The 72,089-nt window shown below is 39.8% G+C and overlaps 1 protein-coding gene across 1 annotated transcript; it reads left to right on the top strand.

The window, feature by feature from the left end:
* The first annotated feature begins 21,253 nt into the window (after positions 1-21,253).
* On the top strand, positions 21,254-65,037 carry cntn3b (contactin 3b). The gene is made up of 23 exons (XM_068314823.1): positions 21,254-21,312; positions 27,128-27,251; positions 29,056-29,191; positions 37,861-38,036; positions 42,400-42,498; positions 44,742-44,945; positions 46,770-46,872; positions 47,226-47,410; positions 47,776-47,912; positions 48,855-48,984; positions 49,657-49,807; positions 52,572-52,699; positions 53,875-54,050; positions 56,696-56,813; positions 57,711-57,869; positions 57,971-58,120; positions 58,775-58,845; positions 59,247-59,481; positions 59,809-59,918; positions 61,195-61,381; positions 62,582-62,694; positions 62,805-62,970; positions 63,480-65,037. Exons 2-23 carry the CDS (start codon positions 27,197-27,199, stop codon positions 63,569-63,571), a joined length of 3,081 nt encoding a protein of 1,026 aa, XP_068170924.1. The 5' UTR covers positions 21,254-21,312; positions 27,128-27,196; the 3' UTR covers positions 63,572-65,037.
* Positions 65,038-72,089: the final 7,052 nt, after the last annotated feature.

The raw sequence follows: 72,089 nt of genomic DNA, 5'->3' as shown, positions 1-72,089 counted from the left end.
ACCTGATTTGTATCTCTGCAGCACCCTGTGATTTGCATCAGAAGCATCTTGCCATGAAAGAGGCGGCGCAGACACCACTGTGATGTGAGATACCAACATTGATCACAAGTGTGGAGGCTCTGAAATGTTTATTTGGAGTTTTGTGTGGGTGTGATATTTGAAAATACCACCACAAAAATGAGTTTTTGTGTCGTGCTCGTGAATCATTGCAGGCAGGCATTTTTATTCAAATGTTCCTATTGAGGTAGTCATATTCAAATGCTAGAATACATTTTCCTTGATAACATAAAACAGCATGTAACCATCGTGATGTGGCTGAAATAAAGCGATTCAGCTCCGGGAAAAAGGAGTTTAATTTTTCAAACATTTTGTTGAGCCTGCTATATGTGTTTATTTCTGAAGTGAAGTGTTCAATGGTCAATACAGCACAGTCCCACATTCACTTCACATTCTTGATTTGTGCACTTTGTGAAAAGAATCGAAGAAAAGTACCAGTCAAATCGTTCACAAGGAACACGAATAATGTCAAAACAACATGGAGTAAGTGGGCATGGCATGTGGTTTCATTTAGTGCTTATGTAGACCTATTGTTATTTCCTCCTCCCTCTATCTTCTCATTTTTTTCTGAGAAAAGAAAAATCAGCTCTGCAGCAATGGCAGCAAAGCAGTGTATTTTAACCAGTACTAATTTTCCTTTCATTCAGTTCAAATTGTAGAGCTGGTTCTCCGTCTTATCTTTCGCTGTGAATTCATGAGCACAGATCAGAGGGGCCATGATGGGCCCGGATCTTTGGGCAAAGATTGTTGTCCTGGCCTGCAGATCTAATCCAGGCCACACTGCTCCTTGTATGGGAAGAATAATGAGCAGATTCTTGACCCATGCTGTGGGCATGCTAGAGGCAAATCTGCTCTCAATGTGCTTCTTGAGAAATGAGGACTCTAAACAGGGAGTTTTCCAAGTGCACAAAGGGATTGTGGACATAAGGGAATATGATTAAACACAGTCGGAGTAGAATTTGGATAGAACAAGAGGCTGGAACTGGTTTATTGCAGATTCTTTTGGGGTGAAGTATAAAACGTACTGTTTAACTGAGGAGCAACTAAAGCATCGAAATGTGCCTTTGAAAGCTGAAGTTGAGGTATATTTAACAAGATATGGTGACATTCAAAATATAAAAATAGCCCAAACAAAAAAACAACAACATTTTTTTAAAGAGTTGCAAGTTTTATTTAAAAAAAGATTTCCTCCGAATACAGAATTTTTAATTCTACACCAGTCAATTCCATTTGTTTCATCCCTTTGTTTTCCAAAAGTTTCATCAAATGTCATCAGTCCGTTTTAGCTTTAATAACTCATGCATACTTTACAGCTGAATGTCTTTATCATGCAACCTTGACATGAGTACTGCATTCTGCCCCCATACAGAATTGTCTGCTCTGTTATCTGTACGCTGCGTATCAAGGCTATGCAGAAGAACACACTATGTATAAAACACTTTTACATCTCTTTCTCTTTTGTCTTTGTCACTTGTGGCAAGATGCTCTCGGTGCATTTGACCTTTCTGCACATTTTTTTAAAATTCATTTAAAACTCGCAGACAACTTTGCTCGTTCTTATTTGTATTCATCATAAGCGCTAGACGATGGTGTTTTTGCCACCGCAAACAAAGGCAGGAAGCGTAAAGTGGAACACACGAGGGGAAATCAACTTTCGGAAAATAACAGAAAACAACAGACCAAAGACAAGCGAGTCTATAAAGCGAGTTATTGTCATGCACAGAGGTCAGTAAGTTGCTTCCAGATGGCGTGATGCATACTACTGACGACTGTTTGAAGCAGTTCTAGCGATGGAAAGTTAGTGGCAATAATGGAGGAAATTTGTTCATTTAAAAATTGTTAAACACACTGACTGCAGGGCGCAACAGTGGCACAGTATGCACCAACATTGCCTCACAGCATTGGTTCAATTCCACCTTGGACTTCTCTTTGCGGAGTTTCTATGTTCTCCCTGCACGGGTTCTATTTAGGTTCTCCAGGTGCATCCCGCCATGGAAAATGTGCAGTTCAGGTAAACTTGCCACTCAAAACTAAGCGTGTGTGTGTGTGTGTCTGTGTGTGTGTGTGTGTGTGTGTCTGTGTGTGACTGGCCTTGTGACAAACTGAATTCTTCAAGATGTACCCCAATTGTGTTATCTTTAAGAAAATGAATGAATAATTAAATTAACCAAAACCATGAAAAAAAAAAGAAATGAGTAAAAAATCTTTTAGGTAAAAAATAAAATAAAATTCTGACACTTAGTGCTGATAAAAAATCTCAAACACATAACTGACATTTTATCGCTCTTTGTAAAGTGGTAGTAGAAAGAGGTGTTTATCGTGCTGGTGTTTTTTTCTGGTGTGAACACTCGATACAGTTGACATGTTTGCTGGACCCTCAGGGATGCACACGAGGCATTTTGGTGTGAAGTGCAAAATGTTAACAGAACTATCCAACTAAAAGGACCCTGAAAACAAGGTTCTTTAAGTCATTTGTTTCTTAGAGAGATGTGTTTGCACGTAAACAGGCTTGTCATTCCACATGAGAGACCTCCGTTTCTTTTCTTTTACTTTAACCATCCATCCTACCAGTGATGATGTTTTCCTTTACTGCAAAGAAATTCTGTTATGCTGATTCCACTTTCGAACACCGATCAAACAGCTCCTACACAGTCCTGATGATTAGCTATATTTTCTATGTATTAATTTTTAATGAAACATACTCAATCTGAGTTCTCCAGGATTTAAGACAGCCACCACCTTTTAAGCATAATACTGTAAATTTGAATAATAAAATGAACTGACTGCCTGTTGAACCAAATATGACTGCATGAGGGTAACAGCTTGTTTTTGAATGAACCTCATGCAGACAGATACTGTAAATGTGCAGATATTAACATAAAGATTACAGGCCTGCATTTATCCTTGTACATACAACAGAAACCGGCAGCTTCCACAGTAAGAGGTGATGACAGCGCTGCGATCATGTGAATTTGGGAATATGTTTTGAATGCACTGCTGGGAAGCCTGGGGTTGGATGAGACGTGCCCTGGATGTGATTGATTGTGTTGTTATTGCTAAGGACTCTCTTCCGGCTGCCTCCGGGACCCTTTTCGATCCATCCACTGTCTGTTTGTACTGCCGCTCATAAATTTTACAGGCTGTGCTGGAGCCAACTGGGAGCTTAAACAATTGCTTTATTGATGAATTTTTGCTTATACAAGGAAGAGCACCACATCAGGCTGGAATGGTACTTTTCACCTCAGCCAAATGAATACGGCTGGCCTTTTTCTTTTCTTTTTTTCTTTTTTTCATTTAAAACTGATAGATTCAAGGTGATAATAGGGTGAAGACTGCCCTTGAAGATATTTTACTGGGGTTCTTTATTTGCTTATTTATTTACTTTTAGCTTTAGGTGGAGAGTTGCAATAACAGTTAACAATGTTTGCAAGGTCTAAGTTGTTTCATTGCCTTCCCTGTGGAGACATGAATGTAAAACTTTAAGATGTTCATTACAAATGAAAAAAATATGACTTTTATCTTACTTTGGTAAGAAACATTCATTATAAGAAGATATTCAAATGCGATTCTATTTATTTTCAAACGTTTGGTTCTATTTATAGGTGCAGGAGGCCAATGGGGGGAATGTTAGTGGGAGGATTATTGCGTTATTAGCCTTGTGCTACTAACCTATATTAACCAGAGAGCTGGAGAGGTGTGTCATTAGAGGAACATATTTAAATTGACACCAGTTCAAAAGCGGCCACGGTCCTGTCTTGAAATTGGCGAATAAGCAAGATACTGGCTGTTTCAAAGAATAAATATTGCAAGGAAAACATGTTTAATTCTTGCCCAGATCGGCTCCAGGTTCCTGGTGAGTCAACTGGGGGTTGGGGAAATGGAGTATTGAAATATTTATCAGAGTGTTGCATATTCAGCTAAGGGTCCTTTGTGCGTGCTTGTGTGATCTTTCACAACGCATTCACAAATTAAATATTTATCGCATTTAAATAAAAAGGCAAGTGCCATGTCTCGCCGAATGGGAATCCATGTGTGTGTGTGTATATATGTGTGTGTGTGTGTGTGTGGATCTGTCTGAGTGCATGAGGGGAGAAGTGAATCCTGTGTTATCGGGGATGGTTGGTGTGGACTCCCGAGAGGCGGGGGCGTGTTGAGCCTGTCAGGATAGAGATATGAGTCTCACCTCCCTATCTACTCATTCACAGAGGATGGAATCAGCCTCAGCTTAACCAGAGCACTGCAGCGACTGAGGGGGCTGCAACAGACGAAACGAGCAGCGTGCCTGACCTGATGCTGCAATACACCGTTACGTACACAGCCATGTATCGAATCAATGACATACCAAAAGAAAAAGTACATGCATATCACATTTTATGTTCACCTGTAATTCCTGATTCATCTGGATATTAAAAAAAAAAAGAAATCCTTTCTGGCTGCTTCCCAATTCCCTCCACACAATTAATGAATGTGAGAGACATTCGCATTGGTTGGGTGATGTCTTGATTTAGAAGAAGAAGATAAGTGTATTATTTCGTATCAAGCCGCTAACAAATACATGCTTCATGCAAGTTTTAGACAAAATTTTATTTAAAAGCAATTCTATAATGAGAATATCGATTCTTGTTAAATTCATTCATCCTCCAAACCGCTTATTCTGCTTTTACGAGTCACGGGGGTTGCTGGAGCCTATTCCAGCTGACTTACGGTCAAGAAGCTGGGGACACTCTGAGCATGACGCCAGTGCACCGAGAATCCACATAAAAGATTAACAACCATTGATGCACACATGGAATGATCAGTTCACCTAAGCTGCATGTTTTTCGGATGTGGGAGGAAGCTGGAGAACCCATGCAGACACGAGGAGAACATGCAATCTCCGCACAGAAAGGATTCGAACCCGCAACCTTCTAGCTGTGATGTGAAAGCACCATCTGCGCCACCGTGCCGCCCCCTTCATGTTAAATCTTAAGCTTAATGAGTTAATATGCTTGAAATCTTTTCAAGAGTAATTCATTATGCATCTTACTTGTGCCACCCAAGCAGGAAGCAGCTCGCAGTCGTGAGCTGCAAAGTCAAAAAGAAAACCACCAAAAAAAAAGTAAAAAAGCACAATTTGAAGAGGCAGCACAACTTTCCGCCGATGAAGGGAAGTGTTTTTGTTGCATCTCTTTAAAAAAGGCTAAAAATACTGGTTAAAGCATGAAACAACTAGCGATTATAATAATAGGGAAAATCAATTTTCCATTAAGCCACAGAAGTTGCAAAACTAAAAAAAAAAAAAAAAAAAGGCTTTAATGGTTGATACCCGTTGCGTTTGGAAAAAAACCCAAAACAAAATCCATGAAAAATATCCACAAGTGTTATCACACACAGAGTTGGTTGCATGCTCTCCCAGCTTGGTGTTACACTGATCCCTACAATCTAAATGTCATTTTACTACCTCCTTGCTAACGACAAAACCGATAATCAACCTAAGTGCTTTACGGCACGCTCAAACATCCAACAGCAGCAGGTCCGTTTTAATTACAGCATGTTCATATCACATAATTCTACTGTGTAAAATATTTACTTTTACAACACATCTGTATGTTCCCTTCAAAGCCCAGCAAAGAATAAACGCAGCTTTTGGTTGGTGTTTTTTTTTTGTTTTTTTTAGCTGTATTTGAAGTATTGTTCAGCACATGCTGTGAGAAGACAATAACACCGAAAGCGGAGTCAACCAACTGTGGTAAAGACCTTAAAAAATGTCCCAAACATAATTAGTATTGAAACAGTCAGCATGTGGGGATATTTTATGTGCAAAATAATACCTCATCAACATCAACAGCAACCATTACAACATGAATGAATGCCTCTATTGATGAGCGCAGCCTCGCACAGAGCACGCCGTAAATCACCATATGATACCCCCCCCCCCAACTAAATCAGTCTTTCTTTTTCTTTTCTTTTTTCTCACAGAATCCTGCATGACTCTCAATACAACTGAACAGACGAGCATAAACTCAGGTGAACTTTTCTTTCCGTATCCAAAAGCAGCTTTTCGACTCCTTGATGGATGTTGAGTCAGAAAAAAAAAAAAAATTCTCGTTGACAAGGACGGCCTTGCCGGAGAGGAATTGACCTCCTGGGGGAAGAGGAGGTTTGGAACAGCTCTGTCTTGAAAATGCAGCACCAGTTCATTAAAGGTTAATAGTGCAGTGATGATAAGTTATACCCCGGCTCCTCTCTCTTGGACTAATAGCTCTCTGCGCACATGCTGACATCTTTCTGATAGGATGGATGTTTTTTGACTGTGGAGAAAATGCAAAAGGGTCCGTCAGGGGGCCAATGCAGCAAAAACAACCTTTTACAGGAAAATGCCTGATGTTGTCAGAGACATGATTTGCAACTCAAGGGACATGCGCTCTCATCTTTATTTGTTTTAAAGTTCGATACTTCCTTTACTGGCATATTTGTGTGTCATAGATTTATTTTTGGCGGTTTACACAGTGTAATTTGTTTTAATTCTTGTGTCATAAATTTATTTCCAGGTGCTATGAGAACAAAATAAATCACAATATGTTTGATGTGATTCTTCCTTTTTGAGGAAGAAGTAAACGTTACATCAACAGACATGTCAGTAAAAATCCTTAGATTGAAAGGATAAATATCAGACACAGACGTGTTTATACTCTCGCTCTAGGCAAACGCACCGAGCCTCAGAACGTTGAGACTTGGACGTTCCTGAGCCGAGAAAAACGTCTTCAACGGCAAAAAAAAAAAAAAAAAAGTACGATAAAGGACTTTAAAGTAACTTTCCCTCTGGCAGCGATTACAAAGACAAATTGTTGGACCCCTGATGGATTTGTAATGTCAGACTTATGGAACCGTTATCTGAAAGTAGTGCACCATTTATTTTCAAGTGTTTTTAAAATGGAAATTGGTGAGAGATGGGACTCTATAGTGCTTAGATATTGGCTCTGGGGCAACCTAACTGCTGGCCACCAGCCAGTGTGATCAAAGTTTTTCTCTTTTTTTTTTTTTTTAAAGCGAGAGGATAAAGTTTTTGATAAACGGTAGAAATATTCATGCTTCGATATTAACTCCAGCTGTGGACATGCAAAACAAGAAGTTGTCTCAAAACATGGCATGAAATGAAAGAATACTCAAAGTGCAACAGTTTCCCCTTCGCATTAACAACTTCCTCCGACTCTGTGTGGTTGAATGCAAATTAATTCATTAATATCAATGCTTAAGTATCAATAATATGTCTAATAGTGGCTTTTAACTACACGTTTGTCTCAATAATTCTAATATAATCACTTGGAGGATTAGATTCTGATTATGTCTCAGGGCGTCATTACACTGTTAATCAGGCTCAATGACCATTTTATCTCACTTCCTGTCTTATGTTCATGCTAAGAGGCTCCTTCTTGAGAGGGTGACTTCCACTCCAGCTTACTGAATGAGTGATAGGAGTCAACAATCTAACAAAATGTGAATTTTGTGTGCAATTGCTAGCCATATCCTGTAATTATAAGATGAACAGAGGATATTTTATTCCACTATCCGGTCTGAGTGGCGCTTTTAAAAACTGATAGCTGAGTAATTATTAAATTTTGCGATACAGATGTTGTTCACAGGTGCCGAACATCATAAAGAAACACCTAGACCTATTAAAAACAGTCTCATCCCTGTGGGAGCATCACCTGCTCTCTAAAGTATAACAGAAATAAGTTCCTGCATGTCTTTTTAACAGAAGTGTGGAAATTTTTAAAAAAAGACCTGTTCTCCAAGTGTTTCGTATTTCTCAATGCAACAGTTACTGATATCGCTGTTCATTCAATTCAAAGGAATTCAAATCCTTCTTGCGTTGTCAGTTCATTTTACCCTAAAAGCAGTGGGCTGCGGATTGCTGGTCATTTGCGAACATGAAGCAGCTGAGTTTGGGTCAATGAAACCAGTCACCAACTGGATAGATTGCTGTCTACATGTTAACGTATCCTTGACCAAGATATTAAACCCCAACTTGCTCTCCAGGTGCCACAAGAGCTTCTCTACATTTTACCCTGCATAATTTTATGTGGCAAATTAACTGAGCCATTCGATCTTTACAATTTTTTCACGTTACTTTATGCCATGCATTATTTTTTATCATATAAATATTATATAAGATTATTCTGTCAGTAAAGTAGCTGTAATATGCTGAACTCAAATGCTACTCAAACTTGAATTTATTTTATACTTTCTCAACACAACACTACCGCCAGATTTCTTTTCGTGTCCATGTGTTTATTTATGGCAAGCAGTGCACTGCTTGCTCTGCCAAAAGTTCAAGAGTTCTGAACTTTAAACCTTCCATGGACTGATGTCTTTAAGAGTACAGCCAATCACTCGAGGCAACCGTTGCTATCATGCACTGCTGTCAGTAAAGGAAGAGGAAGAAGTAGTCAGAATTTTCAGAACCCAAAAAATTTAGAAACAGTTACCTGCCATGACTGCTTGCAAAGTGAGATGTGGCACTGTAAATAAATAAATAAATAAAAAAGGGAAAAAAAGCTGCTATCAGATGTTTGGGTGTGAATTGAAAATGTAGTGATATAGAAGTGATAAAAAAATAAATAAAAGGCAATTATCGAAAGAAAAACATAGCAATGAAACAAAAGGATGAAAAGTGGAATTCTGCATCAAAACTAGAAAAGTTGAGATTCAAAAAATTCTTCAAAATGGTCAGGCCAAGACTGAAGAGCTCTAATTGCAAAGTCTGATTCCCCTCAGTCTTGAGGGTGAGGTGGAAACAGTCAGCAGGTTCCTGCCTGAGGAACTCTGGCTGCGCACTGTTTGCTAAGAAGACAGCGGTTCTGATAGATCCTCAGAGGGGCGCTCGATGAAAGGGCTTTATAAGTAATAACTAAAACATTAAAGTGAATCTTAAAACAAATGGGCAGTCAGCGGAGGGTCATTAAAATTGGAGAAATGTGTTCTCTTTTATTGGTTTTTGTTTGAAGCCTATCTGCTGCATTTTGTACCATTTTGAAGGCTGCAGATTGAACTCAGATTTATACCTGTTAAAAGACTATTACAATAGTCCATCGACGAGGAAACAAACAGACAAATTACTGTTTGAGTGACATAGAAACCAAGCATTGATCTTATTCTGGCAATATTCCTATAGATACATCTTCTCCCCCTGCTACTTTAATATAGCACCGTCAAGTGTGACAGAGCGGTCAGATATGGAGCAGTTTGTGCTTAATCTTGCCTCCTAGAACTGAATATTTATGTAGTACTTGTTACTGTCGCCTGAATTGTGGTAGCAAACATGTTTTTCTCGCTATAAACGAGGCTATACATCTTCTGATTGCAGAAAACTAATGAGAGGTTGTCGGGGTGGATAGTGAAAATATAATTCGGGCAGCATCATGTTTCCCTCCAAATGTATTTGCTGCTGCATGTTATTCTGATATAAATGTGATTTATTGGACAGCAGGGGACAATTCATTATAATGTATTGGATGAACTGTCTAATAACTGTCATAATATTTATGACTGATGAATATGAGTCCTATATGGGCCATATAGATTTAAACGCCATAGATCACCAGATCTAGATTGAATCCCTTTTTAATGTGTGTATGGAAAAATCCTTTGAAAACTCTCTGGATCCAGATCATAACGTGGGTCAACACCAAAATGGAACGTTAAACATAAAAATATAAATTGGTTCAGGACTTTTTAAGTAATCCTGAAAAAAAAAAAGGAGGGGTTATACAGAACAAAAACATGTAGTTGATTTGAGTATTTTCACTGAATATGTACTTTTACTTCCAGTGACCACTTATCAAGCTGTCAAGGGGAGCAACGATTAGCAATCAGATTCCGCTTTATCACCAATGAAGACCCCGCCCGGCTCGGTCACAGCTCGAGAGGCACAGCAAGCAAGGACAAAGAAGTTTAAAAAAAAAAAAAAACTACAATGCCTGACAGGAACAATGAGCAATGAGAACATTCTAACATTGTAAAAAAAAAAAAAAAAGTTCTTTTGGAGTCACAAAAGGTCTTCAGAGTCAATTTATTTTCCTGACATGGTATTAATTCAGGAAGTAATGAGAGGATGGGTCTGTTTGGCAGCTAGCTGATGGGCTCCAATGCTCTGCCAGAGCTGTGGCGATAACTTTATCCTAGTTTTTAATTAATACCAGTGGACCTTCAAAAAGCATCTGAGTGGAAAGTAATGGCAGACAAGTACTCATTCAACCACAGAGCACTGCACACATCAGCTAATTGTATCGGTGATAAAACATACCCACGATTGTGGAGATATATTCTATTTCCGATATCGGTATAAGTTTATTTTTCCTTACTGCCCTCTGTCAAACATTTGTTGTTTACCTTTGAGCACTGAATGCCTTCCTTTCAGTAAATACTGCTGAGACTAAAAACCATCTAAAAGTTTGAGGTCTACCTTTTGGTCCTCTGTTATTCCATGCGGTTTCTTAACTGACAAATGTGCTGCACCAGCACAATCTATTAGCGGGGCTGTTATTAAGATTAATGTTGTTGTGCTTGTTATTACCTGTACCACTGGCTGAGAGTGGACCGGGGGTTGGAGGGGTGGTCAAGGAGTGCAATGAGACAATTTACTGCTGATGTCTTGTGAAGTTGGAACAATTCAGCTCTTAACCCCCGAATGCTGACTCTTCTACCCACACTGCATCTTCAACAGCGAAAGCCAGGTTATATCTACATTTGTCATCGCTGTAAAAAGCCGGCGCCGGTGGGAAATGATTAGCTTGATCTTTCTTTTGTTTCCAGCTGTGCAGGATTGTCTTGATGTACTTTGGTGCAAATCGTTCAGCTACGCACAGGAGAATGTTTGGTGTTGATGACTGACTGACTGATGGGTTTTTACGCGATTCTTCCTCTCTACAGTCGGGCACCCTAATTGTGCTTCTAATTAGAAATTTTCAGGGACTGATTGGGAAGATGATAATTGAATTGCAATTATGTTTAGAAGACGGCCTGATCCTACTTTACATGAGAAAACCCTACATGCATAAGCTGCACGGTAACCCATACGTAAATAGCTGTTCTGTCTACGAAACAAACTGTGTTTGGGTGAAGTTTTATCAAGTGACATCGAAAAAAAAAAAAGAAAAGAAAATATTTCTGCAGGAAGATCAAATGCGCAGATGGCATCTTGCCACAAGCGACAAAACAGAAAAGAGATCAGTGTGAGTTTATTAACGCCTTGTTCTCCAACATAGAATGATTGTCTGTGAACATGTGGCATTATAGATGGATGAGATACACAACATTTCTGTTTTGACAACAAGTATCCTCTTAAGTTTCCGTGACAGCCCACTCAAATTCCTTCCAGAGAGCTTTTCAAATGGAACAGATTCTCACCCGTGTTCCTTTTCTTACAAACCAAACTGAATGGGGCATGACACAGATCATCTGGCAGTGGTTTTGCGGGATGGCACGCTGCCAAGGAACAAAGGTCCTCGGCATGACGGGGGGGGGGGGGGGGGGCAGGCATGTGATCCTACAACAGGAACACTTTCGGATCCTCGGCTGCCATATCAGAACCTTGCAGGTAAAGGAAAACGTTTTTGAGCTCAGTTGAAGCCGCGAGAGGATGGCGGTCTCGTTTGGATGTGAAAAAACGCAGCTGTTCATTGTGTTCATCGCTGAAGTGATCAATGTCCTGGTGATCCTTCCTTCCTGTTGGAGCTGAATAGATGCCGCAATCGGTTCTCCCACTGCGTCTGAATATCAGTGTATCAACATCTGCAGAAAGAGCATGTGCACCAAGAGGCTCTCAGATCCATGCACTATTTATGTTCCTCACTAAGAGGTCTGCGTTCTTCCTCAGCATTAATAAACAACCGATTCTAAATGTTGCGTCTCTGTGCTGCAAAAGCAAGTTGTGACATGTCCTATCACTGCACAGGAAAAATTCCATTAACATATGACAAGGCTGAAGATTAGGCAATCTCAGTTTACTTAATTACAAAAAAAAAAGAAGTAATTGATAAGAACAAAACAACAAAAATAAATGAATAGTCACTCATTCGTTCAAGCTCGAGAAAATTAAAGTCAGCTTGTATTTCTTATTTGTCGTATTTATTATCCCATAACTGTAATTTTCCTTTCATTATCATATTCAGTGTTGCACACCTGCAAGGGGAACTGGAATAGTATTAGTCACAAATATGAGGGAAAATCTCAATATTAAAATGTGCAAGCATATGGAAGGAGTAAACGAAAAAGGAGAGGCGGGAGATGGAGAACACCGCTGACACAGATGTAGGGAAATCTGTCGCTGCAAAGCCCCAATAACCTGCACATAATGATTACACCTAATGATCAGAATTGACATCTGATTCTGTGCATCCCACGGATGATTTATTTATCCCTTAGCTGTCCATTAAAGCTGCTCTTACATCTGTTCAAGTTTGAAAGCTCTTTGCCAAACTTCAGTGAGATCTCCTCTCTCGCATTCCGTCTTCACGCTCTCCCTCTTCTAATTCTAATATCTGCCTGCACTGCATTAGTTTGTTGAAGGAGGTGTATAATGGCTGCTGTATCTCAGACAGTCTAATTTGTCCACTTTTTATCTCCATCTTTATGCCTCCCCAGCCTCCCTCTACAACCTTCCACCCCCCCCCCCCTTTCCTCCTACTTTTAGCTCTTAATTGGGATGCAGCATTTCTTCGGCATGACTGCAACACTTCATCACTGCATCGATCACATGTCACTGAAGTTCATGTATAGGTCAGTGAAGGCGTAATATTACTGAATCATAGCTCATCATTAGTAGATATATTTTAGTTACATGGGGGAGATTGAGAAACACACTCAATCAACATTAAGTACCTGTAGACAAACATTCTAATTAAAATGCCAATAAATAAAAGCATGTATTTTACTTAAAAAAGAATGACATTTCAAGCCACTTTTAAGTTAATGTTCGGTGGATTATTTATGCTATTGTAAACCAGATCTTCATCTGATTGTGAGAAACAAAAGGTTTCCTTGCTCTTCTTTTAGATATTCATTTCATTTCAGAGACTTTTATGGACAATAATGGTAATGATAATAATAATAATAATAATAATAGTAATAATAATAATAGTAATAATGATAATAGTAATAATAATAGTAATAATAGTAATAATAATAGTAATAATAATAATAAGAGTAATAATAATAGTAATAACAATAACAATAGTAATAACAATAGTAATAATAATAATATAAAAATAATAGTGACACAGTTTTACATTTATTTAAAATATTTTAGTTTAAAATTATTCTGATTCCAGTGCCACCGGGTCAGCTGCTATACGCTTTGTTGAGAATACAGTAGTCTTTTATTTTACAGCAGCAAAATTTTCATTCACGATCCACAGCGTTCCATCTATGTATACGTCCTTAAATCCTAAACCCAACGACATTATCGTATGCATGTTGCTGAAATTAATTTTTAATGACTAGGACATGTCCCAGGATCTATTGTGAGCAATTGTTGGCTTAGTGGTGATGAATAAATAATGACAATTAAGCTGTTTGTGCAGCACGGTGTTATTCTATAGTTCGGAATGGCGATTGTTGAAGGTTACATGGTTTATTATGTTGATTTGACTTGGTCACATTTCATACAGAGGTTATAATGATAACGCTGTTGTTTCTGCTTCTGTCTGCAAATCCGTGTACAGTAACTCTTTTATTGGGAGGTTATTTATTTGGCAAGCTTTTGTCTTAATATTTAGACAATTAAGATAAAATATAGTCTGTTAATGAATGAAGATTAGAGGAGGTGCTGTGTGTGCTGCTTTCCATTGTAATCCTATACGAATCCTATACTACCTATTCACTGGTTGTTGTTTCTTATATATATTAACACATTCAGTGTGAATTTGTGCTGTATTAATTTTCTCTTCCTATTCTTGAAAAGAGAGTATTTCTCACAATGCTGATGACTTGGGTCTAAAATTGTGACCTGAAGCATCAGAGAGTATTGATTCTGTATACGGGGTGCAACCAGGGGATTCTAGGCTCCATTTAAAGATATCATATTACCCTGAGTCCCATCAGTCTACTTAACTACCACCTCAGGCAAAGCCAACGCTGAGCAATCGTACCAACCACATATCCGTAACCCGAGCGACCAGTCCAAGGCTTGAAAAACTTTGCATGGTTGCACTGCTTGTGTAGTATCATACTCCCCGGTACAATAATCCCTGATGGTGAGCTAGTGAAAATATGACAATGTGCAGACATGCATGCGACATTGTGTGCATAGTGGAATTGACTTTTTTTATGTAAGACTGGTAAGCTTTGAAGCAGCATGCTAAGGGCAGTTTAGGCACTCAAATATATATGAATCCGTGAAATAAAAACACTTGAGAAAACATCCCTTGAGGAACGATTTTAATAAAGACATGAAATGAAACAGTTATGTCTGTTGCTCCTCACCTTCTTCAGGGTGGAAGCAGGACTGGTTCAGCAGTATGGAGTATGGGGACAGACAAATGGGGCAGCTGAGCCTTAGGATGAAAACCAATAAACTACTTTGCAGAATGTTTTGTGAAGATATTAAATAGTTAATGTAAGGGGAAGGAAAGTAGCTTACTCCAGTACGAGATAAGCGCAAAGGTCAATTTCCACGACTCACACAGTGATTTTCCTCCCAAATGTGTTCAAGTCAAAATATAAGACGTACAATAAGTGAAAGCACTTATCTAGCGCGAACCTCTGCTAAGGCCGTAGCATTTGTCAGTTTGTGGGGGAGGTTCATCTTAATTTTTGATGAACTTTCCTGACTTCACTTCCAGTTAGTTAGAAGCTAAATGGATAGAAGCTGCCCTATCTCACAATGTTAAAGGTTCATATTTAAAAAAAAAAAAAAAAAAAAAAAGGATTCAGACCCTGACCCAGATCACCACCAAACTTTAATCACCTTTTTCCTTCTGCAGTAAATGTGTTCATTAGTTTTTACATAATCCCACTAGAACACAAACAAACAGACTATTGCATAACGTCCTTGGCAGAGGTAATAAATAAAATTTTTTTAAAAAGAGCTGTCCATAGTTGCAAGCTTCAGAATTGTTCTCCACTGAAATATTCTGTTAATTATGGAGGTTAATAATAAATCATATTAGAACAAGACGAACAGGGCGATAAGAATATTGTAATACCATGTTTTCTTCACTAGAATTCTCTCACAAATTTACGTTTTTTTTAACACTGATACACGAAACAAAAACGGAAGTGAAGCAAACAGCACAGAAAAGGTGGAAGGTGTCTCACGGTGACACCTGATGAAATTATTCAGCTGTACTCGAAGAACAAATTAACATGGAACAGTTCAGCACAGGCTAACAATGCTCAATGAGGATTAACCAAAAAGTGGAACAATACCTGGAGCGCCAACTGCCACTGTTTATACATATTCACACATTTCCTGATCTGCATATTCGCCGGACAGAGAAAGCAATGCAAACCATGGAAACTCTTTGTGAGTATTCAAGCTATTTCAACACTAATTGGGGTGTGGATTTTCATAGTAAAAGCACAAACCTAGCGAGAGGTGCTGCAAAATGTGAGGGAACAGCTGTCAGGCAGATTGTTTCACACCCCGAAAAGAGACACATTCCAATTATTTTAGCATTTTTAAGAACACAATCTGACAGTTTTTAACACTTTATAGCAAACTGCATGACTAAGAAAGCACACGTAAAGCTAACAGATTCACACCTGATAGACAACGCTTACTCAGCTTCATTATTAAAAAAAGTTTTTAGTGCCTACACCTTCAAACTCATGTTAAAGCCGCTCTATATCTTCTATACTTAAATGGGTGAGGTGGGACAGTGCTTTTTTATTTTGGATGTGTGACTTAATTAAAAAAAAGTTACCCCAGAATAATTTAACACGACTCAAACTTTCTTAACCCCGCACCTTACTCTGAAAGAACAAAGTCTCATCTAATTATATAGTGTTCAATTCACACTCCTTCAGTCGGTACCAGACTCACGAGCATACTGCAATATCATAATAGCAGAAAATCACACTGTATTTCTGAACTTTTTCACAATCTGACTACACTGAGGAATGTTCTGGAAATGGAATTCAATGGAACAAATTTGGAACAAGTTCAAATTATTTCGACAAACAAACAAAAAACCCCCCTCCGCCTGGTTTAACTCAGTGTTACTAGCGATATCACCAAATGATGGTCCAGCGTAGTAAAGCAATGGATTCTAATGTGCAACTGTTGGCTTTGAACCCGCTCATATGCTTTAAAGAGAATTGTAAGTTTATGCTAACATCTGAAAAAGTCAACGCGGACATTAGGTACTCAAGGCATTTCATTTTTCTTTTCCTTTTTTTTCATGAACCGAACTCGCTAAACAGCCGAACTCACTAAATCGTGTCTTCATCGCATTTTCTTTGTTTTCGTCTCCGTTCACCTCCTGCATTATCATTAGATTTTACACCGATTATAATTGACCTCACACATTTCTCATTCTATTGTAGAAATGATAGATTTTTTTTCAGCATCTTTTGCATCACAAACGGTATTGTAACACAGTCTGTTTGTTTTTCTTGGTCTTTTTCACCCCCTCCCCACCCCCCATTTTGCTTTTTTCACTTGTTCCACCTTTGACACATTCATGGTGTTAGCCACGTCTCCTGGGCTTTTCTTTTGCTGCACAAACCCAAAGTGCACCAATAAAAACACAAAGTCTTATTCTCGCCAGTGGATGTTGTTATACCTCCAACTTTAGAGAACTGGCAGTAACAACAATGAGAGCGGTACAGTATGCTGCCAAGCCTAGAGCTGAAAAAACTCGCCATTCTTTCAGTCAAAGCTATATATCTCACTGGGAAGCACTGTACACCTTCAGGTGAATTTCATCTTTCTGACCACTTTCCACTTGTTTTCTTTTTCCTCTAACCTCGCTCCCCATGCAGCATTCTTTTTTCGGAGGAGCGAGTAGAAAGTCTGAAAAGAGAGAGAGAGAGAGAGAGAATGTCCAGAGTAGCGCCAGCCTTTGATAATTAGATGTGAAACTGATTTCTCTCTATATGTGCAACCCCCTGCTCGGGGGGGTCAGGAGAGCCATTCGGCTGCAGAGAGGCTCTTGGGAGTCACTGTTATGTTTAAAGCGAACTTAAAAGGTTTAAAACCTCCTGTTAAATGTTTTGTAACTGATTTTCTAATGTTTCTGCCAACAGGATTATTTTATCCTGGTAGACATTTGTGTGGAAATCGATGTTAGCTGGCACATGAGTTATTGACTTACGGCTAAGAAACGGGGTCGATGATGAGATTGAAGTGACTTTGATGCTCGAGCAACAAAATCTAATCAATTCATGCTTTGATATTTGGACTAAATTTGATTCCCTCAAGGCATGAGATATAATGTTCACCGGAGTAGGACGGCTTTGACTATCGCTGGCGTGGAGGCGTATAAATGGCGTCCGGGCATTGCCCACTACGCTCACACAGTGTGTGCTAGAGGTCAAGTACCTGTGTGATGTATTTGTGATCGCCGCGTGCTACGCTGACGAGGTTCGCCAGAGGACAGCGGAGGACGTCGCCTCGTTGATGCAAATGCAAAAACGCGGTTCGCTTGACTTGTGATGACTATGTGTGATCACACACAGAAAAAAAAAAAAGATCAATCCATCATACGGTGTTACATCTGAGGAGAGGGAAACATAATCTCCATCAGGAGCTGGGAGGAGTAATATGGGTATTAAGGTATTTAAGTTAGCCAATCAGGGAACAGCTGATGACTTGTGGGGTTTTGTTTTTTTCCAGTACAGGTTCAAACACCTTGTTCATCTTTAAAATTTACATAATATAAAGATCCAAGTGTGACCTTTTGGGAAAAAAAACCTTCCTTCTAACATTATTGCAGTTCATAAAGACTAAAGACAAATGGATTTAATTTAGCATTCTCAAATATAAAAGTAATTATTGTTGGAATGCCAGGAAACATTTTTTAAAGAAGTGGAACAATAATAATTCCTGATCACACGATGATGACGAATCTAGATTCAGAAAGTGTGGCACTACAAGATTCTTAAATGTGACCCGGTGAACTCTGTGCAAACATATGCTTCCTGTTTATGATCCAAAGCATCATGGGAAACCCCAGTGGCAACATATTTTGAATCACAGATCCTTCTTACATATATTTAGTGATACTGGAAAAACTGGACAGTACGTACTCTTGATACTGACTTGTAAATGATAAAGGCAAGAAAAACAGAGACGTTACGAGTATAAACTCATGACTACAGGCTCCTGTGTCCTCATCCAACTTCAACAATTAACTGAATGTTGCTTTTAGACGTACACAGCTCAACATTTCACTGTCAGCGGGAATTCATCTTCTTCTCTCTTCCTCCGTAGAACGGTCAGGGTTCACACGAGGATAAAAGCATCTGTAGTCACGGCTGATGCGTCTTGCTCCGGGACACTTCAGCAGGACTTCTGAATGGTCTCATTACTCATTTCACATTTTAGTTACCCGTGGGTGGATTATCTGCAGCACGTGCGGTAGCCTCGAATCTCTGCTGACCTTGACTTGTCATTTTTCCAAGCAACGCACACACACTCACACAGACACACACACACACACACACACACACACACACACACACACACACACACACACACACACACACACACACACACACACACTAAAAACCTCTATGTAGCCAATAAGATACCAAATAACCTTAATTAATGGCATTTCACCTCCTCTGTATTTTCCATCAGTCTCTCTAAAACCCCCCTGGAGCTCTCCTCTGCCCAGAAACATTAAATATTCATACCTTCATCATTTTAATATTTAAATCAATCAAATGGATTGCTCTGGATAAAGCTAACAGCAATTATCTATGCAGTGATGGGGAGATTTATTTGGTGTCATGAGTGACAGTTGGTGAAACATGAGGCTGAATGTCTGCGGTTCTCCTTCTTCTTTGCCCATTTTTCATTTTTTTTTTTTTTTGACAACAGTGCATCTCTAAAGGATTCCTTAACTTAAAAGAGAATCGCTGGCACAGCTTATAAAAGAGTTTTGAAAGTGAGATATCCACTTTAAACAATGTGCCACAGACACTTTCACGGTGTCAAACCGTGCTAACTGTAGTGCTATTCAGTTGATTTTGTGGATAAAATGACCAAAAAGAGCTAAAGTGGCAGCTCCATTTTTGAGATTTAATGGTAGCTACTGTACCCACACACACGCCTGATTCCACTATTGTTTGGGATCCTTGGATACAGAATGTATTATATCAGACCGTCGAGAGGCTGTAATCCTACATTGCCACTGAATATCATAAATAAAAGCCAGGAATTTCAGTTCCCATTCTTACCGTGTGAGAGAAACTAAGAGCTCTCCATTAGGAGGAACACTTGAAACCTGACAAAAAAAAAAGGACATCCTCGGATCAATTATTCAACACAATGACAAATCAATAAAGATCTATTTCAGCAATGTTTAAACATCTGGTTAACTTCCCTATAAGTCAAGTGTATACATATAACATTATGTGTGCAATGATTCCTTATCCTTTTACAAACCGTGGAGATTATGGATCATTTTCACTAAACTTTATGCGTTTCTGTGTGTTTTCAGTCAAAGCAGAAAAAATATAAATTTTTATAGAATAACACTGTTATGTCCAGGGTGCACCCAATGCCAGCTGGCAGGCTGCAGGCCTCAGTGACCCTGCAAAGGACAAAAGATTATGAAAAATAGCTGCATGGATGTTTTCTTCAACCTGGCTGCAAGAGGGGAATGTATCTTTTGAAGGACCGGCATCAACACTGGTCTTTTGTTAACTGTATATTCGTTTAAGATTCATGAAAAGGACTTATCCTTCCAACAGTTATAAATTACTTATGATTACATGAAGTAAAAATGTTTTATTTCATGCCTGCCAGAGGCCCTCCTCCTGGACCCCCTGGGCCCTCATTACGCCCCACTCCAGCTGCCCTGGAGTCAGTGAATCAGAACTTTGAAAAATGATTTGCAGAAAGATGCTAAAACATTTCATTAAAGCAAAATATTATATATTTGTCACATCGTAACATTAGTTCCATCCATTATTGGTGTAAAAAAAAAAGTTTATTCTCATAACGTGTGTTTAAGGATGAGCATGCGTCTGAACACCTTTGCAGACTTTGGACTTTTGCAGTGAGCTGTGAAAACCCTTCCCAAGATGCTGTGATTTCTGTTGGTTGCATCATGAAAACAATTAAATTTCAAATAGGTGACGCCATATTTACAACTGAAGTTCTGCCTGTGTGGTCTTCTATCATATTTATACGACTTTACCTGAAGGGCTTCAACACCCACACCTCCACTGAAGGGTGAGGGTTAGTGGGAAATAAATTATATTCAAACAGACTACATGAAAAACCTCTTGCGTGGTACTTTTTTAAAAAAATGCCTGCTCCTTTTTTTTTTTGTAGCTCATGAGATGTGCAAGAAGTTTGGGTGTAAATGTTTTATTACTTTTATTAAGTGAATACTTCCAAATGAAATATTGCAGTCCCACTTTTTATCATCTTCAAGAAAATTTTGCACAAATCCATCATTTATTCCATCATATAAAAGCAGTATAAAAGCTCTATTGAATAGTGAATAAATTGTCACTTTTAGGTCTCGTTATAAGGCTATTTTAGAGATTTCTCTTCAACTATCCTGGGTTCAAACGTGCGCACACTCCAGCAGAGGAATGGCAGGTGGTCTGGTGGCGCATTACTGCGCTGCGATTGGTGTTTTAACGCGTCACCAGTGGGCGCCTCTTCCTGCGCACAAAGAGCAAAAGCTCGGGGATGCGCACAATGTGAGTCTCGGCTCAGAGGCACCGCTGTCCTCTCTGCGTCTTGGCAGCATCTTGAGGAGTGTAATACGAGGAGGTCGAGGATCATTCTTCATCGCGTTTTCAACGCCCATCATCCTCAGCCACCTGCAAACTCACTGATTGTGGATTTTATTCTTAGTTCCCGTCGTTTTTTAAGATCGAGAGACGCACTTAGTCGGAGCAGAATTTAAACTGCAAGAACGGAGAGCAGTCTCTTCTTCTTCTTCTTCTTTTTTTCTTCCTTTCTGGCTGCTTGGTCAGTGAGAAATGTCATCCGCTCACTAGAGCCTGAAATAACACATCCATCGGATACTGGAATTACAATCAAAGCAGTTTAATGAAGAGGAAAAAAACTGCATCCTTGAAAAAGTAGTAAGTATTTGGTCAGAAATCACCCCTGGCAAAGCCTGTGAGTTATTTCCCCTCTTTTTAAAAACTGTTATTTTAACGCGTAAAGAGCAGCGTGTATTTAAGTTCACAGGTTTTCCTTTGTAGGAGGAGAGAAATGCGAATAGAAGTGAAATTGACTCAGCGCGAAATCACCTTATAATAAAAATTAAAAAAAAAAACTCACATCCCGAGATGTCTTCATCTAATTCATCAGGATGGGCTAAAAGGCGCTCAGACAGGGTACACACTGTTTGCTGTCACACATGCGTGATGCGAATCATCGCGTTTCGAGACGAGCCTCAAATGGTTTGGATGGTCCTGCTGGGATTTTCTACTGCTGGGGCTCATTTCCCTCATCTAGGACAAAGTCCATATGGTGCTGCTCTGCTCGGTCACACACACAGAAACAGCATCAGGAGTACAGCTTTGTCTCTCTCCAACTTGTTTAGGGCAATTTTTGTGGAGGAAACAAATTTGGATTTAAATGTTGTTTGAATCTTGCTGAATTGTTCTGTTTTTTTTTGTCGAAATAGTCTCACACTTTAACCAAAAATGTACATATTTATCCCAAATTAAATCTCTAGAATTTCAAAAGAGGACTTTTATTAAGTAATAACAGCTCAGCTCTTTTGCTCTTTTTCCTTTTCTGGAAAAATAATTTTTGGTCTTAAGTCTTTTTTTTTTTTTCCCACCCAGTGTGCAAAAGGACAAACCCAACAGTGAAAGAAAAATGCCCAGCCTCCTCCATCCTCAAAGTATTTCCACTGTTCAGCCAGGATTGCAAATGCTCTTCCCTTTATTGTTGAGCAGTAGCCAAATGAGAGGTGAAGCACGCCTTTGAAACCACGCAGCGATTATTCTATATCACACCGATACCCCAGCTTTGCGGTGCAGAGATCAAAATCTCCTTTTGATTGAGCCGGAGTGGCAATTACATCGTGCAGTCGGTTTCGTTTCAGGGGAAAAGGCTGTGAAATGGATTGAATACCATCAAAAATGTAATGAGCCTATCTTGAGTGTCTCCTGTTCCTCCTCCCTGACCTCCAGTCATGTATATTTGGTCGCATCTATAGGATGGAGGATCTTGGGGATGTGGCTGGGCTGATGATGGGGTTGAGGAATGGATCGCTGCTCCCCTCTCTCTTTGAGTGCACTTACTCTCCTGCCCCCTGTGTTAGGCAGCAGCTGAGGGATGCAGACGTGTTTAACATTGAAGGCAGTCACTTGTGGGGGGTGGGGGTGGGGGGCATCCTGCTGTCTTCCCAAAGATTTTTTTTTGCACGAATCTTTGTGATGCCTGATCAGCATCCTGTCCAGATGTTTAGTTCTGAGCAGCTATTTAACGTTTGTCAAATCCTCTTGTCAAATTAGTGAATGTAAAGATTTTTTTTCCTCCAAACAAGGAATTTAAAATGCAAAAACTGTCCCAAATTTCCACTTAAATGACATTTTACAAGCAGCCGTATGTATTGTCTGTTTGATTGCCATACGCTGTCATCCAACATTCAAATGTGACCTCAGCCACTCAAACAATGTTGTTTTATTCATACGTGGACAGCGTGACACGCCGTCCTAACGTGTGATGTGGCTCCTTTTTATTTCACCCCCTTAAGGCTTCTGCCTGAAACAAAATGGAAGAAACATCTCAGGAGAGAATAGGCAATCCAACCAATACGTTCATGAATGTTAATGGAACAGCTGTTTGGATCGGGGTTGGGGGCAATTACATGAAATGCCTTTTTATTTGAAACCCCATTGCATAATTCGCCACGAGACGCATTGCTCCGCTCTCCTGTGGTAATGCAAAAAGAGGTATGGTGCAATCAGTGGTGAACAATTACTCACACTTAACTTCATCTTCTTCTCGCTCTCATTCAAGTGGTTTACTGTAACCCATGAAAGGCAGATATTAAACTCTGACTTTATTGCCTTGCTGTGGCTTTTTTTTTTTTTTTGGATCCTCATAGACTGATGCAGGTTTAACCAGAACAAATGAAGAGGCATCAGTCCAATGTTGATTGAGAAATTTCCATTCATTAATAAAAGCTCGGAGCAGCTGCATGTTCAGATGGAGTCCATCCCCTGGTGGCACGTCCTCACCTCCCAGGTTGTCTCCTCAAGCAATTTAACATTGATGGCATCAGGTAGTCATAAAGACGATGACTTTGTGTGAATGAATGCGTTATATACCATTATGGCCTTGTACCTAGTGTGCCATTGGTGTTCCATATTTCCAGCGTGAAGTTCTTATTTTATTTTTTGTCATGATACATCACGATCCCCGCGAATCGTTTTTTGATTTGAATGCAAACCTCGAGCGTGAGCTCCCCTATTTGTAGGAGCTCTCTCTTTTTTCCTCCCTTCCCCTTATTAGATTCTTTTTGCAATTACGGTGCCCTCAGGGGGAAATGGATGCCTTTAACCACCTTTCCTATCAATTATGTGCCAAACAACAGCCCCACTAACCAAGAAGTCATCTAATTTACTCTGGAATGCATTTAGCCAATGACTTCCATTAGGTTTAGCTTCTATGGAGGTGAAAGTGTGATGCCTCATTACATTTGGCGAGAGCGATCTTTTGCTCATCATTTCGGTTGAGCTGAGGAAAGAAAACGGCATCTCACGTTCATCACCAAATCCCAGGAGTGTTTTTTTTTTTTTTTCATTCTTCTTCTCTCATTAGGTTTTCTTAGTGTCCGGAGTTTATGTTGTTCCTTTTGCTTTTTGAATTTTGTGGAAGCTTCAGCAGATGTGCAGCCCCTGAGAGATTTGACTGTGTTGCTTTTATTTTTGAAGGTCAAAAGCGACGCGGTTCTTCCTTCAGTTTCAGCAGCTCTGAAATGGATTTGGAAGTGTCATGAAACACGTTCTTTCTCCACTGAGAGGTCCTGAAAACTGCTGTCAGTCAGTCAGAAAATGAAATTTCTTAAGACAAGGTGATGCATTGTTCGCACACAATGGCTGGGGACAAAAATAGGCATAAATCCGGACTTTTAAAGAACCTTGAATTAAAAACCAGATCGAGTGAAAAAAAAAGTCTTGGAATAGGAAAACCGTTACTCCTTGTTTTACAAGCTGCAAAATGAAGCTGCGCTCTCAGGAAAAGCTTCCATCATATGAGCGGAGACAGTGTGACATGAACTACGTAACACCCAAGTTGCTAAGAAAGTCCTCTTGAGGAGATTTTCCTGCCTGGATCTTGGAGAATTCTTTTTTTTTTTTTGACTGATTGGTCCGGATGACGAGGTCTGATCCTCCTGAATGTGGCTGACAGTTAATACGACACTCACACTGAAAAATGCAGCACACATTTTTCTTGCTCCAGTAGAATCTGAAACTGTGTAATCCAATGTGATGGGTTTTTAGAGTGGCAAAACGCCCCCTAAATTTTGAAAGACATCAGGAAATCCACTTTGAATCTCACACCGCCTGCAACTTCACCTGATAAGGAGCAATTTCTGGCAGCGGGGTGGATGGGCGGAGCCAACAATGCAACTTCAATTACAGTCAGAAAAACTGGATAACCCCCAATTTGTGTTGGTTTTTATTTGGGTGGAAGCATCTTGGTTATCAAAATGCGTCCATGATTTGATTGGATTTGATTTAATTTGATTTGTTTTGATTCGATTTGATTCGATTTGATCTTTTTTTTTTACACCACACTACAATCACAACAACATAAAAGTTGCTGAAATAAATGAGAAGTTAGTGTTTAGGTCTGTTTCCAGAATTCCAAAGATAGCCCTTGGGTTAATCCGCACAACAGGGTTGTGCTGTAAGGATGAGGGGTTGGGTTGCATTCTTAATCCAGAGAGGCGTATCACTTTCCACTTACTGTGATGTAGGTCAGGGCTTGAGCAAAGCCCCTCCTGTGCAACTAATACTGCAATTACAGTCTTAGGACTTTTCGTTCCACCTCTACATGAGAAAAGTTGAGCTGCCATTTGGGTCATTGTTGACTTATTTTCGATTTCCGATTCAGCAATTTGTGGATGATGAGAGATTTCTTTTGACACTTATAAGGATATATTAATGTAGCTATTATAAAATGGTAGATTTAATATGTGGAACGCTAGAAACAAAGTACCATGTTCCCAAAACCTGGGGGAAACTCATAAGAGACGTATCAGTGGATAACATACATATTCCCAGCGTATTTCCACTGCAGCTTTTAGCAGAGGTTGTTCACATTTGTTGCCACTTACAACCCACTAAAACGTAATTCCATTACTTCACCCATTAATCAACAGTAGGACATATTTATGCCACTTGCTATATTGTTTCCCTTCACTCACACCAAGTTCTATGCCGTAGAATAGCTCCTACGGTATTTAGAATGTATAAATAGCAAACAAGACATTGTTAGTTTAACAAGCAGCAGGGCAGCGGAAATAATCCTGGAGAAACTTAGAGTTGTTTGAATAAATTTGTATGAACTAGAGTAGACAAAATTTATGCATCCCTATTGCCAAGTTTATGTTGTTCCGTTATTTGAATTGTCTGAGTTTGTCAATCAGAGGAGTCGGCACAAAACTCTGCCCGTCAGGAAGTTGCATTTTCCAGAATCAGCCCACCTTAATTTCAGTCTCATTTTATTCCATTTATAACTTATTATCTATTCGAGATCATTTAATGACAGTAAAGCATTTTATGCCACCACAAAGTCTAAAACATCATAACAGATGTTTGGGTTTTTTTTTCCACATTTAATCATAATTTGAAAAGTGAGAGCCTTAATATTTACTGATGGCTGCATCCAGCATGTAGCACTTTAAGGCATCGCTTAACCTAAGCGATACCTTTCTGCCTCAGGCCCCCACCACCAGCTAATGTATCCCAGACCAGTCTCTAAAATTTTATCAACCGTCTAGTCCAGCTTGTGGTAAAACAGTGAACGAGCCCACGCCTTAAAAACGTCAAGGTAACGGTGTGAGAAATAGCATCTGCAGGACAATTACTGGCTTTAAAAAAACGCAGCCTCTTACACTATATGTTACCTGCAGATATATTACTGCTGGAACACACAACTGCCCAACACCATCTTCCTATTTAGGACATATTTGGATACATTGTCTGCACCTCCATAGATTCCCTTAAACTCATCCTGACGTGTCTGATTGTTCCAAGAGGATAAACCCCATAATAGAAAAGCTGTAGTTCCACACATTTCTGTCGTCTCCCGTTGTTATTTCAGCTCATGTTAACAGACGACGATTTAATGCGCTCTTGTTTGTTGCTGATCTGAGGGGAGTGACGTGCGAACGAAAATGAAAACAGTCAGTTTGCTTACATTCCATCGGCCACCAAACCCCTTTTGTCGGAGTATGAAGTGGCATTTTGTGTGTGTGTGTGTGGGGGGGGGGGAGCTGGTACGCAGTCTGCCAGCTCCTATTAATAGTCAAATTGGGAGAGAGAAGTATCTTTTGAGGTCAATCATTTCCTTCCTCACTTCCCTTTTAAAGCTGCAGAATCGAGCTTGTTAAGAAGGATGAGAAACATGCACGGCGGAAGAAAACATACTCATTTAGCAGCTGTTTCTTCTTCTGTGCCACCTGAAAATTGCACCGACGGGTTATATCCTCGTTTTTTTTGCTTTTTTTTGTCTGCTGCTGTTTTTCCCCCGTTGCTTTCCAGTTCCTCAACATTCACTTTCCCTTCGCTTACAGTATCCCCTTAAAATTACCAACCAATTACGTAACTTCGTTGTACCATAATCGTGTTTTTTGCTCATGAATGCTTGTCGTATTTGGATCAAAATGTCATATTTTAATCACGTCTATAATTACTTTCCCTTCAGATTAAAATTCTTGTATTCAAGGGAGAGTAATCCATTTACAAGCAATTGGATGAAAGTCGGCAACTAAAGATGATGTCACCATGGAAACAAATTGTTCTGCTATCAATCACCGGATGCCTTGCAGGTAAGATATTTTAACACATCTCGTGTGAGTGTCTCTGCACTTAATGTCACTGTTTATGTCACAGCAGCATCTCAAATAATAAAGACATGCGTGTCAGTTACGGCACGCATATTTAATCATCTATCATCTCACAGTCTGAAAGCATTGGAAATTATTACAAATAACATTTCCTCGTAAGTAAGCACTGTTTATAAAGAATATTGTATTTTACCTCTACAGTCACTGCCTTTAAAGAGTTCTAGCAGGATGCCCTTCACCGTTCTCTGGAGTGGTGTCCTCCTGTACATATACAGTACCATCAGGGACAAATGGGAGTCCGATCCCATTCCTGTTTATAGCCTGTCCAGATCATTATCAGGATCCATGCAATGAATCCAACCCTGCAATTTAGCACAATCTACTTGCCACCGTGCTTCATTTTGCCCTTGTCTTGCCACCTGGGATTTGAGCAGCAGCAGCAGAAGAAGAGATACTCCACCAGAATGTCAACCCTTGTTCAAATGACATTGTAAATCCCTATGAATGTTATTCAAATTGGCTCATGGGTAATTCACACCCACTACTCAAGGGAGCCAAATCCAAGCGGTCTCACCTTCCTAGCGGACTTTCTAGCGTTGCTGCATGAAGGTGCAAGTTTTGTATCCAGATTTGTGAGCGCAAACTTTGCAATCCTTGAAAGTCTGATAATAATCAGCTGATAGTATCGTCTGGGACATCCGACAACTTGGATGTTAGGTTGCATGGGAGCAAAGTTTAAATGCACTTACCAAACCAAGAACCTGTCACAAGGTGAAGCAAATGATGATTCCCTGACATATTTCGTACCGGTTAAAACCACGTGTAGAACTGCTAGACACATGCTGCAATCTGTTAGCACAGCGATATTAATTAGGCCTACTCGGTCCGTCTGTTGACTCCTCTTTCATTCGGTACCAGATTGTGTTCCACATCCTTTCCCTTTTAAAGCTTCTGGCAGATGAGTGCATCCTTATGGCCTCAATTAACCAGTGCACGTGTAGTATGGCATAGATATTCTGATAATATCCCTCTGCTTTGTTTATCAGCCCTGTCAGTTACAAGGAATCATTAATTATTGAGGAAATGTGTTGAAATTGGTTTTCTCTACCTCAGCGATCATCCATCGCCGACTTAAGCACCCAACTGAAAATCCTCAACCTCTTATCTATCGTAATGATATTGTTCCTCCGATGTAATTAAACACTGAACATCTCAGTTTCAGGTGTTTGGAATTTTACCCAAATTTTTACATTGCAAGTTTTTGAATTGGACAGCAAATTACTATCTTGGAATGTGGCGAAAAGTACGACAATCCGTAAAGATGATGAAAATGACTAAGAGGACTGTGGGAAAAAACAGACCCCGGTTGCAAAATTGGAATTGAAAATATAATCAGTGTTTTGTTTTGTTTTTTAATTTTTGTGCCTTGGGTTCTGAAAAATGCAGCTGCGTACAGCGGGAGAAATAGCAAATGTGTTAGCACTTGCATTAACACCTAACAAGAGTGTACTGCTTGCAATGCAAAGGAAGCAAAGGGTGTAAGCAACACATTTTTGCAAATGTCTCCTTGGTTTTCCATGAGGAATAGGAGAATAGGAGAAAATATATGTGTATATTTACAAATCAGTATAGACCAAGGGTTGCAAAAGTACCGATTTTCATTTTTAACCGTTCTCCCTCGTGCTCTGCGCTTTTTTGCTGTATTATTCCAGTATTTTCTCTTGAGGTCAAAGAGACAATTGTCCTAGCTTGTACTGCCATCCTCTCTCTCCCCCTTCTCCCCTAGCCTGTACAGAGGATGTCATATTTCAAGGGCCAAGATGGAGGACGGAGCCAAGTGACCTCATTTTACCGGTCAACTCCCCGGACCAGCATGCTACCGTCACATGCGAGGCGGAAGGCAGCCCTCCTCCGCAGTACAGGTAAAAATTACCACATCAAAGTTACATTCCCCCACAAGCCTCAGCACAATTGCAATACCTTCTTTCGTCGCTGCGAAACGTCATCGCTGCTTAATTGCTCGTAAATCTTTACCGTGGCTTTCATAGCAATCCCAAAAAAAAAAAAAAGGGCGCTGATAACATTGATTGCTGCTGATTTTTTTTTTTTTTTTTTTTTAAAAGAACATTTTCTTGAACATGCATTTCCAAAAGAGATTAGCCACCACCACCGGCCTCGAGATTGGGCTTCAAAGAGTAATTGCTTAATTGAGCGTCGGTTTCTCATCTAACAAAGCTTATCCTTACGATGATGTAGTCAGGTTGATGCGGGCTGATGAATTTGCTAACGCCTCAGATGTGATTGCGGTTAACTTAATTAATGATAAGATTTGAGCCTCTGCACGGCTAAAAGCTGATGATTTATAATTTGCGCTTCTTGAGGAATCATTAGGGGGGAGAAAAAGGAGATCTCAGTGATTCTTTGCACAACAGATCCTTTAATATCTTTCTGGCTATTCCCTAGTAGTACAGAGAGCCTGCCTGAAAATGGCAGCTGGCGAATTTTTTTTTTTTTTTTTTTGTTGGAGATTGTGTTTCGGAGCTTTGTCAGCACCATGTAGATGCACAGCAAGCAGGGGGGAGAGGCAATAACCTTGTGAGTGACATTCGGTTAAATGCTTACATTTCCTATAATGTGTCTGGGATGAAAACATGGTCCGGGCACAGCAGCGGGGGGTATCATTATACTTGTTGTGCAACCTGAGCAATCCCAGGATGAAGCCGAAACTATCAGTTGCCTTATTTCACCTGCTTTTTTTTTTTTTTTTTTTTTAAAAACATTCTGGTATTCACTGGTGCTGCTGAAGAGGTTTTCTCCTGCTGGTCCATCGCGGCGCTAAAGCAATAGTGTGAAATTATGTTGGTGTCAGTTTGATCTGCGGCTTCTTCCCCCGACCGAGCCAGGGTCTAATATTATGAGAGCGGTTAGGTTTGCATTATCTGCCACACATTAAATGTATTCCAATCAATACTTGATATCAACAGTAAATGACTGTATTTTATCTGTATCTGTATCTGTGTTCCTCTCCACCTCATGCTTTTGGTTTTACACCCACTAACTTTCACTGGTTGTCTCGAGTCCCATAGCTTTTTCTAAACTGGCAGGAGAAAAAAAAAGAAGCTCGGATCGATGAACTTTGGGTTACTTTTGCAGCACAATATGCAAAGATCGTTGACTTGGTAGTCAAAATGGAGATTTCATACCATCCAAGAGGAAAGATGCTCCTTCTGTTCCTTCTACAGAGATTTGTTTGATGAGCTTCTTGTCAGGTTTGGTGAATTTACCGGACATATATCTCTAAGAAGGAGGGGCAGACCAAAATAGAAGCTACAGCTAAGGTAATAATGAGGTAATTGGACCATAATTCCAAAAGAAGTTTTCTGATTGTTCCCTATCTACAGGATTTGTTAATACATATATATTAATAACATTATTCATGTCAATTTTGACCAGATAACAAATGATGAAATATGAACTGAATCACCTTTAGCTTCTATGATTTTAAATTTCAAGCAGTGCGATATATTGACCACTAACACACACACACACACACACACACACACACACTCCATTAACTCAATATAAATCCTTGAATTTATCATACTTCTGTGGTGCACCTTGCGTAGCTCATCTCTTGTTTGGCCTCGTTCTAGTACCTCATAGTTAAGTCTCTTACTTATCTTTTCTTGCATTCAGCTTGTGTTTATAGCACAAAAACAACAACAACACACACACACACACACAAGCACACACACGTCAATCTTACAATATCCATCTAGGTCAGTAGTTCCACTGTTTGGAGTCAGCATTCTAAATTATGAATGGAAAATTCTGAAACCTGGTTTCAAATGAAGAACTGACGTCTGAGTGAGCAAATGCTCAACACTGTGGATTGACACATTTGGTAATGCTTTTAAAGACACAGGATTTCTATCATTAATTTCACTCTGAAGAAGAAGTCTTTTTTTTTTCTTTTCTTTTTTTTTAGCTTTATTTGGCTTCGCATCACTTTTTCTGAAACTGATTGTCCTTGACTTGTTTCCCTTCAGGCAAGGAGAGGGTTTTGTCCTGATGATAAAACAGAAAGCATACATTCTTGACAATTTATTTTCACTAAAACTGAAATCAGAAGCTCAAAATGTTCTGAGCTGACAGTTAAAATGCCTTTAGGAAGTGGTCATGCTTTGACTTTCACCGGACTCTGCAAAATGCAAATGGACACAGACCTGCAAATCGCTGTTGCAAAAAAAAAAAAAAAGGTATTTTTATAATTAGATATGCCAAGCTGGAGTGTATTACACTCTGAGCTCCATGCTTAATTTACTCAGTTACTGCAACTATTAAAAAAAAAAAAAAAATCATCCATTTGGTTTAATATCCATCGAAAAAATTGGGTCACACAATATTGAATTTGTCACAGAAGGTGATGTTATTCCTCATCGGGGAGGCGCCGAAGCGACGCCTCTGTCTCTCCTCTTGCCCATCATTTTATAACAAAATTAACGTCCGACGAAGTTGACATTGAGATATCACCCAAATTCAGCAGTTTTACATTCTGTTTATTTAAATAGTTTAACACAAAAAAAAACCCCATCCTGTCGTAGCGCCTCTGCTCATAACCTCGTCATTTAGCTTCACGTCGTCTAATTTTCCTCTCTCTTCTTCGTCTCCTCACCCACTCAGTGACACTGTGTGTGTATACCAGCACAATCCTGACAGTTCTCCACTTGACAAATAGTCCAGTGTAGCGCCGGAGCACACGCCGGAGCCCAGAGCTGTGCTTTATGAATACACCTGTCACTGTGTTTACTATGAATCTGCTGTAACACACGATCAAGGGCACAGTCGAGATTGGAAAAGGGGAATAAAAAAAAAATACTGCTCTGGCTGGTGTCTGTTATCATGTCATATGACCTCAGGCTGACTTATGTCTTTACCTTTGTTTACTGGCTGGCACAGTGTAGCGAGAGCATTTTAAAAAAAAAATCTTTTCTTCTTCTTTTTTTTTTCAAATCTTGAAATTATTATGAAATGAAATTATAAATCAGTTTTCATCCCTCAGAACACCGATGTACGGTAATTCGTCTGCGTGTGCTTCTTCGACACGCTCGTGTGGAGGTGTTTGCATGTGTGTGTTTTGCGTAAATATGTCATGAATTCCACTAATTGTCTCAGATGGCTACACAAACCCACACACAGGTATACACAAACACACACAAAATGCTCACACGGATTCAGGGTGATTCTATAATACTTGACAATGTGGCCAAATGAGCATCAGTTTATGAAAAAAATAACAACGGTACCCTGGTCAGCAGCAGAAATGTCATTATCGACTCTCATACGCGTCTCTGCATGTGTGCGTGTGTGTATGTGTGTGGACAGTGGACAGTATGTGGTCACTGCTGTCTCTCTGTGGGTGTCTAGCCTCAAGGAGAACCAGGTGAGGCGGTACGATACACATTCTATCTGATGAGGAGGCCTCATGCAAAATTGATGTGAACCTCAAGGTCGTGGGCAGTTCACCCGGAGCGTGCTCAGATCAGTGAGCGCCTGCAGTGTGGCGCCGACCGCTCTCCCGGACCCTGGTGGACTTACTCTAAGCTCCTCTCTGCTAATTTGCAGGTGGAATCAGTGTGATTCAGGTGGGGCCGCAGTAATAATAAAGCTTCTGCCCCGCCTTCCTGTGATTTGTCTTGCAGTGTGTGTGTGTGCGTGAAAGGACAATAATAATGAAAGTGGAAGTGAACAAACAGATATTGCTGTGATGTATTGGATTCATCCACAGTTAGAAAACATGTCAGCATTGAGAGCTTTTTTTTTTTCCTCTTCTCAATTGACGTAAGAATTTTTTTTTCTAAGTATTTATCGACATTTTGAGGTTGTGGCCTCTTCACCTAATGTCAGCTTGTGCAGAGATCAGAACTGGTTATATCATGAGTGAGAAGATTCAAGCAAAGAACGTACAACAAAAGCAGAATGTTGAGGATTCAGACAAGTTTTAGACATGCATCCACTGTTTTTAGGTTTGAAATGTGTCGATCAGTACGAAATTTGTCATACTGATGCGAAACAATTTGATTTCCGGATTTATTGTCATGATTAGGAGTAGATTAGGCACCTGTTTTATATTGAACCTGTTTTCGTACATTTATCTGTAGCTGTAAACTTGGCAGGACAGAATCTGGAGGTCAGAATCCAATTTCGCCACACAAATATCGTTTTATAAGAATTACAAAATAATTTTTTTTAAAAGGAATATACTTATATAAGTGCTAAACCTCTACATGTGTGAATGTATTGCAGTCAGCATCACCATAACTCTGACATCAGACGTTATCTGCCTAGATAAATGTGTGCGCCTTGCATTTTCTTGCTATCATTGTTTTGTGTGTTGCTTATGTGTTGCTCTGCTCATCGATCTTTAGCCAATAACGGTTGTAGAGTTTGAGGCCAGGATAGGCTAAATGCCACCGCTAGATTACATAACCGTCTCACTCCTCTTCTCGGTTTGCGTCATAGAAGTAACGATTGCAGGTGTTTGTGTGCTTAGCCTGAGTTCACGCACAATCCAGCCATGTGCTAATCTCCTGCTGGGTTGTGTGATGGTATTGGCGTGTCGGTCCATGTTTTTATGTAACTTCGGTGAAACCATGAGATCAGCGGCTTTGTTAAACTCACTGAAGGTGAGAAAATAAAACAAGCGGTTTATTAAGCGCTGAAAATGATCGTCTCAATTTATTTGAAAGTACAGATTTATCTCCCTTCAAGCATTGGGTTTTATTCTAGTATTTGACACAATTCAATTCCTCTATGTAGGACAGCCTTTTTTTGAAAATGTGAATTGAAACTGTATGAATGAGGAGGTCCAGGCACAACAATTTAAAAACTGAGTAAAAGTGTTCCGCTGATGCTGATGATGTTTTCTGGGCATTAAAGCTCACTATTAGAATTATCGTGAACTATTATGCCAGCCATGACATAGTGACAGAACTCCTTTTGGGCATGTTGATCTCATTAAGTCACATCCACCTTTTTCTGGGTTCACAAAGAAAGAAAGAAAGAAAGAAAGACAAACAAGAAAACTCTTTGATGCTTTCTAAATTCAGAGTCTTGCTTGTTTCTGCAGAAAGAGTTGGTAGGTGGCTCACTAATTGCATCTGCGGTGAAATAAACACCATCACACCCGGCCAGCTGTCTCCTCTAGGGTGTGTGTGATCCGTCCAGCCTGGCCACCTTCCTCTCCCATTAAGTTCAATCATGCTGGGTGGCTGCAAGTCTAACTAGCTTCCCATCCTTTTCCATTTAACCTCCTCCCCTCTTCCACATACAATAATCCTCCCTTTTGGCACAAGCGCAGGGGGAGGAGGAGGAGGACGACGACAGAGGTGAATTGAAATGCAGAAAGACCTTAAATATGTAGCAGCAATTGTGTTGTTTTCCAAATATTCATATTATGTATCGCAGCGGGGCTTCAAATGTATGTATTCTCGGGGAAATGCAAACGTCGTCAGCATGCAGCATTAAGTAAGAGCGAACAACGTAGGGATGGTGACAAAATCAGTCAGATTAAGTGACTGCACAGACTGTTAGATGAATAATGCAAGCTACGAGATGAAAGACAGCTTTGTCTTTTGTAGTCTGTCAGGCAGGAGACTGGGGAGAGCCATGACTGGCTTTAAGACTGCATGAAGCATCATTCTGCCTGTTAGTTTGCCTGGGAGGAAAAAAAATTATATTGATTTTTTTTTTTTTTTTTTTGCTCTCCTTATCTTTGGGGAATTGTCATTTCACAATCCTGTCACTAAGGCGGACTAACACGTGGCATTCCAATAATTCTTTGTTTCTCAAATTCCATAAGAAGCAGGTGGAGTGATTTTTCATCTATGAGAATGTGGAAGATAAAGTCCTGTTACCCTCCGCCTACCCCGTATAGGTATCACTCAGTGCATCTCCATCAAATATATGTAACTGTCAGACCGGCCGACTGTCGATTTCGTCGAATAACGTATGAACTGTTTTCTTTGTTTGGTGCTAACATTATTCAGCGTTTTGTCTCTTCCTGGTCGCTGTGATTAATAGCTGTTACTTCCAGAGCTGAGCTGGCATGACATACTATCTCGTGACCTTTCCTTGAGGGACGTGGTCTGTAGACAATGCAATATGGAGGTGCCAGAAAGCAGTAATTCAGATACAAAAGCACAAACACAAACTAATTACAAAGCATATACCTCTGCCCCTCCGTCTCTGAAACTTTAAAACATTAGTAACACAAAATGTTAAGGAATATTTAATAGTTGTGCAGTCTGATTTTTTTAAAAGTATTTTTTAATAATTATATATATACAGTATATATATGTATATATATATATATATATATATATATATATATATATATATATATATATATATAATTTATGTTCAATAATTCATTATTTATATCAAGTATTAACAATGCATGATCACCCACTGAGCCCACACCGTGGAAAATTGCAATAGGTTTGAGTTAAAGACTAATATCAACATGCTACCATTATAGCAATTCCAGGCTAACATTTAGTATACTATATTTAGTATATTTCAGTTATTAATGCATTTTATGACAATAAACTAATAGTTCCCGAGTATTTTAATGTATAATATCAAAGTGACATCATGGATGATTTTGTTAAAAGCATCTAAAATGAACTTTTGTCTTAATTCTAGTTGTCCTGTTAACCAAGTGCTTCAAAGTGTGCATCTATGCCTCCTGTGGTGAATATCTTGATCTGCTTAGTAGTAATTAGCTATTTATTATAAATATGAGTGAAGAAAATACACTTTTTTTTTTCATGACAGTGCGCTCTCACTTATTCGCACATCAACGCTCGCGACTTCACCTCATCGCGGTGAAGTTACGTGATACTGCACGCGCATTCTATTGTCTGACGGCATCCAGAAGTGCGTTCGGTTTTGTGAGTCTCGGACTTCCGTGAGACACAAAAGTGCTTCAAACAGTTGATGAGTAAATAATAACATAGTTTGTCGCTCTATCGCGGAATTCATTAATGGCGTATAGTTCCTGGAACGCATTAACCGTGAGTAACGAGGGCGCAATATATTTTTTTCATGTTTTAACATACAGTAGCTCTTCACAGGAAACATAAAAGGTTAATGCATCTATTTGTGGATGCACAAAATTAGTACTTCTAATGCAGATGGTTAAGTGCACTTTGATTTAATGCTCTTCACACGTCTAGGATGCATACAGTCCCACAGCTAATGCCTCAGTTGCCCTGCAATGGGGATTTCGTTGAGCTAAAAATGGAGATGATCAATAATATGCCTTCATAATTAAAAGCTAAGAGCAATGTCGCTTTTAAGAAAAGCAAAAGGAAAAATGGGATATTGTAATGGGCTGATGTGTTTTGTTGTCTGCCAGTAAGAAATATCCTCTGCTATAACACCGACGGAGCAGATCCGTTGCTCTAGCTAGTTTTCATTTTAGATTCTGACCCAGTGGCAAGCATCAGGATTTAGAGAGTAAATAAAATCCCAATACTGGTACAAGTTCATTGGAGTCGTTGATGTTGTGTTGGCGTCACCACTTTGACTTCTAATCAACACTGCATACAACAGCAAATGTTTGCTTGGAAGAATCAGGGATCACCTTTTGTTTTAATTCGCACTGAGGGGCCCATGAGCAAACCTAATTTCACTGCGGTTGATCTAAAAGTCGTCCAGACTTTTCGCTAAAAACCATCAATCGCAGCACCGGGATTACCAGGGTTATTAGGGTTTATTGAATGAACCGTTAACACATGCATGTTAATCTAACATGTAAATGATTGGATTTCACTGGAAAAGAAAAAAAAAAAAGAAAAAAAAGAAAACGCTCCCTTGCTGTCGATGCTAGATGGAGATCCATCTAACAGCTGTTGAGATATTTTTCTCTCTACCGCGATTGTCAATTTCACAGAAGCACAAAGGGAAAAGTCACCGGAATGACAAAAGACAGTCGCATTCATAAGGACAATAAATGCTTGGATAGAAATTTATGGCGAGAGCTCGGCTGAAGACAGCAAACAGCGAGCGCTCTATCTCATAATGCTACGACAAGACACTTAGTCTGTCCTGACTTGCACAAAAACAGTTTGAACACAGCACAAATTTCCACCAACTGTCAATAAAATCTGTCAGAAACAATTTGCATATTCTGCTCACAGTTATGAGCTGCAACAAAAACATAACCTCCAATGAGGAAGTCATTAAAAATTAGGTGAAATAAAAACTCACTTCACCATGCAAGTTGGAAAAAATCAATGTTCTCTTTAGACTCTTGCCCAATTTAAGATAAAAAAAAACTAAACACGTAAGTGAAACTGTTAATAGTTGGAGCTGTGTAAAGAAATATTTTGTTCGCTACTAACTGGCTGTAAGGGATATTCACACTATTGAGATTTTTCTGGTTATACAGATCCCCTGCTCTTATTACTCACCTTTTATCTCCTCAGCGTGATGTGGGTGGATTGATCGAATCGATATCTGTGATAAACACTGTGAGCGTAAATCTCCAGGGGACTCAACTACTGATTGTGTTTGCGTTTTCCAGATGGTCACTAAACGGAACACTCATTGATCTGGGGAATGACTACCGGCGTCACATGTCTGGGGGCAGCCTGATCATTAGCAACCTGGATATGGACCAAGACACTGGGGTATACCAGTGCACGGCCTTCAACACGTGGGGGTCCATCCTCAGCCGCAGAGCCAGGCTGCAATTTGCATGTAAGTGATCCTCCAATTCCTAGCGTGTGTTTGGCACTACACACACAGACACAGCTTTGACTTTCTGGCATGTTATTGTGTTATACCAATCGGACATGTGTGTGATATTGTTGTTGCCGAGACCTTTTTTTTTTTTTTTCTTCCCCTAGTTGGTATTCAATTTTCTCCCTCACATTGCCTGCAAATAGATTTTTGAGAGAGGAAGCGGTAATGGAATGAAATGTCAGATGCAACGCACACAATGAGGCGGCGTCTGACTGCCTCTGAACTCCATTGATTCTCATTAGTGGTTCCAGCTCTGACAGCATCCATGCTCAGTCTGAATTGACTCAGATTTTGCCAAGTGAAGCGCCTGCCCCTGTGATTCCAACTTTAAAAGCAGGCAAATTCAAATAGCGCTACAACTTATTATAATCTCCGGCCACTTCTTTTTTGTTAAATATATATAACAGATTGTGAGCAAATCAGATATAGAGACAGGCTTTTCCGCTGATCGGTCTGCTTTTGCGCTTAAAAGACAAAAGGCGGGTTAGAAAGTCTTCCCTTCCGAGCATTTTTTAGAAGCTCCTCTCCTCTTTTGATCAAGCCTGGTGAAGTCTTGATTATGTCCCAGAGTTAGAGAATATTTCACTTTCTCTCTAGTGGCGGCCTGTGCCCTTAGCCAAGTAATGAATCTCACTTGTGCGGAGTGGGTGAGGTGCAGAGCTGTTTGACATTTATTGTCCTGCCTAATGCACAGTGAGGAAGGTCTGAGAGATCAGCATGGCCAATATTCTGTTTTTCTATGAAATGGAGCCAAAGCCCTATGATAGAAATGCCATCCCATCATCTTAACCGCCCCAAATTAAATCCCAACCAGTTGGAGTTGGCATATCCTGCCCGCAATGCAGAGTCATGCATGGTCTGAAGATGGTTTGAAGTCCATGTTGAAAGTTCAAATGCAACCCGTTAGATCGTAAATGATGCATAAACCAGGCTCACAGCAAAGCACAGGGTTGCATTTAGTCTTTGACTTTTTTATTATTCATGCGTTTTGGGTATAAAATGAACTAAATCAATCTCTGTCATCTCCCATTACCTGTAAAAGGCCAGGTCGGCACTCGCAATAGACACAGCAGGATTTATCAGTGTGGTCCTGAGCTGGTGGACTCTCTTCCTCCACCGTGTCCCAGCCTTCCATCCAATCAACTGAATGTTTGACTGCTTTTTGAGCAAACCCACTAATATTAAGCTGAAGAAAAAGGAGAGCTGCTGCACATTTCCATGTGACCTACAGGTCAAGCGATTGTTCAAAGATTGCATGGCTTCAGTTCAGCTGGAGCCAGATCACATGATTTATCATTCTGTTTAATAGCATATTGGATGCGCATTGATAAAATAATGGGTCAGTAATGAGGAAAATATTAATTACATTACCTGCGGTGATCCGCCAGGGGCAGAAACAATAACTGCGTAGCGGCTTAACTTAGTTAATTATTTAAATCTCTTTTAAATAATTTAAATGCTCTGTGTACCTCTACACGTCCAAAAGGTTACACGGTTCTTTCCGGTGAAATATTTTAGAGTCAAACGGCCGTGATCCTGATAAATCACAAAGGCAACGAAAGAGGTGGAGTGAAATGTTAATGCGATTGGGAGTCTTTTAATTGGGAGAAAATCCTCCGTTCAGGTGGGTGTCTTTGTTTTGAGAATGAACAAGCAGCTTTGGATCATCATTGATGCATCGCTACTTTAGAAAACAACAACAAGAGCGTATCGGTGGTTGTGATCCAGCCTCTGTGGATGCCTTTCTATTTGATGCAACCGGGTTGTTTTTTGGTCAATGTCGCAGTCGCGGCTTCAAAAATAGCAAAACCTGCGTTTTGCACGACTTTGTAAGATTGAGTCCAAATCCTCCGCTACAGACAAATTGATCTTTTTCATGCTGCGTCTGATAGAAATTGTGCTTTCATAAGATCTCTGTGCTATATTCATAGCTTCGGCCATCATTGATTAAAAGAGTTTTTTTACTGTCAATTCAGTTGCTGATACCCGAGTTACGGGGAAACATTGAATTCTAATCTCAGCCCAGCCTTGAAGCGTCATTATTGACCCCTGGGGTAAATTAATACCGTGATGAAATTGCTTTACCTAATGCAGAGTTCTCAATGCATACAATTTGCATGCCAGCATGGTGCTTCACAGTTACTATGGGGTTGAATGTGACGTGCAAAAAAGATTTTTGTTCTTGAGGAATCACAAAAGGCATGTGCTTGCATGGCATTCAAACTTTACATAAATTGGTTTAAAGCTACGCTAAAACGCTTTTACTCTCAAGAGCCTTTTAGCATCAATTAGTTCACTGCTGATTTTCTTTGCCCTTAGTTCTACTTTGAATTCAGTCTTCATCCTTTCATCAATGTCATTTTCAGCCTCAGCCAGTAGCTTTGTATGCTGGGGAAAAAAAAAAACCTTTGTTAATGTCTTACATGGGGCTTCAAACATTACAAATAGTGAAAGATTGGCTGGTGAATACAATGGAGCAAATTTTTGCCAAGCAGCAACTTGCCATATCAACTTTTTAAGATGTTAACACATTGGTGTCGAGTTGGCATAAAACAAATATTTTAAACCATCTGGCTCATCTCATTGTCTGATTTTCTGACTCCTCTTTTGGGATATTTTCCTGTTCACAGTTCTGACTAATAGAGAAGAAAGCAGATGTTTTTGTTCCAAGTGTTTCCTCTGGAGCAGGTAAAAGTATATTTGTTCATAAATGCTGTGGTACACAGTTTATAAAAGCGAACATCTCTATACGGTTGCTCCAATGGCCTGACCAATCCAATCTTTATTTGTTGAGCGCTTTACAACCACAGTCGGCCAATTTGCTGTACAGACGAATAAATAAAAAGAACAAACATTATAGATAAAGACAAAGAAATTAAATATTGTAAGTAAAAATAAATTAATGAAAAACATAAAACATGGATAAAAGCAAAAGCCATACAGTCAGAGCAATAAAAAATAAGATTAAATAAGACCAATCATCTTTAAACCATAATAGGCGGGCTCCTTGTAATCTCATGGTTCGGCCATCCTTATATTTCTGAGGCTGCTTCTGCTTACAAAGGAAATCACTGAAGCTACAGTGAGTTTGGCCTCTAGCTGTCAGAGATACAGTGTGTGGTCAGTTCACTGTACTCCATTATTCTCCTGCTCAGAGGCAAGAGGGGGAGGGGGGTTGAAGTATATAACCTCAGCACTCAGCCCAGCATCTCTGCCCTCCTTTGTGTCATTTTGTGTGATCTCGGCAAAGGAGTTGTTCTTTTTCCTTGTCCACTAAGTCATTATCGGTAGCTCTTAGCTTCACCTCCCACCATTTGCAAACGAGTTCCCATTATAATTATCAGCTGCTGTTTTTTTGTTTTTTGCCGTGCTATTTCAATCAAATGGAGCATTTGAATGTCACTGGGGGGAGCGCGCTCCGCGGAATGTGGTTTTGGAGATGGACTCTGTATTTTACGAAGGCATTCTGGCGAGATTAGAAGTACATCGCTTCTCTGTCTTGTATTTCAAGTCGGCCGTCTCCTCCTGTGGCCCTCCTCGGTGTCCTGCCATGACTTGGCTGTGTTTGATTCTACTGCGGTCATCAGAGAGCTAGCTCGTTAATCTTACCAACACTCTGTCCTACTTCTCTCCATAATCTTCTTCCTCCTAATTTCCCTTATCGGTCACACTGACTTTCTTTTGTTTGTGTTTGGAAGGCTTACTCTAGGCCGTTAGCCAGAGGGTGCAGACAGAGTGCAGAGCGGACTGCGGCAGCGTCCCTCCATCAGTCATGAAGCCAAGGGTGGTTTATCATCCCAGCTTAAGTTTTGTCTTCCAGCAACCACTCGTTCATTTGTAGAGAGGGGGGGTATATTGTGCTGAGAATATTGATGGGAAAGCTAATGCTTTTAAGTGCGAGATTACACCACATCTAATAATGATGTTACTTATTGCTGCTGGCACAGCAAGCCGTCATTTGTCATGCACGCCTCCCCTCATGTTTGAACAGTCCTGCTCATTTTATCCTATTTTAGCCCTAATCTTTTCCTTACGAAAAAAAAGGGTCAACATAACCTAGTCAGGTCCATCTATTTCATCAGTACCCCGAGATGCTTTAAAAGAATCAGAGGCTGTCAGGGCAATCAGTGAAGCTCTGTCAAAAAGCCCAATAGCCAAAACATCAAAAGTGAGTTACAAAAGAGATGTTCAAGAAAAGGTATGTCATATTCAAAGAAACCTTTGAGCGTCTATACCATATAAAACACACTTCTTAGGTGTCTAACATCCAATTTGATGCTGCTGTTTTACTCTATTTCGATCTTGTTCGATTCATCAGATCTGGATAACTTCAAATCCCAAGCAGTGAGGAGTGCCGTCAATGTCCGCGAGGGCCAGGGGGTGGTTCTGTTGTGTGGACCGCCTGCACATTCTGGAGGTAAGTTTGCAATTTTTGTTTCCGCCATTCTTGTAACAAACCTGCCGAACAAGATCAACCTCCACTCATTGCATGCAAACTTTTTGACAAAGGAGTTTAACTTGAACGGCCCTGCGATGAGCCTGCGTACCCTGCCTGTTGCCCGTAGCAAACTGGGATATGCGCCAGTCGACCTTTGAACCAAAAGGTGGATAACCAGCTGTAGACGAGACAATTATGAGACAAGACAATTGAGTTTAACTTAGCATTTAGTAACATTTCTCAGCTCCCAACAGAACCATAGCTACTTGAATATAAACTTTATATCAGTCAATGAAGTCCTTATGTTCCTCCATTTCTTGTGAGAATAAAAACATAAAGGCCCGATCCCTTGAAAATGAGGACTTTTTGACTAGTTACTGAAACTGTTTATCTCGTATATAAATCCCCGGATATATTATGGTTGACATGGTTATCACAGTCATTTATATATTGGAAAATTACTTCCAACAATGAGGTGTCTCACTCCCACGGCAGATTTAGTTTTTCCTGGAAATTTGATGCCAGTTGCTCGAAAAGTATAAAAAAGAAAATAGTAAATAGATTGGACCTGACATAATAAATAAGGAATTTATTCAAATGGAAAGTTGGTTTTTACTGAACGGATTAGTACATTTTTATAAGATATCCCATTCTAGTGAGCTTTAGAGGTATTAATGATGCACATTGTTACCTTAGGACAGATCCTTGTTAGCCACTTCCAGCATTTATACTAACCACCTACTGGCTGTTGCTCTGCATTGATTTTGTTTCTCCATATGTTCGGAACAAGTTCTTTAAATGTTCAGCCGTGAAGCTAAAAATGTATTCTCTCAAATGAAAAGCCACAAATTGGATGGAAAGATGTAGACTGCTCTTCCCTCAGCTCTCTGAGTATCTGCAGAGAACTGAGGACATGGACAATGGCTTCTGCTAAGCTTTTCGCTGTCTTGATATAGTTCCTTGAACATTGGAACAATCAATTTCCTTCACAAGGGAACAGTTTGTATCACAGTGTATTGTACAGCTGGTCTGTGGGATAATGGGTCAGAGTAGTCTGTGTGAAACACAGCCTGACAGCTTTCCTCTGGCTTATACGTGGTTGGCTGCTGTAACCGTAGCACTATGTTTTCTCACATATTCCAAAGTGAATGAAAATACGCCTGCTGTTCTTTTCTTCATTTCTTGCCCTGTTGCTCCTTTTCTGGCTCTCCCTTTTCCTTGCCCTCTTCTTTATCTCCCCTCCACCCCCCCCCCATATTTTTTTTTCCCTTTTCCTCTCCTGAATTTGGAAAGCATCAATTTGCTACATAACCTTGAACTAGAGTTTATCTTACTCGTGTAAGGCCCGCCTTCTGTTTTTTTTCCACTCCGCTTCATCGACTTCGAATCCTGCAGATGCTTTTTTTTTTTTCCCTTTTGCTCTACCACATCTATCGTCACGTCACGCAGATGTGATAAATGAAATAGTACACAAACAACTGGGATCCACTTTTGAGCTCTACCACAGATATTTCTCAACTGAATTTTTATTTTTTTTTAGCAGGGATGTCACTTTTAATTTCAAGGGCCCTAGTGTTGTTTTAAGGGCCTAGTGTTTGATTATAGTTACAGACGTTGCTCATACCCTTAATGTCGATTTCCATCCAAAACTAGGAGTCTTGTTCACTCGTAGTTGCCGTCCATCGCTTATACTTTTGTGACCAGGTTTGCACACCTTTGCAGAAGTAGATTACACACTGCTTCACCTCAATCTTGCAAATCTCTGCAGCGTGCACTTTTTAAACGTACATGGTAATCCAATGTGGCAGGTCTATCCTTTCTTTTTGGTAGACCTGCTTCTTGTAAAGGTGAAACGCAACATATTTCCTGCTTCCATTAAGTCAATCCATCCGTCCCTTAACCTATCCATTTGTTTTGTACCTCCCGTGAACTGACCAAGTCACTCAGGGGCTCGGGGAATGGAGGCCATGTGCCAAGGGAGGGCCACTGACACGCTGTAATCCATTTTGTTTCGCTCCCTTTCCTTGGGTCTGCCATTTCTTCTGCACTGATGGCTGTTACATTTGCCGTGTGTATTTTTTTTTTTGCAGGAAATGTGAGACAAGAGAAGGGAAATTATCTGATAAAGTAACAGTTTTAGGCTACAGGAGCCATTGGAGGGGGTCAGTGCATCTCCTGTCTGTGTGGAATCTAATTTGAATTTCTTTTCTGTTCCGCGTCAGATCTGACATTCGCCTGGATCTTCAATGAGTACCCGTATTTTGTGCAACAAGACAGTCGTCGATTTATATCTCAAGAAACTGGGAGCTTGTACATTGCAAAAGTGGAATCGTCAGATGTTGGTAACTACACCTGTGTAGTTAACAACACCGTCATGAGGGAGAAGGTTCTCAGCTCTCCGACACCACTGGTCCTCAGAAGCGATGGTAAATACCTTAAAATATAAAGAAGCTTTAAGTTAAAAGTTAAAGGTTTGTCAATTAATCTTAAAATTTATGTCTATAATCCTTTACAGAGATATTTTATGATATCTGAAACAATCTATCTCTATTTCTGCATCTTCTCAATTGAGGTGGTGAAGATTCAATATCCATCTTTTTTTTGTGTTGTCTTTTTTAAATCTTTGTTGAAAAGATAAAATGTTGTTTGTTTGGGGTTTTTTTTAGTCAAGAATTTAATTGACAAGATTGGATTTAAAAGTGGCATTACTTTCACTGAAATCTGCAGCAACGTTTTCAGGAAGCCGTTATAACAACGAAAACCTGCCGACATGATAAATGAATGAATATTTGACATTTGTTATCCAGAGCTTTTATGGTGTTGAGCTAAAAACAATGATACTGTCTGGCTGGAAATTTAACTGGGACAATCTGCCAGCTATGTTCCACAGCTGTCTGATAGCTACAACACTTGACAGCTGCTAAGGTAACTGCTACTTCCCTCAGACTGACATGTGGAAACCACCTAGTTTCTTTGTGTTGGATCACGAGAGGCCTCTTGGTCTTTACGAAAGATGACAGGCATTTCAGATTTCAGCATGAAAGCAATTTTTCAGGTGTATGTATTTTTCTACGTTAAGATAACTGAAAATTACACAGTAAAATGCACTAAGGTTGTATTTTGCGCAAAATAGTTTCTTTTTAATGCTGAAAACAGTGTTTATTTACATCGTACATCCTGATTTTGAGCAGTGTCAATCATATTTCTTATTTATTTGTTGTTGTTTTTTGAGGAAAAAACCTGAGTGTTCTGAACTGAAAATCATCAAATAATTTCCGCTGGTTTTTTTTATTCACAGAGGGTGGTGGACGCTCTGATGTTTTTGTTGTTGTTGTTTTTTGTCTTGTTTTCCAGGCACCCTTTGGTATTTGTTATTGACTTAACAGCATTTAGAAGAGATGGCCTCATAGAAAATGAGACATATGACAGTTTAATAATGGAGAGCCAGCAATTATAATAGTATGATTATAAACCAGACAGGGTAAACAACAGCCAAACATTTTATTTTCATAACCTGATGACCCAAAGTTGTTGTTTTAGCAATAATAAAATTAAACTAATAATATTAACAGTTAAAAATTATATATATATATTTAAAAAATTATATATATGTAATTATATAAAATATATACCATTACATGAAAACATTAATTACGAAGAGACTCATCCAAATATGAAGTTTTCCTTTATTCCTAAATAAGGTTATTATTCATCCAATCAACTGCAAATCATTTCCAATCAAGCCCGTATTTGAGTGCATAAAATGTGAAAATGTCAAAGTTTTTATGAGCTGATTTATAGCTGTAATTACAGTTTGGTTGTGTCAATCAGAAGGGTATTGTGCATCGAATGCAATGCAAATCCGTTTGTCATGCTGTGATGATGAGTGCTAGCATCTTACACAAAGTCGCTTCTAATCTGAAATGACAAAATCGACCACAAAGTAGCTTTTGTAGCCAAAGCAGGATTGTAATAGGTCGAAATAAAGGCAAACTATGATTTCTATTAGTGATCTGAATATAAATACTGTCTGAAATGTGTTTAATGTGTTCCATGAATCTTTTATAAACCTATTTTGACTTTTGGTTTCCTTAAGGGTCACTTTGGCTCCATGTGCATATATTTTCTAGTAGCTCTCCAACTGTGCCAATCCTCTTTCTCTGATCAAATGTTTTGTGTGGTGTCTGCAGGTAATCGGAGATATAAAAAGCTTGTCATCCGTTGTTTTGATTTTCTTTTTCTTTTTGTAGGAGTAATGGGTGAATATGAACCCAAAATAGAAGTTCATTTTCCTGATTCGGTTCCAGCTGCAAAGGAATCGGTGGTGAAACTGGAATGCTTCGCTCTGGGAAAGTAAGAAAGCCTCATTGCGTGTGTGTGTGTGTGTGTGTGATGCTGTAGGCTCATTAATGCACAGTGCTACTCAAGATGATTTAAGGATGCACAAGCATAACGTTACTCGATCTCAGATTCATCAATCCATGAGAGCGCAAAGGCTGCGGCACGAAAAGACAAGGGAGAAGAAATCAAAATTCTTTTAAGAGCTTCGGAAATCTGAACAATCACAGTGTGATTTGTCGGGAACAATAATTCACCAGGATCTTGCTCCAGCTACTTTTTCTTCTGTGCTTAATCAGACTTTGATCACTGCGACTGACAGTTTTCCTCCATGGGATCTTTTTTTTGTTTGTTTCGCTCTTTTACAGCCCCGTCCCAGAAATAAGCTGGAGGAGAACGAGTGGCATCCCGTTCCCCAGCAAAGTCAAAATGAAGCATTCAAATGCCGTCCTTGAGATCCCTAATTTCCAACAGGAAGACGCGGGGACCTACGAATGTATGGCAGAGAACCGACGAGGCAAGAACGCTGCGCGGGGTCGTGTTTCATTCCACGGTCAGTGAACCGTTTCAAATTGAATGACAGTGAATTACAGAGAGATGCGGCAGAGATTGTATGCATTTATACATGCTGGATGTATGTGACCAGCAGCTTTAATGCGGTGCATATGTTTTTTCATGAACTTAGACATGGATCCAGTGAATATTGTTTTAGAGAAATTCATTTCCAGTCATTACCTGAAATCTGTTAAATAACCTGTATCCCTCATTTCTCTGATAATCCACATGTTGAGTTCAAACTTGGATGATTTAATTGCCGCTTTAACGGCTTTCTAATTTCTGATGCCACTCGGTACTAATCCACTGCCTTTTTTAATTAAAACACATTTTTAAAAAGGTAATCCTCTCATTTGTTCTTAGCCAAACCTCACTGGCTGCAGACAATGACTGACGCCACTCTGTCCATCGAGGAACACCTTCTCTGGGAGTGTAAGGCCAACGGAAAGCCCAAACCGTCCTACAGCTGGTTGAAGAATGGGGATCCGATATCGAACGAGGTATGAAGATTGACGGTCGAGTGACAAATTTAACGACAAAAGAAGGTGCGGAGGATTGCACGGAATGCTGACCACGAACAACTAAAAATTGAACGCTGTGCACTTAGAAGGGAGGCAAAGGTGTCCGAATCAATGCAAACCAGCATGCATTTCCACATATCATGCTAATGATGCATTTCATGTGCTTTTTACGCCAACTTAGCTTACCCTAATACAGTACATGTAAACGGGATGTGTTCAGACAGAACATGAGGAGAATGTCTGCGTGATTGCATACAAAGTCGTCCGGAAGACATACTGGTGTGAAATGACGCAAAAAAGGAGCAAATGGAAAAGCTTGTGAAGATGCTGAGTTGAGTCGGAGGCTGAGGTGTATGGAAACACTGCAGGTGTGAACGTTGTTATCAGGTCAGGGTAAATAAACTCCTGCAGACAGAATTTTTGTTTTTGCAAGTGGAAAGGTGAAATTTCACATTTGGGTTTAAGCACATCATTAATATGGTTTTATGTTCACGCAAAACATAATGACAAACACAGCGTAATACCGTATGAACGTTTGAATGCGTTCATCTTGTAATGTCTTTTCACTCATCTGTTCTTTTTTTACTCAGCTGGTTAAACTAACACACTCTCCAAGGATCTCTGTAGATAATTGGCTTAAAAATCAGCTGCTAGTGTTATTGTCAGCTTTGTTTCTGAATATCTAAGATACAGGTTACCAGTCTTCCCTCTGCCTCGCATGTCTTCCCCCCATTACAAGCCCAAAACACAGGATTCAGAGAGGCTTCATGGCCATTTTGGGGTTGTTTTTTTTGTTCTTGCTCCCATCATGCTGTCCTCCTTTTCTTCGAGATGCGCCGATAATTGCTTCTGTGCTTTTGGACATAATAGAACCGGCCTTTGCGAATGGATACACACAACTGTTTCTTCATTCCTCCGCAGGGCCGGGTACAAATTGAAAACGGGGCTCTCTCTATAGCTGCATTGAACCTGTCAGATTCTGGGATGTACCAGTGTGTGGCTGAAAACAAACATGGCAATATTTATTCCAGCGCCCAACTAATGGTGTTAGGTAAGATTGCATACCCCCCTTCTGTTTTTTTTTTTTATCCCGCCTATCTGTTTGTGTGTTTGATCATCTAAGATAAAAAAAAACACACCAAGAGCCTGCTTAGAGCTCTCCTTAGCTCATTTGCAGAGTCATTTGATGTCACTGTGGACAGTGCTGGCAAAAATATGAATCTGATGTGAGTGTCTCATTTTACTTTCACTTGTTTCATCATATTGATTTGGATGGTGCACACGCATTGCTTTGTGGTATTCTGCATGCTTTCTCATGTAGATGGGTTATTGATTTATTTGCAAAGCTTTGATGACTTCCATCTGACTGGCTCAGTGAGAAATTAGATTCTGTCTTGATGCATGTTAAGACGGTCGTGGGAGTGGGGGGGTTCAAATGATGAGTGATGATGTGATCTGTTGACAAGCGTGAGCATCAGTTGAAAGCTGTGCAGGTTGGACTGTGTGTGTGTGTGTGTGTGTGTCTGTGTGTGTGTGTCCTTGGTAGACAGTCTGGCAGGTGGGTCTGTAGCTGCGAGCTCGGTAGGCGTTTAGCGCCTAGATTTTTTCTAGCTGCTGGAGTCAATGTCAGTCGAGCGTGGGTGATCTGCAAATGTTCGGGTCGCATGTGTTTTCTAATCGCACGCCTTATTCTGTGCCCCCCCCCCCCCCCCCAAACATGCAGCATCACCTCCCAGTTTCTCCAAAAGTCCTTTAAAGGCCTTGCTAAAAGCTCGCTCAGGCAGCGAAGTCACTCTCGAATGCAAGCCTCAGGCTTCGCCCCCAGCAATTAGCCTGTGGAAGAAAGGGAATGAGATCCTGCAGAGAACTGAAAGGTAGGATAAAAGTCTAAATGCATTTTTCCTCGCAGCTTTTATTCACACTCACTGCAAGCTGACTTGTTTGAAGAGTGTGTTTGGCATTTGTGCAGGTGCATAGAGGGAAAGGCTAATGAGCAGAATGAGAGCAGGTGACAATAGCACATGGCTAATATAGTGCGTGCTCCCGCCTTTACAAATACGGTGGTGTTCAGGATGAAGATGCTCTCTGGTGCTATTGACACCACTTGCATGAAATTTTTTTTTTTTAAAAGAAAAAGATAAAAGACGAACAAATGGTTTCTTATCTGAAGATAGAGAAATAAATTCAGATGCAAACCTGAAGCCATTACTCTGTAATTAAATGTGTTTTGCTTCATCGTAGCAGACAAACATGTAGAGTTTGGTTTAACGCCACAAAGATGGAAACTCAGATTTGGATTTTAGAGCAGACTAATTTCTCTTGACTGGTAACTCCCAAAGAAATCTTAATATAAAGAGGAGACTTGAAGTGGCTTTAAGTGGCATAGAGTGGTGTTAGATTTAGTTTGTTGTCCTCTTTCTGATTTTCTGTTGAAATAGCAGCATCAAAGCTGGCGAAAAGATTTCAGTCAATATTAAAGAACCAATTAGAAAGTGGAGATATCCAACAAAAGAAAAAAGATCTTTCTCTCTAAATATAAGACAACAAATTGTGCATTAAACCCATTGCAAAATGACCTTTTGTCCTCCCAAATGGAGGTAAAACCTGGTGACTAAATCCTGCACATCATACAAATAAACAGACACAAACAGATGCACACACAGGAATAACAAACTGAACAAGAACAACTCCCGGAAAGGCATCCCAGCACCCCGAAGAAATGCTTGTATGGTTCTAAGTTTTTACTGCTTATCAAAGAAAGTTATGCAGGAGAACAGTCTCGGCGTTTATGACAATAAAAGCACTAAAAACCTTTATTTGGATCAAGACCTGCAGAAATTTGGATCTACTTCCCCAGCTGAGTGACAATGCATGTGACAACCCCATGCAAGGTGAGCAGTCCCGGATGTACAAAAAACACTGGAATAAATAGTTTTCTTATGCACTCATGCTGTAAATTGAAGCGGTTATTACAAAATAAATGGTGTCGGTGGCTAAATACCACATCAGTTAAAGAGAGTTTCAACCCAAATAATGAGAAACATATTTTTACAGTTTTCCCCTCAAGGTGCCGAGCCATGCAAACAGTCTTAATGAATGGTTCATTTAAACAGGTTATGAGAAATCTGCCCCAGAAATATCTCAACCTGATGGTGCTGATAATTTAGCAGTTGAACCCTTTTCATTTGGACTATTTTGTCAGTAGAAAGTCTTCATTATCAACTGCTTATAGTCGTATTAGAGTCTACACTATGGTTTTCAGTTCCATGAGTACTCTCAATACGAGTTTTTCTCCCCATTTGATGCAAATACGTGCCAAATGTATCTTAGTTCACAATTTGAGAATCTAAAATATTATGAATATACCACATAAAATAGACTGTAAAACTTTTGAAAAGAAGAATATAATAAGTTTTGAAACGTATGGTTACTCTTGCAAACATTTTTCACTTTATATATAATATTACTGAATGAGTCATCTTTGTTGGAAAGAGACACAGACATCATATAAAGAAAAGACTCGAAGCACCACTTTAAGTGGAAAAAAAATTCAGTTAGATGTCCTTCTGTTGGATTTTCTATTCAATATATAGCATTAGCGGAACTTAAAAGATTTCATACAGTAAGAAAGAACCAATTAAAAGGTGCAGATCCATAAGCAGTGACACAGTATTACACAGTAAACCATTACCATCACCTTTCACTCTCCAAACTGGTGAAAAAAAATCCATACCAGGTAACTGAACATGAGCACATTTGGCATACAAACACACACACAAAAACAGAAACACATGTAACAGAAGCGCCCAAAGTCTTGGCCATGCATCAACCGTTCACGTGGCGTCTTTTGCTGGAACTTTCGTCATGACTGTGAGTTGATGTGCACTCCACGCCACCGAGGGTCATTCATGGCTCAATCTGTGAAGGGGATTCATCTCAGCTGAGGGCAGAGCTGAATATCTGTTGTCTATTTTTTTACCATTTATCCACACATCCTGGAAACAAATCATTTGACAATTTTGGGATTTTTTTTCTCATATATACGTATATAATGGAAAATAATTTATGTCTACCTTTCTTCGGTGTCTTTAATGTTCATCATAATATATAATCTAAACATTTTAATGATGATATGTGTGTTATATTATATCATGAGCTTATGAAGAATAAAAGCCCTAAATTAAATATCCAGGTATTGACCTCCCAGCATCACATGACATCCTCACTGACCTTAGCAGCATTAAGCCTATAAAGCACGTTTTATTTATTCAGTGTTGCTGTTTGTGAAATATTTAACCATGTGTCCCCAAGTTTAACCAACCATTGAGTCAGGGTGGTGGGTCACCCTGCCTGCTGCTAGCCCACATCAAAAAAAAAAATCCTTTTTATGGGCTTTAGGAAAGAGCTTTAAAGTAGCCTAGCATGGGGTCAAAGTACTTCAGAGGCTTTTCTGTTATTACATCAGTACAATCAGTACAATCAGGTAGAACTTATTCAATAAGGGTAAAAAGATTGACTACATCAAGATATTAAACACAAAATGATAATGACAGGTGGTTGCAGGTACAAAGCTTTAGAAACCAAATGTACATCCTCCTCTGTTGCTCCGACATTGAAAAGCTCTTCTGCTTCCCTTAGGATCACTTTGCTTCCCAATGGAACGTTAAAAATTGCCAATGTGACCAGACGGGATGCAGCCAGCTACACATGCGTTGCTAAGAATCAGTTCGGGACGGCAAGCACAACTGGGAGGCTGCTTATCACCGGTGAGTCCCGGTCTCTTCTCCGTCAAAAATGTCCCTCTTAAAAATGACCCTTCACTGCACCCCGTCATGCTTTGTCAATATCAGGCGTGTTCAAAGCAAGTATGCTATGATAAGAGAGGCACTTTGGCTTCTCAGGATTCAATCCAACTTTTGAAAAACTCCAGATTTTTTCATTTCATGTTTCTAACTGGCAGATGTGACAGCTGGAATAAGAATTTTATCATCACTTTAATTTGTTTCTTTCAATTAGGATGCAGGTTTTGGGTCAAAAATCTATAGTGTTGGAACTGAAACATTAAATCATGGTTCGCCCCTAATTTTGAACCACAACCTTGGGACTCCTATGACTAATTGGTCAGAATGTCTCACTAATCTTTAATGGAGAAATTTGAATTAGGTAGTTTCTTGCTGGGAGTTTAATGAGGCGATCGATACTGCTCTCACATCTCTGCACGAAAGATGAATCCACAGGCGTCAAGGCTAACTCAGGTTAAAACAACTAGTCATCTCAAAAGAACGAGCTATTTCCAAACATTTTTCATTAAATTTTCTTTAAATATGTATTTGACGGATGCAGTAAACACATCTTGTTAATTTATTGCTCTATTAATGCAAAACAAACATAGATTATGTAAAATAGTAGTTAAATAAGCAAGAAGACATTATCTTTGATTTAGTTAAAGGTCATTATTTATGAATGCAGTGTCATAACATGTACAGTCCGTACCTTAATCTGTTGTGTGTAGCTGCCTGGCTTTTTTTTTGTGCTTTTTTCATTAGCTTCTATTCTCCTCATACACTGATAACTCAAACATTTAATATTGTCGAATTTAATTACTGTGACCTTACTTCGACATCCTCTCTGGCCTCCAATCCACCGCAGTCAGCGGCAAGGACGTGTTCCCGTCACGTTTCGGATATCTTTTCAAATTGATCCCGGAACATGAAGTGCAAACCTGAGATGTTATTACATTTTGTTAATGGACAGACTTGGAATTTAACTGCTCATTAAAAAAAAATCAGGATGATGCACATACGCATGGCTAATTCAAAGATTTGGTTTAAGCAGAGTGAATTAAAGTGCGCTTGTAGTTGCAGGGAATCACAGTGGTGTTAAAGGTTCCTGTGTGCAGAAATTTTTTAACATGCTACGCTATCATCTGTTGTCTGGCCAGAGCCCACCAAAATCACCATGAGACCGACTAACATGGAGATTATTGTTGGCGAGAGCATCGTGTTACCCTGCCAGATTGCCTGCGATCCAGCTCTGGATGTGTCTTTCTCGTGGGCATTCAACGGCCAGCTCATCGACTTCCAACGAGACAGTGATCACTTCGAAAGAGTGGGAGGAGTGAGTCATCTCAAGCATTATACTCAGCTACTTTTTTAGCTATTCTGGGATTTATTGGGACAGACTGTGTGATGTTGCAAGGGCATTCTCCACTACCCGAGCTAAGGGCTTATTAGACACCAATAACACCCAAGCAGAGAAATTTATGCCAACGCTTGTGCATTTGAAAGTTGTCTATGGTCATTGGTGGGTAGAATATCAAAGAGGTACAGATAGCTGTTAAAGATCAATTAAATCCTTTCATTTCTATGCTGTTAAAGCCTCGGTGAATGGCACTAACGGGTCAGTAATCGGGATCCTTACCCTTTGAATTGGCTGTGAGAGCTGCCACGTGTAACACTTCTGAAGATATATTGGTGAAATGCCATTTTCCATCTCACAGAGGGTCTTAATTTATGAAGTCTTTATATTTTTTCATCCCTTCAAATTCCAATTCTCTTACCTCAAGGGAGAACATTTTCTTATCATCTCACTCTGCCATTATTGAATTTGCATACCTCTCTATGAATCTTGATGCCTGAAATAATTAAGTAATGAGCTGGCTGGCATTCACCAAGGGCAAGCCTGGCACCGGTTGGATGTTCATGCGGATACCTTATGTTCGGAAATACTTTTAAAGTGATGACTTCTTGCTTTAATATTTGTTCCTTTGTTAATGAATAGCAAAGTCATTCCGTTGAAGTTTCGAAGTTTGATATCGCTGCACATTAAATCTTCCTATTTTCTCACCGCAGTCATTCAATGTCAGCGCTGTCACAACCGTCAGTCATGTGTTTGAAGGTTGTCATCACAGCGCTGCGGACATGACAAATTAATATCTCCTTAAAAACGATTGACATTTACTAATGACATTGAACGCTGTGCAGACATATAATGAGATATAGCTTTCACAGAATCTGTTTCTCCTGTCCAGAGAGATTACCAAGCCCCCCACCCCCACCCCCAGCCCCCTTTGCTCAACAGCTTTAGATGAATTAATTAACATAATTAAACCAAATCTGCCTCATCACCTCCTTCCTGCCAAGGCAGGAAGCTTTGCTCTCAATCACAGGTTCTTAAGCGAGCCAGGTGGGGACCCCGACATTGAGGAGGGGGAATCAGGTGCATGCGTAAAAAAAAAAAGAGATGAAACTCTCTTTAGCCCGTGGCTGCATGGAAGCTCCATTCAGCCCTTCAATGTTCTGTTCGGTGCTACAGGGAGGTGGAAATCCATGAGAATTCTTAGCTTGGCAGCTACAGGGTGAAGCTGTGATCACTAGGAGCTTGAGTGTGATGAAATCTGCCATGAATGCAGCAATTCTTACTTGACTGGAAGCAGACTTTTGAAACGGTCTATGATAGGTCACTTCATGATATGATTTTCAGGGGTGGATTCTGTTAGACGCTAAAAATGATAGATGAAATGCATTAATTCAGGGCATTGTCGCTTACTTTGTAGGATAACAGTGCTAGGGTACTATTATTAGAATGAACAACAAACACCCACCAACAGACCCAAAACAAACACACACAAACACTGTGTGACAACAGCAATCTGAGTGTGCAGAATTTATGTTGACAGTGACTCCTGCACCTGTAATGGATAGAAAAATACAGCAGATACAACGCAGCAAGAAAGAAAGAAAGCATAAAAGATAACAATACGCAATAAAATTTTAAAATAAAGGTGTCTCAAAAGAGAATAAATGTCTGTCAGTACCCAGAATGCAGGTGTACTGTAGAGGAAACAAAGCAAAAGACATTCCAACCATTTCAAAAATAAAATTCATATGAATGTAGCTATCCAAATACAGTATGTTAAAGAATATATACATATGTATGTTAAGAATCAGGTGACTAACGTACTGATTGTTAATTTAAATAAATAGATCAACAAAAAATACACTAACTGTTCAAAGCTACGCTGTTACTGAACACCAGTATAGAGGATATCCAGATGAGGCACATACGGTAGAGTAATTTGGAGCGTTGTTGGTTTTTGTTGTTTTTGAGAGATTTATAGTTGATAAAAACAATAGGAATTTTAATAAAGTCAATTTTAATAAACACAAACAACCTTGTCCCATAAAATTATTCCTTAGTGGAGCCACAAATAAAACATCCATCCTTCTCTAAACCTAAGAAAGTTAATTCAAAGTTTTTGTTTTGTTGTTGTTGTTGTTGTTGTTTTCTCCTCTGTTCCCTTATGGCCATCCCATGCTTCCTGCTTATGTAAAATAATATTTGCTTTTTTTTTTACACCGTGAGGGGAATTATACCCATATCTAGCTTGAGCTTATGTAATTACGGAATAATTAGGATCGTCTTGCCAATTAACTAGACGGTGTTTGTTTTACGTGTCCTGTGTGTATCTGGTGGCTGTTTGTATGGGATGGAGCGTGGTGGGACGGGATGGGTTGCAGCAGGGGTAGAGCCTGAAGGGCAGCCAATAGTATTATTTGTGCAAAGTACATCTGCCATGCGTGCTGTTGGTGTTTGATGAAATGCAAAAAATCAGTAGCCTGGAGATGATGTAAGTGTGCCAAGCTTCATGAATGTTTCAGACATCACAAAGCCAAAAGCTGAATGATGAAATAACAATGCATCACTTACTTTATATATATATAATTTTTTTTTTTTTTTACAATCATCATGTTTCTCTTTAGACTATATCGGGGGATCTGATGATTCGTAACATCCAGCTGAAGCACGGCGGCAAATACGTGTGCATCATTGACACTGATGTGGAGAGCCTGTCCGCCCCTGCCATCTTGGTCGTCAAAGGTAAGAGAGCCAATCGATTTCAAGAACTTACTTTTTTGCAGGCAAGCGCACCGACACCCCCGATGCACTAACAGAGAACTTGATGTGGCATTAAAGCATCTGCGCTGGCGTTTTTACAGAGAAAGGAGGATGACGTGAGGAGTCCCCGAGGCTTCCCGTAAATAATCAGCGAGTCAGACTCATGTCAGGATCTGTTTGCGTTCCATATGTGTTGCTTAAAATTTACAACAATTGCTCACGCTCTCACACACACGCCGGCGTGTGTGTGAGACATCGAGCTGAAGAAGCTTTTGTTGATATTTGCTTGGTGTGTTGGGCTCAGTGTGTGGGCTCATCTCTGGTGATTTACATTGGTGTTCATGCCCTTAACAAACTGTAATAGCTGTCCCAGGTGCTTTGAGACGGCGATGTTTATCACGGAGAATGACTGTAATTGGCTCATTTACACATCAACAAGATAACATGGAAAGCATTGGAATAACTGAGCAGTAGTGCAATCTGTGGCAACATAGTAAAGCGAGGATGCTTGGTGTAATAGTCGCACTCCTTCTTTCCTTGTATTAACTCGTCTTTTGTTCTCCTCCTATCCTCTTAGTAATTCTGGCCACCGTGAAACATCCCTTTCCTTGTCTCCTAAATGATCCTATCTTGTCTCTCTTTCCATCGCCGGCTTTCCGACGCTCAGTAATTACGCAGGCAGCCCCTGCACATTACAAATGCAGCGAATGAATTGCCCGTGCATACACTTACCAAAAAAAGATGTAGCCGTTCATTATATGGCGACGATTTGCAGAATTGACGTGTAACAAAGGTGCAGAAATAAAAGTGAAAAGTAGAGGCTTCCAAGAATGCGTGATTACCTCAGGTTCTTCCTTTTCAATGTTCTGATTGATTTAGGTCCGCCAGGTCCTCCGGACAAGGTGGCAGTGGAGGAGATTACCGACACCACGGCGCAGCTTTCCTGGACCCCCGGAAGGGACAACGGCAGCCCAATCACCGGCTACAGCATCCAGGCCCGGACGCCATTTACCGTGGGCTGGCAGACTGTCGACACAGGTATCATGAAATGCTGCCCCCCCCCCCCCCTCGGCTTTTATTTATTAACCATTTAATTCAAGTTCATTTGCAAAGGCAGGCTTTTTTTTTTCATTTTGCAGTGCCCGAGGTGGTCGGCGGGAACACGCTGACGGCCACGGTGGTAGATCTGAACGCCTGGGTGGAGTACGAGTTCAGGGTGGTGGCTCGCAACGCCGTGGGTCTGGGAGAACCCAGCCCGGCCTCGGCCAAGACCAGGACGGAGGACGCCGGTATGTAGAACTCAGTTCTTCACTGCTTACATTTGATATGATATATACGATGACAATTTTGGTTAAAACCTTAGAGATGTCTGTGGTTTTTACTTATTTGGTTAGGTAGTATTGCAGACTTTTTATTAGACTTTCAAGGTCAGACTAGAGCTGCGACAATAATATGTCTGTCTATAACTAATGAAAACGTGGCCACACAAGAGAAAAATCCCCATAAGTACCGGGATCTCATTTCCCCACCGCCCAACTCCAATAAACCTCCATATATGGATGTCAGACATGGAAAAGCTACAAGCGGACCGTTTGCTGACATGACACATTAAACGTGATGCTCCACTTACTAAAGGGATACCATGAGGATGTGCACAAGTGCTCCGCTGCCTCCATCGTCGGCTTTGTCATCATAATTCTGGGCTGAAACAGCTTAGAGAGGGAATAGGGATGGAGCAAGTTTAATGTCAAGCCTGCTATTTGCACAAGTGGCATTTTGGCAATGTCAGAAAAATTCACTATTATCCAAAGTGTGAGGGGTTTGGGTTTTGTTTTTTGTTTTTTGGGGGGTGAAATAGAGGCCAACGTCTGCATAAGTATTGATGTCTGTCGTTGTGCTTAGTAAACTGCACTAATTGCTCCCCTCTTTACTTCACCTATCAGTTCCTGATACAGCTCCCACTGATGTCGGAGGTGGAGGCGGCACAAAGTCTGAATTAGTGATAACATGGGAGGTAAGTCATCTGTCACATTTTACCGTTCTCTCCCCCAGCCCTGGGTAATGGTTGTGCTTAATTGTGCAGAATTGAATGGAGCAATTTTATGACCCTCATAAGAGCGAGACATCCTCTCCTCAGTTCAGTCTCTGGGTGCTATTTCTTTCCCTCAAAATTGGAGACTGAGAGCATTCCCTCTGAAGAGTTTTGCACTTTAAATACAATTAAAATAGCCGTGCGGGAGGAAAATATAAAGAAAAGAAAAGAAAAAAAAAGTGGTGTTCGAGTATTCGAGGTTGGTGACGGCAAAGAAAGGAGTAAGACCCTCGACTCGACGAGATACGACGCAGAGACGGGCCTGTCTGTTACTTTGTCTGTATGCGTTTTAATATCACTATAGTTTTGTGTTTCGCTCCCAGCCTGTTCCCGAAGAACTGCAGAACGGAGACGGCTTCGGCTACATCATCGCTTTCAGGACCGTGGGCTCGGTCACGTGGACGCGAGCGGTCATTTCATCGCTGGGCGTGGGACGCTACGTCTTCCGCAACGACACCATTCCGCCCTTCTCGCCGTTTGACGTGAAAGTCGGAGCGTACAACAACAGAGGCGAGGGGCCCTTCAGTTCTATCGCCACCGTTTACTCGGCAGAGGAAGGTATGATGTGGACTTGACAGCTCTAACTATAATCTTAGTTCTTGCAACTGTGACCTCGGAATATTAGTTAGCGTGCTGGTAAGATTACAGGAAATCCTCGCGGACACTTACCCCCGCTGCGCTGTCAGGGAGGTATTTTGTTAATTGAATTTGTTGGGCAGATAGTCTTCCCTTATGTCAGTCACAGATCCCATTAAAAGAGAGTTGGGGTAATAGCTTTTCACTGAAACTACTGGTCTCCTCTGTGCCTTTCCTCTTATTGCTATTACTGTGTCTGATGGTGTTGCCTGAGTCTTTTGGATTTTCACCAGCGCTCTATTTCTACAGTCCCCAGCGAGGCTCCTAAGAGGGTTAGGACTAGAAGTGTGTCTGCGATGAAAATTGAAGTGATCTGGGAAGCTCTCCCTGTCATTGCACAACGAGTGCTTGGATACGAGGTACGTTACGACCGTCTGCGACATCCTTCTTTTGTATTTTTGGCGTTTTTGTTTTTTTTTTGTCTCGATAACTGAGCTTTTCCCTAATGTTTGCTCATTTCGTTATTCTCAAATTCAGCATTTTTGCTCTTCTTTTTAACTTAAAATACATCCCGTCATGTATCTCTGCGGAGATTATGTTTTAAGTGTAATAATATCATGAATCACTTCGCTGCACCAAAAAGAAAAAAAAAACGATAAGAGGAAAATAAAAATCCCTCATCCTTTCAAGAATGCAAAGAGGGCTTTGCTTTTTTTTTTTTTTTTTTTCCCCGGTGCTCTTTCAATATCTGTCACCTCTGGCCCTCAGCTCTCCAGTTGCCATAGCAGTGGCCACATTGTCCTTTTAGAACGGAGTTTTTTTTTTTCTTCCAAATGTGGCCCTGAAGTAGATTTAAGCTGCTGAATCTCAATAGACCACCAACAGTATAGATCTGGAGACGTGAACAGCACATATTTGGAACTCAACCTTTCATTAAATGTTGTTAAATTGCAAATGCAATCCAATTTGTTTTAATGCTGTCATCATTAGGACTGTGCTAAAGATGATATTAGATTACGTCCTGATGCTTATCCTACACAGATTTAATTGATATCAAATTTGAAATTAAATAATTCATAGAAGGACTATTCTGGACACTAGACTTCACATTTCAATTGAATTATTCTTATGTTATTTAATACCAGACATGTGGATATTGTGCATTGAAGATGACCCATAGTAAGTGGAAATTAGTCCATTTGTTTGATCAAATTTCTGTTTTTTTTGTACTTGTAGCCTAAAGGAAAGCGACATTTCTGCAACAGAGAATCATGCTTTTCTGTGGAAAGTTTCAAACTATTCGTATTCGTACATAAAGCCTTTTTAAAATACTTGTAAGATATTTCCTTTGCCTCTTGACTTCTAATATCCCTTTTCCCAAGACAACAGTAAGACCTTAGGTTGATTTCATGAAGAAAATAGACAGTAATCATGAATATTTCCTCTTAGGTCAGTTATCATATGACCCATTAAAGCCTGTTTATATAGCCAGGGTGGTGGAGGGGATGTGCATCAGTAATTGAGATTTCTCCAGTGAAATATGTATTATTCATCGCCTCTTCCTCTTCCCCCCTTCTGTAATACAAACAGCATTTGAGATATCATGATGAAATATGAATTTAAATTATGCAGCGAAATGCACCACAATCTAGTGGTCTGCCTCCTTGCATTTGACTTTTTTTTAATGCCTGATAGGTTGTGTACTGGGAAGATGACACCAAGCCTGATACTATCGGCAAAGTGCGCATCTCAGGGAACTACACGTTGGTTAACATCACAGGGCTGAAAGCAAACACAGCCTACTACGTTTCTGTGGCTGCTTTCAATACAGCTGGACCCGGGCCCCAGTCGGTCCCCATCAACACCACCACAAAGGAACCACGTGAGTCCGTACTGGAGGAGCATTGAAATGATTTCTGAATGGCCTTCATTTGTGAACAGTGTCTCTCATAGATGATGCCTTATTGTTCTGAGCTTGACAGGCGTGGCATGTCTTTGTTAGCCGCACTCAGAAAATTTAATCTGACAAGAGACCTTTCCATTTACCTTGAAGGAAGAAAAAAGCAAAAATGCAGATACAGTGATGGGTTTAGTGAAAAGTAAAGACAGCAAGTTATTTGTTTCTGTATTTGTACTTGTGATGGGTGTGGCTTAAAATTAATATTTGCGGTACTTAAACCTGAACTGCATTGTAATTTTGTTAAATTTATCGACAAAATTTATTTAAAAACTGTTATCCTCAGAATTGATTGTCAGTCAAATCATTTTAATCTCAAGAGTTAAACAGCTATCGGGATATAAAAGGGTTTTTGTGAACTTGAATGTCTGAACTGAAGCCAGCTCACCAGTGAGGATAATTTGTGATGAAGCACACGAATATCAACAGGTTTCACAAAGATGATACTCGTACTCCTTCACCTGAAGCGGAAAGCAGGCATTTGCAATAAATTAGGTACTTAAGATGAATAATTGGTGAGATAAACCAGGTGAATGCTGCACAAGATTCTTGACATTTAAGCTGGAAACTGGCTTTCAAAAGGGAAAATGTTGAAAATTCTACGGTGGCCCTGGAAGATCAATACAGCGCAGTATAAAAAAAAAAGTGGATTCAGCTCGACAAAAACAAAGAAAATACCGATCAATTTGAAAACCTGTTTGCAAAATAAAGAGAAATTGAAAAGTATGAAAAAGTGAAGTCTTTATTAAAAGCACATCTCATCTCACTTGGCCACACTCATTTGGAATTTCACATATGTTGCTAACTTAGTGAAGGCACTTCTTCATTTTCCTTTTTTTCCCGTCCTATTTCCAATGCTTTTCTCAGCTGCAGTCTATTGCAGTCTCACGGCCACCGCAGAATTAATTCAATTTGTGAGGGAGCTGTGCTGTGTCCCCCAAGTTATAGTTCAGACTGATTTAGTGATAATTTTTCATATGAAATCTTTGCAGGCTTAGCTTCTCTGTAAAGTGGCAAGTGTTTTGTAAAGTGTGCAATAAACATGCAATGCCTTCGAAAAGCAAGGCAACAGGAAGTAGTTATGCAGAATATTCAATAGCTTGTCTTTTTTTTCTTTTTGTCTAGCTCCTGATCAGGCTCCAGTCAACATACAATGGACCATGATTGGCTCCACTCTCTCCTTGCACTGGGATCCTGTAGTAGCCATGGAGACACAGTCAAAGGTCACTGGATATTTGGTAGGTTCCAATTCACTGCAAGCCTCCAACTCATCTCCAAAAACAAAGATGGCTTTTTTTATACATTAACTTGTTTTTTTTTTCTGCGGCGTCGTCCTCTCCTGCCTCAGGTGCTGCTGAAGAGACATCGTTACAACGACATCAAAACTATCTTGACCAACAAAACCAGCGTCGAGCTCAGCCTGTCCACCAACGACAACTATTTAATTCAGATCAAGGCCGTGAGTGAGGGCGGTGAAGGTGTGGGCAGCGAACCCATCCATATCCATAAATTAAGTGAGTCAGTGTTCTATCATTTCCAATTTTTGCCATTTGTAAAACTCGTGAGAGGATTTAATAATAATAATGGGACGCAACAACATATTTGACTCTTTTGCATCCTTTCCCAACGCTGTGTAATAGACTTATTTGGAGAAAAGCAACCTTTTCAGAAATGCATGCGCAGTGTCATCCATCTCTGCCATTGGGTTATTATTCCTTGTTGACTTGCTGCACAGCGCTGCAGCATATAAAACAGTTCCGCGCTTCCGTCCCGCTGCTTGTGCAAAATTGTGAGGCGGTTCAGCTTGCCCGCTCTGCTTTTTGATGTAATGCAAACTTTATTCCCTTACGATACTTAAATAGCCTCTGTAATGTAGATATGGGGAAGAAAAAAAATTACAGTTGGCTTTTGGTTTATGATGTCTCTTATGATGAAATTTAGGAGATAGACTTTTTTTTCTCTTCGTTGGTTGGAGGGGTATTTCTGGTTTATGCAGGAGCTGCTCTGATGGTTTTTGTTGCAGGTATGGGAGCGCGGGGATCGGGAGCAATTCAACTCAGCCTGCTGTACCTCCCTGCAGTCCTCACCGGTGCACTGCTCTGCTTCATCTGGTGATATCTAACCAAAGCCTACAGAGCTCTCACCCCCCCCATCCCCACTCCATCTCTATACTCAGCCTATTCTATGTGCATCCTCCACTGGACTGGCACGAGGCCTGGGCTTCAGTGGCGGGGCTAGGAATGACTGGAAACGTCTGGCCCCTCTGATGAATTTTTTTTAAAAGGCACCGTCAGACAGAGAGGCGGAGATTTGTGTGCATGATATCTTTCAGTATTTCTTTCAGCATCATACACGCCACCGTGCTCTAGGTTTTATTTTGGAAGTTACAGCATCCATGTGTTAATAACCTTGGAGACACTACTGCCTTAAAATCCATTTTACATAAACAGTCCATACCAAAGTAGATGATGGGCGACCAATGAGGTTCTCAGCATGTCTTTAGCCTATAATCACTGGTTGCATCCATATTAATGTATTGTTGCGAAAATAATTCCAGTTCCATCGATGAAAATTGAAGTGACGTCCACAATTATCATAGTTCTTGCAGCTTTTACCAAATGAAGCATCAATCGAAGGCTTACAATTTTTACCAGACTGTGTCAGACGTATGAAAAATACACAGCAAATTGATCTACTGTGCCTCAAATTCACTTATTTCTGCACACTGAAGTAATATTACATCTGTACAAGAGCCACTGTGCTTGAGCTAAAAGGCCTTCTTAGACAATGCTCTGATGGATTCTGGCTTTTGCTCGGAATCTCATGGTCCTTTTAAATAATAAATGCCCATGAATCCCTGCATTCTCAGTCTGGTGTAAAGACGAGGAATTGCACAGAGCAGAGACGTGATGTTACTAAAGTCAAGCCGATCCCATGTGTACTGTTAGACAACTTGTGTTCTAGATACAGTATATCACATCGTAAAGCATTTACCATCTACGCACCAGATGACCAGATGGCCCAGATCATAATGGACCACAGGATAATAGTGCCTTCATCGGAGCTCGCTCATGTCTTTTTTCCCCTATTTTCTTCCCTTTCCAAATAGCTTAGAAGAAAGATACATGTCACAGAAGAGGTATTGTCTGGGTTTTTTTTTTTAAAGAAAAAAGAAAAAAGGAATGGGCAGGAAACAAGAAACATAAGCCAATTATTGGAAAATTAGGTTGGTTTTAATTACTATTGAGTTTGTAACAGGGCACACCCAAGAAGATTTTCAGAAAGCCACAGCAGATTAGAAGATGCAGTATGGTGGAATTTTTTTGGTTGTTTAAAAAATGTATGACTCCATCAAAGACATCATTCTATGGGGCTATTAAGACATCAGAATAATTGATGCCGATCCCGAAAAATCCTCCTGGATGGAAATGAAGCGAAAGGCATGGCTGTCTTTCGACCCTACATGTCATCAACGTCTACCTGAATGGTAACAAAAGACCTTTTTGCTACTCATCTGAGAAAGATACTTTTCATACCCTTTTATCATGTGGATAATGAGTCTGTCAAAAAGCTGCCCTGAGTGCCATCCAAGGTGTGACGACTTGGGGGGGGGGGGGTCCCTACGAACGTTTGCGTGGAAGGATACCGTCAGCTGATACCGCTACATGTTGCCGTGCCTTGTTTAGCGAACACGGGGGGGAGGGGGGGGGCTGCGTAGGGCAATTATCTGGAAGGCCGTCGTCATGTGTATTTTTGCACTCTCTAACCCTTCACAAAGTTGAATGAAAGCACAAGGAATTGATGCAAGGTGACTGGATGTCCTCACTTGGCTGTCTGAACAGGTGCGCAAGACCCCCAGAGGCCTCGTAAAAAAAATAAAAAAAAGTCCAAATGGGCGCCATAATCAGGCTGTTGTATCTGCTCCTTCACTGGCTTCATAAAGCCCCCATGCTCGTTGATTAGACTGCTGCAGACCAGTCAATGGGGATATTGATTTTCCTGACCCATTATTACAACTGTCACAATTCACCTGCCTGATTGACTGATGGCCACTTTCTTATTACTAGCATTCTGTTGTGTTACAGTCAATGATGTTTCAAAATGCTCTTCCACCACTTTGCTCTCTATCAAGACTATTTCAAAAGACATTCCTCTTTTTTTTTTCTTCTTTTGTTCAGGTTTTGCTGACTGAAGTTGCTCATTTTTAAAAAAGAAAACCAAAACAAAAATATTTCAAGTGTTTTGTATTGTAGTGATAGATTGTACCTTTGAATTCGAGCAGTGACATTGAACTGAATGGGATGATTGTTTCTTTTGAGTTAAATGGCAAATAGAAAACACTGTTTGAGCTGTCGCGCTCCAACAGTAGTACTACATTAGTACCGGTGTCTTTCCAATAACAGAAATTCCGAATCACACCAACATTTAAAACAGCTAAAGGTTGAATCGGATGAATCAGTTAATTTCCTACGTTTCACACAGCATATACAGTAAGTCCCCTTTTAAGGCCAGATATATGTGTCTTGTTTGTTTTTTTTCTTTGTGTAGAATTCATATGACTGAACTTTTACGTGCTGTTGACCGTAAGTAAACTAACTCGACATTGCACACTGCTGAAGAAACTATAAAATCCAAATTGGAGGGAGCTAACGTAGATTAGCTTCTGTGTTGCACTTATCCACTAACCCTTTACTTTTTTGGAGTTGAACCCAGCTCCAATAGAAGAGGTATTGTTGTAAAACTGGTTTTGATGGTTCAAACATCTCTTGAATTTATACTGACGATTAATGCTTTGGTATTTACAAAGACAGGGAGATTTGGCGGGAAAAACAAGATAACTTGGAAAAGTTTTTTTTTTTTGTATATCTTTCTGACAATTAAAGACTGACGTGAATTAGCATGTTCCTGTCTGTCTAACGTGTTTAGCCTTTAGCTTTATGGCGAAAGTAGTTCACAAACTAGCCTGTTCTCTGTTATGTCACAGAGGCTCTAGTAACGTTCGTTTCAAAGTGACGGGAGGATGAATATCGCTACACGACTTTTCGACATATATGGGCCTCAAAGCAGCTTGTGTGTAATTATGTGAACCAAGTGGTGTTTTTTTTTCCGTTTATATCCAAAAATGATAAACTAATTGCCAGCTAGAAAAACTTGTCAGTTCATTAATTTAGTCTTTTCAATATATGCAGTTTATCAGGTTTTTTTTGTTGTTGTTAACGTTTACATAGTTTTAATTCAGCCTAATGTTTCTAAATGCTCACAAAATCTATTGTTTATACCCCTGTGCTTTAATGAATATTTAGTACAATCTGAGGAGAATTAAAAAAAAACATGTGATCTGAGCCACCAGCTGGAATGGTTGAAATGTGTTCATCTCAGAACAACAGTTATCTTTATATTCACAGTCACTTTGTTGGGATATGTTTCTGTTGTAGAAAGGCGTGTAGCTGGTGCGTTGTAAATAGCTTCCATATATTTTTTAAACATGGCCATCGAAGACAAACTTACTGGTTTTATATAGTGTGTTCTGACCTTAATACTGGTGTATTAATCAATGATCTCTGTGAGATACTCACATGTAGAATGGAATTTTCATATTGAAAAGTAACTGTTCTGTCTTGTATACTAAAATTATGCATGTTAATAATTGTTTGTGAATTTGTGTTGATTTTTTTTCTAAAACTATAATTAATAAAAATGTTTATTCCAGTCAATGGGCGATTTGCATACTTCTGTTTTATTCATAAATGCACACAGCTCTGATTAAGTAAGTGTCCATGGACTTGTGGATTCTGAAGTTACTGTAATTTTGACAGAGAATTTGCACTTTAATTGACGGTAAATTGAAGTCGGCCTGGATTATTGCTCTTTTTATGCTCTTCCATTCACTCGGGCCCAATTTGGTACTATGATTTTTGTTCCTATTGCTGTCACATAGTTTATACTCCTAAATGAAGTAATGCCTACTTAAAACTTGGCACAACCTGCCTCATGCAGGAAAAAACCTGGTGCAACAAAGGACAGAGTTTGCTCAAGAGGGAGGTTTTGGGTCAACGGGGCCCAAATGACAATGTGTTCCATGGGGCTTCTGAGAGGTTATAATCTGGTTATGATGAGTAGTAATTATTTTAGTTGATGAGAATTTTTTCCTTCCATTTACTGTCATTATTATTATTATTATTATTGTTATTATATACCACACTATTTTCCTGTTGCTAGGTGTTGCAAACTGTATAGTAAAGGTAACATTGGCCAAAAAGATAAAAATCCATTATCCAGTCAGATGCACATTAAGGCAATAAAAGTGAACCTGAGGACTGGACTGGTTTAATAGAGAGTAATACAGTAACCCTAGCCCTTCTAACATTCCTATTGTCAACCATTTATAGCTCAACTAACACCAAAGGACCTAAAGATCTATAAAACCTGCAGTTGAATAATGCATAACATTGACTCCTTATTTTGCAGGTAGCACATGAAATCCAGTGCATACCCCCGATGAACACATTTAACATTAATGGTGACATCGTAGCAAGGCTCGATTGACTAAAGATTCCTCTTTCCAGAAAAGCTGAGGAATGAAAGGCAGGAAATCCTCTTCTTTTGGAATTCACAGATCAATAGTAAGCAGGACTTTGAAGTCAGCAAGCTATACATCGGACTTCTTTATGCCATAACAGATCGTTGAGCAAAACAGCTTTTCAGTACATAATCACTCGTTTCATTTGAGTACACTTTTGCACTGCCGTTTTTCTTCACTCATCATTTGCCACAATCAGGGATGGAATCTTTGAAAAAGAAATGCCTCTTTATTCTTGTCCAGCGTACACTTCCAAGGTCAATTTAAGCTTCCTCGAAAGGGTACATCCATTTTTGGTGCAAATGCTAAAAAGATTGTCCAGTTGTAATGATATTAAAAAAAGTAAAATGCTTTTATGTACTGTAGCACTATTTGTTCTCTCATGGTGAGTTATAAAGAGATATCCCCCCATGTGGGGAGTTATTTTTGAAACATGTTGAAGAGTACAACAGGGTAAACAGAATGTGCAAAGGAAAGTTAGGATGACACTTACTAATACTTGCAGGACTGTTTTCGGCTAAAAACATAAGAGCAACAAGGTATTTGCAGAATTAATGTAGATAATCTTGAAACACAAAGTACAAAAGTTTTTTAGGGTACATTTTTACACTACTTTTAATACAGTTGAGGTGAGTTTTAACACACACTGTGCATCATGAGGTCTTTATATTAACAGTCAATATTACAGTGGTCTTAAGTGAACAAAAAGCTATTTTCATTTTCATGTTCTCCCAACTAATGCAGTTTGAGAATTTCTCATCTGCAGTTCACAATACCATAAAGAATCAAAGAATCTGAGAACTCAGTTGCACAAAGTAGCAAGGATGAAAACCAACAATAAATGCTTTGGTGCATGTGACCTATGATCCTTAATGCATATCTGCATGGAACTCATACATTAAACATACAACTGCATGTTTATGGGAACACCAGAAAAACAAAAAAAGTCATTGCTCTACAATTATCAAGATCAGTTATAAAAAAAAAAGTAGAAAAAAAAAACATGACTCAAACGCTGGTGAAACAAGAAGCTGAGGACAAGGAAGTGCAGTTCCTTGGTTTGGGTTTGAAACCAAAGGAGTGAAACAAAGATCAGAAAGAAAAAAAAACACTTGAAAGAAAAACCACAAGGAAAATATCCCATTTTGAGCATACAATGAATAAGAAAGGCCTACACCAGGGTAAAAGTAGGCACCATCCAGGTGATGTCTTGGACTCTGCTTTGCCCATACAAGGCAATGAAGCCAGATAAAACCTGTGTCTCCCTTGGTATATGGAATGCGACAACAGAGACGAATTTCCAGGCAACTGAAATTGTGTATCAAGCAACATTGGAGGTGGGAATTAGAAAAAAGATAAGAAAAGTTGAAGTAACATGGTATATTTAAAAAAAAAAAAGAAGTAGAAGATCAGATTGAAGCGCTTATAAATGGAAAATCTCATCTTGCTACAGTATTCCATGATATTTAATCACCATTTTCTATAGAACTGATGTACAACAGTGAGTAGGATAGTGATGGATTCTTTTTCAACAGCACCAACGCTCCATACCAACCTCCTTGAGCATTATAGATGCTCCATCAATGTTTATTCATTGGGGGGGGTTGAATCTTTTTTATCAGACAACAAGAGAAGGAACTGCAGAGGAAGGTTTCGAAATTAATCACAGAATTTTATTAATGAGAGCTATACGCCCTGTGTGGCCAGAGAACAATATGAGAAGGAGCGATCAGAGGCGAGTTCCATCCATCACTCTAAAAAATGCGTGCGGAAACCAGGGGAGCAAAGCTTTTAGAGGCAATCTGTAATGAGGGCACAGCTAAAGAAAAGAAAATCATCACCTCAAATAGGATGTAATTATGTCGACTCGACGTGGGCCTCAAATAACGAATGTATCATTCAATACAGTGTTTTAAAAAAAAAAAGAAAATTCTGTTTGAGATGTGAGTGGACCACTGTATAAATTGAATATTGTTTTCACATTCAGACTTCAGTTTGAACTTGCATAGGTTGTCTTTCTTCTCTCACACTGTCATCATCTAATTTGAAGAATTACGTTTTTAAGAAGAAGGAAAATACAAAAACTTTTCTGTAAGTTAAATGGGATGCACAATTAACACAGTTGTCAATATTTATTTGTACCTACGCTGCTCACACATCAAGAGAAATATAACGATGTACTGTCAGCCCAAGTGGATGATAAACGGAAGGTTTTTGAGATATTTTCACATGGAAAAAAATGTAGGAATGTCAATTGTGGCTCCTGTCTTTGTTTGGTTGGGGTGATAGAGCTGCACCATCTGTCATTGTCCTGAAGTTTGCTTGTAGTCTGTTTGCCGTTTCATTATGAAATGTCACCTGTCTTGTAAGTCCTGTTTTGATTTATTTCCTGTCTTTGTGCTTCTTCTTTTTTTTCCCTGCTGTCACTTTTCTTTAATTTGTTAACCAGTTCCTCGCATATCCACTTCACGCCATTTCCCTTCTCTCAGTTATGTTATCTCGTTTGTGTACGAGTTCGTACTTTCATTTCTGTATTTTTCCTTTGCACTCAGATTTCCTGCAGGCAAGCTCCTTCATCCCTGTTTTGTCAACTGGAATCAGATTTTTTTTTACTTTTATGAAAGAGCACCTCGAAGGTTAATTTGTTTTTTTTTTAAAAGCATACATAACCTTGAAAATTACTGTTTGAAAAGTTAACACAGTTATGTCTGACAAGACATAAGTGCTTGAAGGAAAAGGTGACTATTTTGAGCAAAGCTCAGAATGAATGTTTCTGAATCTAATGGACACCCTTTGGACTGACATATGACTGTTGTGTTTTGTTCAGATGATGGGATGGATCTTACAACTGAGTCTGTGCCACGCATATCACCAGCTATCAGTTTCAACATCAAGATTGTGATTAAAGTAATGATTCAAAACAGGATAGCGAAGCCAGAACCGTGTGAGACTGTATTAACAACACACTGCTGCCTCATAATGATAATGTTCCCTAGCATTTGCATTAGCAATGTTACATAATATTTATATGATGCAAGGGAGGCGTAAAAGAAGGAAACCACTGTACACAGCTCAGCAGGGGAAGTTGGCATGAGTGGAAAAGTCTTCAGTGCAATCTAGACACATTTAGTTTCCTAATTATGCATCTAAAAGAAATAGTCCCATAATAGTTTGACCCTCATAATTGAACTTGACCAGGAAAATATGGAAATTTTTTGGAATAATTTGATGGGGACTTAAGAAAATGAATATTTTACCAGTTTTCTTCAAAATCCAGATCATGAACTTTAAAGATCAGTCAAAATTGCTCTGCAGAATTAATCAGACCCAGATAACATTTTGAAAAGTGCTGGATCACATAAGGTGTTCATCATAATGTCATGTCTGTCAGAGCACCGCCGACAATGTTAAATAGTCATTTAAATAAATCGTGAATTCAGATGATGATCTGGATTTTTTTTCTCCCTCGCACCAGCAAAAGCATCACATCTTTGGTGGAGGGTAACGGGAGCTCTAGTTAAACCACCTAAATCACCTCTCAGATTTCTCTGCGCATTGAAGGATACATTCATGGCTCCTTGTGTGTGTGTGTGTGGGGGGGGGGGGGGGGGCAGCCAGTCAAGCATGACAGGCCAGGCGGCAGCAGCCGGGCGCCGGTGAGTCCTGCTGGTGACGTAACCACCGACAGCGCCTGCAGAGGTGCATCGGGCCACCTCAGTGTACAACTAGGACATTGCTTATTGTCATAGAAATCCTGCTTTCAGATAACAGTTGGAGGTTGAACAATTTTATGTGAGCTGACTATAAAAATAGAACAATCTTTTTTCTAAAGATTAATGATTGATTAAACTGAACCAGGAGACGGCTTATTTCCAGCAGCAAGGCTCAGGCGTGGCAGACCGTTTTCCAGCTAGTAGATTTGCACTTCAAATCCCACACCAATGGGGAAAATCCGTGCTAGCATGGTGACTGGGGAATATTTATTTCCTCCCCTCAACAACTACCAATGAGCTGCCTTTAGGTGCTTAACCCACATTTGCCCTCTGTTATGTG

Source organism: Antennarius striatus, chromosome 5 (assembly GCF_040054535.1).
Source record: "Antennarius striatus isolate MH-2024 chromosome 5, ASM4005453v1, whole genome shotgun sequence".
Classification (NCBI taxonomy): Eukaryota; Metazoa; Chordata; class Actinopteri; order Lophiiformes; family Antennariidae; genus Antennarius; species Antennarius striatus.
Note: the sequence above shows the minus strand (reverse complement) of the source record. Positions and strands in the feature narration are given on the sequence as shown.

Bases quoted from the DNA above. Each gene is read 5' to 3' on its own strand.
- cntn3b (XM_068314823.1), top strand. From the start codon at position 27,197: ATGATGTCACCATGGAAACAAATTGTTCTGCTATCAATCACCGGATGC. The intron at 44,946-46,769 runs GTAAATACCTTA...TTCTTTTTGTAG, and splicing joins ACTGGTCCTCAGAAGCGATG to GAGTAATGGGTGAATATGAA. The intron at 52,700-53,874 runs GTGAGTCCCGGT...TTGTCTGGCCAG, and splicing joins TGGGAGGCTGCTTATCACCG to AGCCCACCAAAATCACCATG.